The sequence below is a fragment of the Pelobates fuscus genome, chromosome 1, assembly GCF_036172605.1.
Source record: "Pelobates fuscus isolate aPelFus1 chromosome 1, aPelFus1.pri, whole genome shotgun sequence".
NCBI lineage: Eukaryota > Metazoa > Chordata > Amphibia > Anura > Pelobatidae > Pelobates > Pelobates fuscus.
The window spans coordinates 63306122-63378210 of NC_086317.1; the positions used below are offsets into that span (position 1 = coordinate 63306122).

Consider the following 72089-nt stretch of genomic DNA (forward strand, 5'->3'; position numbering starts at 1 on the left):
AGGTAAGACGCAGTATAAAGAGCACGTCTTCTCTTCATCAAGCAGTCACCGGCGATTATCTGTTGCCATGGGTAGTGTAAAGAAAGCATATGTTTTGCTTCATTGGGATTACTAATGTTCACTTGATCTTTTTCTCCTGAATTGTTTGAAAGACAGGTAAAGGTAGATGTGTGAGAATGGTTTTAGAAATCATGACAAAGAAAAATAAAATATTCACTATTTGTTTAATGGTTTAGTGTTTTACATAGAAGCAAAGAAATGCAAAACAGAAACAATATATCTTTTTCGGCTTTCTATCTTTAGAAAACTGCCAAGATGATTATTTGCAATTCCTTAAACTGATACATTTTGGTATAATTTGGCAAATCTAGATGTTCCTCTCCATACTCCATAGTCATAGAAAAAGGGGGAATTGGAAGTCACACCTGGAACATGCATTTCTCAGTAGTGGTGCTACCGTAAAGACAAAAATATATACAAGATACAGATTCAATTTTTTGTGTGTGTGTGTGTGCTGTTACCTAATCTGTATTTCTTGGGCAATAGACACAGATAATTTACGTTAAGTTCTTGCACTGATTTATATGCAATAGACATAGGCCTCAGAAGTTTCAGAATGTGTTTACACTTGTATATATTCTTATGCATTTCAAGGGCTAAGTGTGGAGACAAACTGTAAAATATGATATTATCTGTCTTCAGTGGATGAAAACTCGGTTCCACAACTTCTTTTACCGTGAATTAAAAATCAAATCTAGCCGCAACTATTGTCACAATAGCACTTGGCAAAGGTCCAACCAATTGATGTGTCAGGTAGGTTGTGGATAATTTGCTAATTTCCCTGAAACTCCAAAGGGTTCTTCATTCTCCACCCGTGTCCTACTGGAGTTAAAAGCTTTTGGATTTGCAGAGACTTGAAACATCCTGGTAATCCTGGTTAACATTACTATCCCAGCTAGGAGACGAAGTGTGGGCCATCGGACTCTAACTAGCTAGATCATGGCAGATTGACACATTGTAGCAAGCAGAGTTGGTTGACATGGGGATACTGGGAAACAGTGGTAAAGTGTTTAGCATCACAATATCTCTTAGAAAACAGGAAGACTGGCCAAGCTTTCTCTCGGATAAACTGAGTAAAACTACACATACAAATGTATAAATTGTGAATTATTAACAGATTACAGCACATACCGTTAGAATGCTGAAGTTTTTATGATACAGTGTAATAACCAAAAACTACTCAGCTGAGAAAACAGGTTTACTAAGCTATGACTAGATACTTTCTCATAGAAAAAAAAAAGGAAAAAGAGGCTTATATTTTAAAAGTTCATTTAAAACTAATTTTCAACACAGGGGAGACGTCACTGGCAAATGAAATTATGATCTGAATCCACACGGCAATATATATAATGCATCTTTCATGTAGAAGTCCATTGCAGGAAGATATCAACCTCTGGGTTATGGACGTAGGATGATGTCCCAAGAAGATCAGTAAGACCATCTTTGAGAAGTAGACAAACATCAAAATATATGCTGGTCCTACAACACCGCTTAAGAGAGAGCAACTAACAGAAAGGTAAGTAGATATCTGAAGAAGTCTTCTAGTGGGAAATGTAAACATTTAAACATTGCAGTAATTATGCTGCCAAGAGTCTCTATCATGATCTCACGGTAAGTAGTCAAACTGGTTTTGAGTGGTTTGACACTTACCTGGGTCCTTCATGTGTCTGCAGTCAGGGGGCCTCTTCACATGTTCTCAGCCAATGAATTCCATGCAGATAGGGATGACATTGGTACATCTAATGTGTAAAGGTAACTACTTTGTCTCTGTATTTCTCCTCCTCCTGACTATCTTAGACTCAGGGAGGAGTCTAAGAGTCAATCCTGAATTGGCTGTATCTATGGAGTGTTTTACAGGATCCCCCATAGACCTCAATACTCTCGTGCATGCACATGAAGTTGAAGAGGTACAGAGTGAAAAAGATGGCGGCGTCCGCAAGGAACAGGTTTTTATGTTTTTATGTAAGTAATCTCACCTTTACCTGCCTCCCAGCCACCAGACCCCCAGTAGCAATGTCACCTTCGGGGGTCTTTGCAAATTCAGCAAAGTCCCCAGATGGTGACAGTGCCGCTTTAAATGGTAACTGGAACATGAGTAATCAAAGTAAGACAGAGGCTTTAAAATAGCCAAAATAAATAGGCTTACTGATCCATATCACGTTTAACCATCGAGAATTATAGGTGATTTTCTAAATCTGTGAGATGATGGGAAGCATTTCTGATAGCAGATATTGGCTTGGTCTTAGTTCTGTTTTGTTAGTGGATTTCCTAGACCATAGCAGCGAGAGAAATCAGATGACCTCATGATACCTTTTGACTTAGAATCAGTTTTAGGAGACATCAGTAATTATTTTAAAATCACTGAATAAGGACAGTGTACTAAAGGAATTATTTAAAAGTACTGGATAAAACTAGGCTAGGAGAGGAGATATTACATTGTGGTCATTTTCTCAAAATGTATTCAAACATTAAAGGGACACTATAGTCACCTGAACAACTTTAGCTTAATGAAGCAGTTTTGGTGTATAGAACATGCCCCTGCAGCCTCACTGATCAATCCTCTGCCATTTAGGAGTTAAATCCATTTGTTTATGAACCCTAGTCACACCTCCTCCCTGCATGTGACTTGCACAGCCTTAAATAAACACTTCCTGTAAAGAGAGCCCTATTTAGGCTTTCTTTATTGCAAGTTCTGTTTAATTAAGATTTTCTTATCCCCTGCCAGGCCCGGACTGGCCATCGGGCAAACCGGGCAAATGCCCGGTGGGCCGCGATGGCCATGGGCCGAGGCCGGCAGGAAAGATCAAGAGATCTCCCCTGCCGGCCCATGCGCAGCAGCACTGGCCCCAAGATGGAGTTCTATCCCATCATGGTCCGGAGGGGAGATCGGGAAGTGAGCCGGTCTCCCTCCGCGCACGGCGAGCAGCTTCCTTTCTTTTCTTCTCGCGAGCTCCGAGATTATCAGAGCGTTGCCATGGTAACCCGCGGCAACGCTCTGAAAAAACGGCGCTCGCGAGAGGGAGAGAGACCTTGTCTGTACCCTGCGGGGTACAGACTGAATTACCTGCCGCTGGACCTCCAGGGATGTGTGTGTGGCGTAGCCCCCCTCACTGGACCACCAGGTATGTGAATGCTCCCTCCTCCCCTGCAAAGTTAAAAGGGGGAATAAATTTAATTTTTTTTTTCTTTTTACTTTTTAATAATAATAATTTAAGGCCATATACACACACACAAACACATTACACACATACAAACACACTACACACACTGCACCCCTGCACTAACACTCACTGCACCACTAACACACACACATTCTGCTTCCCTGCACTAATACACAAACATTCTGCGCCCCTGCACTAACACACAAACACACACTGCACTAACACACACTGCACCACTAACACACACACATTCTGCTCCCCTGCACTAACACACACTGCCGTAACACACAAACACACACTGCACTAATACACACTGCAGTAACACACAAACACACACTGCACTAACACGCACTGCACTAACACGCACTGCACTAACACATACTGCAGTAACACACAAACACACACTGCACTAACACACACTGCAGTAACACACAAACACACACTGCAGTAACACACAAACACACACTGCACTAACACACAAACATACTGCTCCCCTGCACTAACACACACTGCGCTAACACACAAACACACACTGTACTAACACACACTGCACTAACACACAAACATACTGCTCCCCTGCACTAACACACTACACACACAGCACACCCTACACTAACACATAAACACACTACACCCCCTGCACTAACACACAAACACACTGCATACACTCTATACCCCTACATACACACTACAGCCCCTGCATTAACACACAATACACACTCTATACACCTATATCCACACTGCACCTCCTGCACTTACACACAAACACACTACACACACTCTATACCCCTTATATACACACTATTCCCCTGACACTCACATACACACACTAAACACACTCTATACCCCATAAACCTACACTACACTCCCTGCACTCTCATACGTTATACCCCTATGAACACACACATTACACCCCCTGCATGCACCCACACTAATTTATATCCCATATAAATACATATTCTGCACCCCTTGTACACACTACACCACCTATGCATACATTATCCCCCCTATACACATGTGCTCTACAGCTCTTATATGCATACACACACTAGAGCCCCTAGATACACTCACAAACACACAGTACAGCTCCTTACATGCACACACTCCACAGGCCCTATATAAATACACACACACAAACACACATACTTTACAACCCAGAGACACACACACTACAGCCCCTAGCCACATGCAGCACGCCACAAACAGACCTCTTCACACCAGGGCCGGATTAACATAGGGGCTGATGGAGCTGCAGCTCCAGGCCCAGGCCCACGGAATAGGCCCATTGATTTAAAAAAAAAATATAAAATCATTTTTTTACACACTACGCATAGGGTTGCCAGGTATTTCTCATGTATTTCTTAGGGTTGCCAGGTATTTCTCAGAAGTATTTCTCAGGTATTTGAGGCTGCCTAGCCGGTGCCGGTATTGCAGTAATACCGGCAATACAAATGTCTGTCTCAGTATAAACAGAGATTATTCTGCAGTACCAGCGCCGGCCAGTAGTTTGTGTGGATAGTGGCAGTGATAAGAAGTTACGGCATCTCCTTCCCTGCCTCTCTCTACTCACTGATCCACGGGGGAGCAGCTCTGCACAGAGAGTCCAGACAGCAGCTCCAAGACATGGGGATGCTGAGACATTGGGACACTGGGGAACATGGAGACCCTGAGACACTAGGGACACAGTGGCCCCATGTCTCGCAGTGGCCCCTAGTCTGTGTCCCCATGTCTCCCAGCCACTGTCCCTAGTGTCTCAGTGGCCCCATGTCTGCCAGTGTTACCATGTGTCCCCATGTCTCTAAGTGTCCCCTAGTGTCCTAGTGACATTGGGACATTGGGAGACATGGGGACACAGACTCTAAGGGACACCGGAAGACATGGGGATACAAACATTAGGGGACACTGGGTGACATGGGGACACTGAGACACTGGGGGACAATGAGAGACATGGAAACACTGGGGGACAGAGGGAGACATGGGGACACTGGGCGACTTTGAGACCTAGGAGACATGGGGCACTCCCAGTGTCCCCACATCTCCCAGCCAGTGTCCCTAGTATCTCAGTATCCCCATGTGTCCCTGGTGTCTCTCAGTGTCTGTAGTGTGCCAGTGTCCCTAGTGTTTCCTAGTCTCCCAAAGTCCCCTAGTCCCACAATGTCCCCATGTCTCCTAGTGTCTCAGTATCCCCTAGTATAAAAGAAAAAAATCTCAGGCACTCACTGTAATAGATTTAGGCAGGTTTATTGGACACCGCAACGTTTCGACCTTTACCCAGGTCTTTATCAAGTCTCCAATGTCCCCTAGGTATCAGTGTCCCCTATGTATCAGAGTGTCTCAGTGCCCCGTGTCTCTCAGTGCCCGATGTCTCTCAGTGCCCGTAGTGTCTCAGTGTCCCCTAGTATAAAATAAAAAAATCTCAGGCACTCACTGTGATAGCTTTAGGCAGGTGAATTGGACACTGCAACATTTTGACCTGTACCCAGGTCTTTATCAAGTCTCCAGTGCCCCCTACATATATCACAGTGTCTCAGTGCCCCATGTCTCCCAGTGTTCCCTCGTGTCTATCACTCTGTGTCCCCATGTCTCCCAGTGTCCCCAAGAGTCTCAGTGTCCCCAGGTCTCCCAGTGTTCCCTAGTATCTGTGTCCCCATGTCTCCCAGTGTCCCAATGTCTCTCAATGTCCCCTAGTGTCCTAGTGACATGGGGACACTGGGAGACATGGGGACACAGACACTAAGGGACTGGGAGACATGGGGACACAGACATGCACCCTTTTTGTGTATGTTCGCCCTTTCGGACGTTCTGGTTATTATTATTATTATTATTATTGCAATTTATATAGCGCCAACAGATTCCGTAGCGCTTTACAATATGGTTATGTGATTTGTGTCAGTGGCCCACCCTTTTACCGCATCCATAGACTTCCTGCTTTACTGGACACTGCTGTTAGGGGGTATGGGTTTACTTGAAAGATGAAAGCGTGAGATTAGCAAAGGGTTTGTGTTTTCTCATAGTTGCATCATATGAGTTTCCCTCCAGCATCATCTCCATCAGATACATGACGCTTAGGAGGTAGGACTGTTTTAGTGTTTTTGGTCAATAAGATTTTGTAATTAGGCCCATCATAATTATCAGCACCAGGCCCACTGGGCTCTTAATCCGGCCCTGCTTCACACACACAAGGAACATCCCCACACATGCACAACACTCTTTAACAGTCCGGTTCATGTTTTGATCTCTGGTGTCCCACTATGGAGGACACCAGAGACAAATCGCCAGCAAACGCAGCATAAACTCAACCCCCCCTTCCCCCCCCAAAAAAGCATGGCATTTATTTTAGCCAGGAGCACTGGATGCTCTGGAGGAGCGTCACATTAACATACTCATTTGGTGGGGGGGGGTGGTGACATGACATGCCCCCTATCTGGCCCCGCCCCTAATAGTGGGCTTCTCTGCCTTTAATTGCCCGGGCTGAATTTTTGTCCCAGTCCGGCCCTGTCCCCTGCTATGTTAATAGCTTGCTAGACCCTGCAAGAGCCTCCTGTATGTGATTAAAGTTCAATTTAGAGATTGAGATACAATTATTTAAGGTAAATTACATCTGTTTGAAAGTGAAACCATTTTTTTTTTCATGCAGGCTCTGTTAATCATAGCCGGGGAGGTGTGGCTAGGGCTGCATAAACAGAAACAACGTGATTTAACCCCTTAAGACCGGAGGGCGTACTATTACGTCCTTTTTAAAGCGGCTCTATAGTACGCCCTCCGTTTTTTTTCACTTACCCGGTCGCCGGCGATCCCACGCCGGCGATCGCGGTTGGGGGGACTCCCAGGGAGCCCCCCGCGGCACCTCTGCCCTCTTCAGCCCCCCCGGGCCATGTGAGAGTGAGGTCCTTGCGAGGACCTCACAATCACATGGCCGAGATAGCTGCCTGGTGCATCGCCAGCAGGGGGACTAACTGTAATGACAGTTAGTCCCCCTGCTGGCTGAAAATCAAATTAAAATAACTTAAAATAAGTGTAAAAAAATATATATATATACTTAGATCATATATATATACTATATATATATGATCTAAGTATATATATACACATATACACACACACACACATACACTGTCTAGGTGTATTTTAATATTACTATATATATAATTATATATATAAAAATAGAAAAAAATCTTGCACTCCATATAGTAGAAAAAATACTTGCCCGGTGCTTGTCAAGCAAAATGTAGATCAATTTCAAAAAGATAGCACTCTCGGGACTCTGACGTAAAATTAAACTTTTAATTATTTCAAAGTAAAAAATCGACGTTTCAGTCTGCTATTCACAGACTTTCATCAGGATTAATACATGCAAAGCCAAATACACACATATATACAGATATAAGAACAAGCAATTAACTTACCCAGCACCGGAATAAACTCCTACTCCCTGTCAGCCCGGTCCGAAAAACGCGCGGGTTCCGCCGTCGGTCACGTGTGCGTGCGTGACGTCATCACGTGGCGTCGGCGTCATTACCGCGTCACGTGATCGGCCGGAATGCAGCCTCATTGGGAGAATGTTGCTATGCGACCTAAGTGTCCATAGCAACTAAAATCACATAAAACAAAAGTATACACAGCTCGAGGGAAATCTCAATAATGTATATAATGGGTGTAACCCAAAGAATATGCCCAATCTAATGCACTATTAGATATGCAATACATCTACAGCCATTGATAGAATACATAAATGGTATCAAAATACAGAGGCAGAGCAGGCATATAAATCAATCTGATAAGAAAGCAGAACAGGCATATAAATCAATACAGAGAGGAACTAGTAACCAAAGCGGATAATAGATAATATACATGAAAACCAGGAAGAGTATGTCATGTGAACAAATTATAGGCATTGCATAGTAGCTAATAATGCCAACTATAGTATATCAATAATCTATGTGTCTATTTCAAAATTTATTAGGGCACAATATTGAGAAAAATCAAAAAAGAGACACTATCACAACTACGGATGTATTCCAAGTGGTATGTAAAGAAGTAAAGCAAACAAAGTATGTCGGACTGACCGGTCGGGCACTTCGGACATGGTTCGAGGGCCCGGCCGGGAGGGGGGCCCGCCATCAGGGGGCCCGGCCGCCCCTTTAAATGCTGCAGCCGCCTGAGCGCTCTCTTAAGAGCGATCAGGCGGCTGCAGCTTCTCACCGCCCCTCCCCTGTAGCGTGGCCAAGCTGCTTTCCGGTCCGCGGTGCCCGGCCGGAGTGATAGGAAGGTTCCGCGCGGAACAGGAGTTTCTGTTTCCTGTACCCGGCCGGACTGACAGGAAGGTGCACACTCAGGGTGCACCTTCCTATCACTCCGGCCGGGCACCGCGGACCGGAAAGCAGCTCGGCCACGCTACAGGGGAGGGGGTAAGAAGAGAAGAAAAGAGAGGGGGGTGGGTGGGTGTAAGAAAAGAGAGGGAGGGGGGGTAAGAAAAGAGAGGGACGGGGAGGGTAAGAAAAGAGAGGGAGGGGGAGGGTAAGAAAAGAGAGGGGGGGTAAGAAAAGAGAGGGAGGGGGGGTAAGAAAAGAGAGGGGGTAAGAAAAGAGAGGGAGGGGTAAGAAAAGAGGGGGGGAGGTAAGAAAAGAGAGGGGGGGTAAGAAAAGAGAGGGAGGGGGGTAAGAAAAGAGAGGCGGGGTAAGAAAAGAGAGAATGGGGGTAAGAAAAGAGAGGTAGGGGGGGTAAGAAGAGAAAGGGAGGGGGGTTGAGAAGAGAAAGGGAGGGGGGTAAGAAGAGAGAGGGAGGGAGGGGGTAAGAAGGGAGGGAGGGGGTAAGAAGAGAGGGAGGGGGGTAAGAAGAGATGAGGGGGGAGTAAGAAGGGGGTAAGAAGAGGGGGAGGGATGAGTAAAAAGAGGAAGGGGGAGTAAGAAGAGGGGGGAGGGGTAAGAAGAGGGGGGAGTAAGAAGAGAGTGGGGGGAGTAAGAAGGTGGTAAGAAGAGGGGGAGGGGGGAGTAAGAAGAGGGAGGGGGGAGTAAAAAAGAGGGAGGGGGAGTAAAAAAGAGGAAGGGAGGAGTAAGAAGAGGGGGGTAAGAATATGGGGAGGGGGAGTAAGAAGAGGGGGGTGGGGGGTAAGAAGAGGGGGAGTAAGAAGAGGGGGGAGGGGGGTAAGAAGAGGGGGAGTAAGAAGAGGGGGGGAGTAAGAAGAGGGAGGAGTAAGAAGAGGGGGAGGGGGAGTAAGAAGAGGGAGGAGTAAGAAGAGGGTTTGGGGGAGTAAGAAGAGGGGGAGAGTAAGAAGGTGGAGTAACAAGAGGGGGAGGGGGGAGTAACAAGAGGGAGAGAGTAAGAAGGGGTAAGAAGAGGGGGGAGTAAGAAGGGTCGTAAGAAGAGGGGGTGGGGGGGTAAGAAGAGGGGGAGGGGGGAGTAAGAGGAGGGCAACTGCTCCCTCCCCTGTCTGCAGGCACCGTGCGGGCAGCCGGCAGGGGAGGGAGGAAGAGAGGACCCGGAGCTCAGCCTGCAGCTCCTCTGGGTCCTTCTTGCGCGAGCACAGATCGTTGCCGCGGTTACCACGGCAACGTTACGGCTCTTGCGAGAGTAAACTCTAGCCCTGGAGCTACGGGCTAGAGTTCACTCTCAACACTGTGACCACCAGGGATTCCTGGTGGTCGCAGTGGTGAGAGTGAACTCTAGCCCCATAAACACACTGCCCCCACACACCATACACATTCACACACTGCCCCCCCTACACACACACTGCCCCCACACACACCATACACATTTACACACATTGCCTCACACACACACACATACACTGCCCACCCATACACACACAGCCCACCATACTAACATTGCCACACACATACACAGCCCCCTCATACACACATTGCCCCACACACCCTACACATTCACACACTACACCCCCTCACACACACTGAACCTTTCACACACACACACTGCACCCCTTACACATTGCACCACTGCTCCTATACCCTACTACAGCCTCATATCCCAGCAGACCCCAGGTAAGTTGTCAAACTGTTCTTAAATGGTTTGACTACTTACTCTGGGAGGGGGGCCCGGCCCTCCTGGCACCATAACGACTACACAGAGCAGTAGTGGTTATTGTGCATGGATTATTTCTTAAAATAATCTACAAGTACCTCAGTAGCCAGCAAGCCAGCCAGCCCACAGGCCGGCCAGCCAGCCAGCAAGCCAGCCCACAGGCCGGCCAGCCAGCCCACAGGCTGGCCAGTAGCCAGCCAGCCCACAGGCCACCAGTTAGGCTTACAGCCAGCAAGCCCACAGCCTGCCAACCACAGCCAGCAAGCCACAGCCTGCCAGCCAGCAAGCCACAGCCTGCCAGCCGCAGCCAGCAAGCTCACAGCCTGCCAGCCGCAGCCAGCAAGCCCACAGCCTGCCGGCAGTAGCCAGCAAGCCCACAGCCTGCCAGCAAGCCCACAGCCTGCCAGCTGCAGCCAGTAAGCCCACAGCCTTCCAGCAAGCCCACAGACTGCCAGCCAGCAGCAGTAATTAAGGTAAGAGGAGCCAACTTGGCCTAGGTATCAGCGAGCTATGTTGTGTTGCTATATTGTGAATAGGAACCAGAGTGTTGGAGAGGCCCCCCTCCAGGCTCCATTAGACTCCATTGTAGTCTCTAATGGGACCTGGAGGAAATTCTTTCTAACACACTCTCTAAAGGACACTGAGATAGCCTCTGCTAGAATGCTCCCCCCCTCCATGGCCCAATTAGCCCTCAAGTGTAGTCTCTACTGGGGCCTCGAAGGTATTATTGCACTTTTGTTCCTTGTGTCTAAAGATTGTGTAGGGTGTGGCTGGAGGCGGTGCATGGAGGCGGGACATGGGTGGCGCTTGCTGCGGAGTATGGGTGGGGCCTGTAAGGGGGCCCTTGATTTATTTTGCCCGGGGGCCCTGAGGGTTCTCAGTCCGCCCCTGTGTGGGTGTGTGCCTATCCCCCAGGGTGGGCAATACTACCCGTGCTTCAAACCCGCCGTTAAACAGAATATACTTAGAGATAAACAGAAATAGCTCCTGGTATTGAACACCTCAAAATTGAATGGAACTATTCCGTGAGCACACAGAGTTTTTATGATTCCAATAAAGAACTCTATTTAAGGTAGATACCAATCCCCCACCTGAAGATTAATACATTATACTACACAGGTCCATGTACGGACGTACCAAAGAATCGAGGAGCACCCTAATCTGCAGGGTAATAAGGGTGTATGCCTATCCCCCAGGGTGGGCATCGCTATCCCCACTCTGCATCCTCAGGGTAAATGGGTGCACATGAGAACAAAAAAAAATATGTATCTTGAAAATACAACCACCAATTTAACCAACTAATATCCTAGGCGGTATAACGGTGGACTAGAACTACACAGGAATCCTAAATATGCAGGAAGGAGCCATATTGAGCATAGAGTCTATGCTACCATAATATCCTCAGATAATACAATACATTAATATGGGCCATACATGTACCCTCTACAACACAATACGCTGAGCCATAGAGATGGTACCTAAACCCTCCGGCTTTTTTTCACTTACCCGGTCGCCGGCGATCCCACGCCGGCGATCGCGGTTGGGGGGACTCCCAGGGAGCCCCCGCGGCACGCCTGCCCTCTTCAGCCCCCCCGGGCCATGTGAGATTGAGGTCCTTGCGAGGACCTCACAATCACATGGCCGAGATAGCTGCCTGGTGCATTGCCAGCAGGGGGACTAACTGTAATGACAGTTAGTCCCCCTGCTGGCTGAAAATCAAATTAAAATAACTTAAAATAAGTGTAAAAAAATATATATATACTTAGATCAAGTATATATATACACATATACACACACACACACACATACACTGTCTAGGTGTATTTTAATATTAATATATATATAATTATATATATATATATTAATATCAAATTACACGTAGACTGATACTGATTAAATATATATAATTATTGTTATATATATTTATATATAATATAAAAAAATATGTAAATACGTAAAAAAATAAAATAAAAAAATAATTAAAAATAAAATATTAAAAAATATATAGATGTGTTTTATTTCGTTCTAACTGTATTGTGATATTAATATATATATATTTATATCAAAATACATGTAGAACGAAATAATATATATATCTATATACATAAATATATACGTATATATCACTATATACCAGTGATGGCGAACCTATGGCACGCGTGCCACAGGTGGCACGCCGTGCCCTCTCTGTGGGCACGCGGCCACAGGTCCGCCATCACTGCAGAGTAGGCACCTGCCTGCCCAAAACGGCAGGCGCCTACTCTGCTTCCGTGTCGGGAGGCAGGGAAGGGATCTGTGATGCTGATCCCCTGTCCTCCCGCGCGATGCTGTGTGGAGCGTTGCCGAGCATTACCATGGCAACGCTCCACACAGCATCGCGCGGGAGGACAGGGGATCAGCATCACAGATCCCTCCCCCTGCCTCCCGACACAGAAGCACTGCCTGCCACCACCGGACCACCAGGGATGACGGTACCACCACCAGACCACCAGGGATGGCTGTGTCCCCCCCCCCCCCACTTCATTAAAGGTAAGAAGGAGGGAGGGGGGGGATACTGACACACAGCACCCCTACCTCCCCCCCCCAGAAGTACCCTTACCCCCCCAGCACCACCCCTAACCCCCCCAGCACCACCCCTAACCCCCCCACAGCACCCCTTCCCCCCCAGCACCACCCCTACCCCCACAGCAGCACCCTACCCCCCCAGAAGTACCCTTACCCCCCCAGCACCACCCCTATCTCCCCAGCACCACCCCTACCCCCCCAGCAGCACCCTACCCCCCCCAGCAGCACCCTACCCCCCCGCAGCACCACCCCACCCCCCAGCAGCACCCCACCCCCCCAGCAGCACCCTACCCCCCCAGCAGCACCCCACGCCCCCAGCAGCACCCTACCCCCCAGAAGTACCCCTACCACCCCAGCAGTACCCCTACCACCCCCAGCAGTACCCCTACCCCCAGCAGTACCCCTTCCACCCCCAGCAGTACCCCTACCACCCCCAGCAGTACCCCTACCACCCCCAGCAGTACCCCTACCCCCCTCAGCAGTACCCCTACCACCCTCAGCAGTACCCCTACCACCCCCAGCAGTACCCCTACCACCCCCAGCAGTACCCCTACCCCCCCCACACACAGCACCCCTTCCCCCCACACACACAGTACCCCTACCCCCCCACAGCACCCCTACCCCCCACACACAGTATCCCTACCCCCCACAGCAGTACCCATACCCCGCCAGCAGTATCCCTACCCCCCACACAGTACCCCTACCCCACCCACAGCACCCGTCTCACACACACACACACAGCACCCCACACACACACACACAGCACCCCCCAAACACACACACAGCACCCCCTCACACACACACAGCACCCCCCCAAACACACACACACACAGCACCCCCCCACACCACCCCCCACACACACAGCACCCCCCCACACACACAGCACCCCCACACACACACAGCACAGCACCCCCCCACACACACACAGCACCCCTCATACACACACACAGCACCCCTCATACACACACACACACAGCACCCCTCATACACACACACACACACACAGCACCCCTCATACACACACACACACAGCACCCCTCATACACACACACACACACAGCACCCCTCATACACACACACACACACAGCACCCCTCATACACACACACACACACACACAGCGCCCCTCATACACACAGCGCCCCTCATACACACAGCACCCCTCATACACACAGCACCCCTCATACACACAGCACCCCTCATACACACACACACAGCACCCCTCATACACACACACACAGCACCCCTCATACACACACACACAGCACCCCTCATACACACACACAGCACCCCTCATACAACACCCACACACACGCACCCCCCCCACACACACACCCCCCACACTAACGCACCCCCCACACACACGCACCCCCCCACACACACGCACCCCCCCCACACACACACACGCCCCCACACACACACGCAATTGCCGTGTTGGCACTTTAAGGAAAAAAAAGTTGGCATGTATTGCGGTTTGGGCACTCGGGCTCAAAAAGGTTCGCCATCACTGCTATATACATACCTATATATAAATAAAAATATTTTAAAAAAATTATATATATATATATATACGTATATATACACATATGTATATATATACATATATTAATTCTACACATATATTTAGGTAATAATTTTACATAATTAGGTATCCTAATTAATTACAATTAGCGGGACCTGCCTGACAACCCATGCCGAAAGTATAGGGAATTTAATTTGCTAGCACTATATTTAACCCTATAACTTTCCAAGACACCATAAAACCTGTACATAGGGGGTACTGTTTTACTCGGGAGACTTCGCTGAACACAAATATTAGTGTTTTAAAACAGTAAAATGTATTACAACGATGATATCGCCAGTAAAAGTGACGTTTTTTGCATTTTTCACGCACAAACAGCACTTACACGGACGATATTATTGCTGCAATACTTTTTACTATTTTGAAACACAAATATTTGTGTACAACAGTACCCCTCATGTACAGGTTTTATGGTGTTTTCAAAAATTACAGCGTCAAATATAAGGCTTGTGTTTCCTTTTTTTCACATTAAAATTTGCCAGATTGCTTACGTTGCCTTTATGACCCTATGGTAGCCCAATAATGAAAATTACCCCTATGATGGCATACTATTTGCAATAGTAGACAACCCAAGGTATTGCAAATGGGGTATGTCCAGTCTTTTTTAGTAGCCACTTAGTCACAAACACTGGCCAAAATTGTTGATTTTTGCATTTTTCACACACAAACAAATACTAACGCTAACTTTGGCCAGTGTTTGTGACCAAATGGCTACTAAAAAAGACTGGACATACCCCATTTGCAATACCTTGGGTCGTCTACTATTGCAAATGGTATGCCATTATGGATGTAAATTTATTTCCTGGGCTACTATACAGTCTCAAAGGCAACGTAACCAATCTGACGAATTTCAATTTCAAATGTAACACGCTATATTTGACCCTGTAACTTCCCAAAACACCATAAAACCTGTACATAGGGGGTACTGTTTTACACGTGAGACTTTGCTGAATACAAATATGTGTATTTTATTGCAGTAAAAGCAAACACTATTATGACATTGACAGTTAAAATGTCATGTAAAACTAAAAAAATAAAACAAAATCTTATTTTCTCCCATTTTTTTCATATTAAATTATGTTTCATAGCTAAATATTTGATATTAAATGAAAGCCCTGTTTCCCCTGAATAAAATGATATATAATAAGGGGGGTGCATTTAATATGAAAGAGGTGAATTACGGTTGGACAGACATATAGCGCAAATGCCAGGTTTTGTTTACATTTTGTTTCGTTCACAACTTGTACATTTGGCTGCGGTCTTAAGGGGTTAACTCCTAAATGACAGTGAATTGAGTAGTGAAATGGCAGGGAATGATCTATACACTAAAACTGCTTTATTTAGCCAAAGTAATTTAGGTGACTATAGTGTTCCTTTAATCTATCTCCTACTTACTATTCTATTTCATACTCTTAGTTTTTTCATTTTCTTACCTGGTACACTATAATGTTTATAGAAAAAATGGCAATGCTGTTAAACATTTTTCAGAAAATATAAATTTCATATTATTCGTCTTAATTGATACATTTCCTAAATTAAGTTTTTTTTAATATATATATATTTTTTTTTATAAATTTATAAATTGGAAATAGAACCAAGTAGACGGTTACAATAAGTAGTAAAATCTTTAATAAAAAAATAGGAAGGTAAAATAAACCTGAATCGATACTGCAATTACTTGCGGGAAATGTAAGGCAGCTGACACATACACAGTTGTATTGTTCCAATCCTTAATAAAATATGTCACATTATGACAACGTGTCAGCTAATAATTATATGAAAACACAATGGAAATTTTTAAAAAAAAAATTCTATCCATCTATCCGCCTGCCTGTCCTTCTCTCCATCCATCACTCCATATACCTGCGTATTCTGCATGTGAAGAAAGATGCCCACATACATTTTTTATCTATATTCACCAGACACTGCATTCTAATGAACTGATTAACACATTGCAAAGTGTGATACCAACAGCAAACATGATTAAGAGACTGTTTCTAAATCAACTAGTTTTACCTACATTTCTAAACTTTTGAATTCAAAGCAATTTATTTTTAGTGAGTACTTTTATAAGAAATGTAATCGTGAAATGCTTTCAGGTTGAGAGGTTCAGTTTGGGTAGTTTAGAGCTGGATAAACATTAGGGGTTTTAGGATTTAGTAAACATTTTAGGGGCTGGACTGTTTAGGGTTTTTCTAAGACTAGTAGGGTTAATTCGCTAAAGTGAGAAAATTCAAGTGAGTTTCTAATTTAAGCTCAAAATAGCCAAAATGTAAAAATCCTCTAGTTCAAGTATGAGTCCAGCGCAGCTACTTTGGCCTTAAATGTAAAGGGACACTATAGTCACCCAGACCACTTCAGCTCAATGAAGTGGTCTGGGTGCCAGGTTCCCCAGGTTTTAACCCTTCAGATGCAAACATAGCAGTTTCAGAGAAACTACTATGTTTACATTTGGGGTTAAGCCAGCCTCTAGTGGCTGTCTTCTTCTGCTAGAGGCGCATCTGCGACGCTGGAGGCACATTATGCCTCCATCGCGCGGAGCGTCCATAGGGAAGCATTGAGAAATGCTTTCCTATGGACACTTTGAATGCGCGCGTCGCACTTGCCGCGCATGCACATTCAACTTCACTGATGTCGGACGGGGGAGCTGACGTCGGACGGGGAGGAGAGGTCACCAGCGCTGAGGGAGCCCGGCGCTGGATTAAGGTAAGCTGCTGAAGGGGTTTTTACCGGGATGGGGATTCTGAGGGTGAGGGCACCCTCAGGGCACTATAGTGTCATGAAAACCGCTTTGTTATCCTGACACTACAGTGATCCTTTAACATTCACTATGAATTATCACTTTGGTGAAAAGCCCTGTATGTCCTACAGAGACTGTGGGGGTTAAGGTCACATAAAGTATCTATAAGGATATTTGTAATGTATTTTTCATGTATTTTGCTTTTGTGTTTTTGTTTATTGTATGTTAAACATACAGAACACACACATTAACACCTTGCAGCACAGCACACAGCTGGATGAAGAGTGACGTCATTACATTCACAGCTAGCAGGATTCCCCCAGCTCTCTATTAGCAAACCACGTCACTCACTTCCCAGTCCTGCAGACTGTGCTAAGGATTCTACTTATTCCCTATGGAACCTGCAGTACCTAATTTCGGTCACCAGGGGTAACCGTACACGTGGAATGTACAGGCTCAGTGATAGACTGCTGCAAAAGCCAATGGGAGACACAAGGCTCCTTCCACCCCAGGCTCCTTCCACCAATGAGCGCTGCCCTGCCTGTTGATTCACAGTACTGTTAGTTCTAATAAATTCAGTTGTGATGTTTGCAGCCAGATTCCAGGCGATGCAGCTTAGTACATCAGCGTGTATGTAACTCGACGTAGAGAGCAGTGTGCGCAGGCCATGTCAGTGTGAAGGGTTACAGTGATACTTTTATTACAGAGTTGCCTTGAAGAACTCCTAACCCACCAGTCACATCCTGTAGGTAAGTGAGAGGAAAGTCCATACAGTGATTATAGTGACTGGGGAATTTGCAAAGGCTACAATGCACACATATAACTGGACTATCTATATGCTCTTAAATAATACACTCTATTCAGATAGCTGAATTCAATTCTATAATGTGCTAAATGTTACAATGTATTCATATAGCTGAATTAAATTCTATAATGTCCTAAATGTTACACTGTATTCATATAGCTGAATTAAATTCTATAATGTCCTAAATGTTACACTGTATTCATATAGCTGAATTAAACTATAGAATGTGCTAAATGTTACACTGTATTCATATAGCTGAATTAAATTCTATAATGTCCTAAATGTTACACTGTATTCATATAGCTGAATTAAACTATAGAATGTGCTAAATGTTACACTGTATTCATATAGCTGAATTAAACTATAGAATGTGCTAAATGTTACACTGTATTCATATAGCTGAATTAAACTATAGAATGTGCTAAATGTTACACTGTATCAATATAACTGAATTAAATTCTATAATGTGCTAAATGTTACACTGTATTCATATAGCTGAATATAGCTGTTTGCATGGTCTAATGTACTATGTACTGAAATATTACTGTATAAAAGTTACATTGTAAACATATAGCTGAATTAAACTATATACTGTATAAAGGTTATATTATATACACATAGCTCAATTAAACTATATACTGTATAAAGGTTATATTATATACACATAGCTCAATTAAACTATATACTGTATAAAGGTTATATTATATACACATAGCTCAATTAAACTATATACTGTATAAAGGTTATATTATATACACATAGCTCAATTAAACTATATACTGTATAAAGGTTATATTATATACACATAGCTCAATTAAACTATATACTGTATAAAGGTTATATTATATACATATAGCTCAATTAAACTATATACTGTATAAAGGTTATAGTGTATACATAGAGCTCAATGAAACTATATACTCGGTTACAGTTACACTGTATACATATAACTATATACTCAGACATAGACAGACAGACAAGCAGGAATGCACACAGGACATTCAGCGCCAATCACATATGATAGTCATGAAGGGGTTAATGCAGTGTGTGCACATATAACTGTATGATTATACCATAATGTGGTTGTGAAACCTATGATTAATTGACCCCTTGAGTGCCAGACTGTATCCAGGTCAGTTTTTGTCACTGGGGGGATTATTGTAGTGCTCTCTGTGTGTTGAAGTTGTGTGAGCTGTATGTGTTACATGTTGTGTGTGAGATGTGTTGTGTACATGTGGTGGTAATCTGTGAGCCACATTTTGTGCCTGGGGAAAGGTGTGTCTAAACTGTACACAGTTCATTGATACTGGAATCAGGACATTAACGCCTGTGAGCTTTGTCACGTACTTAGTGTAGACACTAATCAATGGTCAGGCAGTGCTCTCTCTATTACTCATCTGTCTGATATACCCAGCATGTAAATATACTAAGCTATACTGTAACTGTCCTGATGAACATGCATGCATGGTAATATACTGTGTACTTAAATATACTAAGCAACTGTGTATCTGTCCAGATATACCCGGTGTGTGCATGGTAATATACTATGTACTGAAATATACTAAGCTATACTGTAACTGTCCAGATATACCCTGTGTCTGTATGGTCTAATATACTATGTACTGAAATATACCGAGCTACTGTGTAACTATCCAGATGAACTCTGTGTATGCAGGGAAATATACTATGTTCTTAAATATACTAAGCTATACTGAAACTGACCACATATACCCTGTGTATGCATGGAAATATACTAAGCTATACTGAAACTGTCCAGATATACCCTGTGTCTGCATGGAAATATACTAAGCTATACTGAAACTGACCAGATATACCCTGTGTCTGCATGGAAATATACTAAGCTATAATGAAACTGACCAGGTATACTCTGTGTCTGCATGTAAATATACTAAGCTATTCTGAAACTGACCAGGTATACCCTGTGTCTGCATGTAAATATACTAAGCTATATTGAAACTGACCAGGTATACCCTGTGTCTGCATGGAAATACACTAAGCTATACTGTAACTGTCCAGATATACCCTGTGTCTGCATGGAAATATACTAAACTATATTGTAACTGTCCAGATATACCCTGTGTCTGCATTGTATAATATACTTATATACCATGTTTCTGTGTCTGTCTATGTAGTACATGAACTGAGATAACCTGTAACTATCCAGATTTACCCCATGTCTGCATGGTCTAATATACTCTGTACTGAAATATACTGATCTACTTTGTATCTGCATTGTCTAATATACTCTGTGATTAAATATACTGAGTTACAATGTAACTGTTTAGCCAGATATACCCTGTGTCTGCATTGTCTAATATACTCTGTGCTTAAATATACTGAGCTAACATGTAACTGTTTGTTCAGTAATACTATGTACATAGATGATCTAATATACCATGTACTTAAATATACTGAGTTAACTTACAATATAACTGTTTAGCCAGATATACCACGTGTCTGCATGGTGAAATATACACTGTACATAAATATGCTGATCTCCCCTGTAACTGTTTGTCCAGATATATAAGGTGCTTGTGTGGCTAATAAACTGTTGTCTTATGTTCTGACCACCAGAGTAGGGGTGGCATTTTGATTACTCAAGTTTTTAGAATTATTTTGAAATTGGAAGGGGGAAACATCATGTATTTATACTTGATTAAACTGCAATTATTTGTTCTCTATTATGGTCTGATATATACTCTGCCAGCGATTTCTCATTTTATAGTAATTTATTCGCTTGTGTAATTAGTTTGTTATACTGAAACGCATCCTACACGGGAGCTTACCTCCAACAGCAAACATCTCTGGTTCAACCACAAACTTTTTCCTGGGGCATCAAAAATGTACCCGTTTCCAGACCTGTGAGCAATGCATTGGGCACTTTCTGGGTAAACGCAGAACTTTCACTTTAATGGTGACACTTCCATATTCCCTTGCCATAGTAAATGCTACTCAAGTGCTTACTAGGCTGAGTAGAGTAGCAGAGGTAAGTATACAAGACACTTACCTCTTCAGCACTTCCATGTCCAGGTAATGTCATGTGCCAGTAAGACTCTTGGCAGGACACAGCCAAATCTTAATTCAATCTAAAATCTTTTAAGAGATCTATGGCAATATACCTCAGCACAGAATGCATCTGTCATGGTTGAATATATTTATTACCTGTTATCCTGTTATATATATATATATATATATATATGTGTGTGTGTGTGTGTGTGTGTGTGTATAATTTGTATATTGTATATATTGTATTGTTGTAATATTGTATCCTATTGTAACAATGCAATGTTTTGTGGACACAGAACATACTTGAAAATGAGACAAATCTCAATGTATCCATACTGGTACAATATTTTATAAATAAATAAATACATTTGTCAGCCATTGTCTCCATAGTGCCTTAATAATGCATGGCACTATAGAGGTTAAATTAATCTGTACAGTACATCCAGGCATATAGTGTAAATTATAAAACAAAGACTGCAGAATTTTTTTACATTTTTTTTTAAAATAGCATAAGCTATAGTTAACTTTAGTTATATATGAGGAAGTGCCACATCAAATTCAGTAACGAAGTTACCTCTCAGCCTTGACTGATATTGAATTGTTATTGATCTGTTGAAAAACTTTCTCACTTCTTTTTTGTTCATTGGTTTTGCCTGAGAAATTTGCATAAAAAGAAAGATAAAAAAAAAAAAGGTAATCCAATTGGAGACTTTATTTGCTCGTTACAATATGCCATTACCTCCAAAGTGACAATTCCTCATTAAAAGAAAACAAAAACTAAAAGGTATGCTTGCTCTTTGTGAGGCAGCCCCATGTGGGTTTCAGATGTTTTTGTTAACAAACATTTGAGGTTGTAATGCAAACAAGCATGCAAACAAAATGCAAATGTCTTTTTTAGAAAGTAATTTACATTACACAGTGTGTCTCACTAGAAGTGTAATGGAATCCTATGTAAACATGAAAATTCACACTTAAAAACCTGAACTTGTCACATCTCTTTTACAGCACTGTAACTTCACAAAATAGTGTCTAGGTCATACATTGGGCATATTGTTTTACTCAGAAGATGTAACTGAGCATAATTTGGGGGATTTTATGACAGTGGTACATATGAAATGCAAGAAATACTCAGCAAAAATGCAAAATGTATGTAAAAATGCAATTTTTTTTACCCTCACCACAAACATTGACATAAATTGGTGAAAAAATAGTGACAAGTTAAGGCACAATATACGCCATATAAGATACCCTGGGTTGTCTGCTTTATCAAATGAAAGCCCTTTGTGGGGTTAATTGAACAGTCAAATTGCTATAATACCCCAAATTTAGACATAGGCCCACCATATCCATCTATGAAAATTCCAACTATAGAAACTGAAATAGCCTTGTCTCTTATATGGCATTGTAGCTTCACAGCATAGTGCCAAAGGCGTACAATGGGAGTATCGTTATGCTGAGCAGATGTAGGTGACCACAATATGGGTTTCTGTGCAGGAATATAGCACACACCAGCTTTACGAAATACACATTACAAAAAACTTGTTATAAGTGTATATGCCAAAATAGAGAAAAAACACACATTTTCTCCAGTATTTAGCAGAGATTGGCGATTAAATGGCTATGTAAAAAGTGTCAAAATAACCTTAGGTAAATAGCCTATGATGCCTACTTTATATAAATATATACTTTTGCATGGCAATTTTATTTTCTGTGATGGCTACTAAGCCTACAAGACAAACATACCATCTTCTAAAATTGTTTCACATTGAAATTTAATTTTAGTCCTTTTATTTTGTGACCTGTAACTTTCAAAATAAGCTGAAATCCTACACATATTATGTACTCTATAAATCAAGGCACATAAATGCATTTATTTTGAATTACTTTTTCTAAGCTGGACATATTATGCACACTCTATTATTGGCAAAACTGTGAAAAACAAAACATATCTATTTTTCCATTTTTTTTGGCATTTTATTTTTATAATTAATGCGAATGTATCTATCTATATGTGACATCAAATTAAAGCCCCTTTTCCCTCTAAAAAAAGGTATATAATAGTAGTTGGTGCAATAAATGACAAAGATGCAAATTGTGTTTGAACACAAACAGCAAAAAAATGCAAAAATGGCTTGTGTCCTTAAGGGTAAGTCCAGTTTTTGAAGCTGCGTCCTCAAGGGGTTAAATACTTTGTTATTATCATTATTGCTCTTACGATTATTCATAAAGAATCTTTATAAAAAAAATCACATAAAAGCCGCATTGGAATTGTAGTTACATTTTAACACAATAAAAATATCAAGACAACGAGGAACAACACTGTTATGAGCAAGTTTCTACATTTTCCAGTGGAGTACATCATTCATTTAGCTCCTGCCAAGAGCTGCAGACATAGGTCTGGACCAGGAGCAGGTGGTGCCAAGAAAGAAGAGGTAACGGAAAGTGCATCACCCATTTTCCACATCTTACGGAGCTATCATGCAAGTAGACATGTCATATTATTGACTCTTTGAAAAAAAATGTGACAGTGCTGCTTCAATACTCAAGAAATAACAAGGAATATTGCAAAACAGAAAACTATATTTAATAACAAGACACAAGGACTTAGAAAAGGAAAACACTCTCAATATCTTCCTATAAAACTGGACATCCTCAGGAAGCTGGACATCTATTCTAAAAAATAATCTCAAATTAACTGAAGGATATCACAGCCCTTTGGTTGTTATCAGAAGCAATGTGCTCTTTGGCTGCACAGAATGAAGAGAAGGACCTCGTAGCTTGAGCCTTAAGTCCTGAAGGAGGTTGGATGACTGGAGGCTCATATTCTCAACCTAGTTGGGTGACACTTGAAATATCCAGGGGATGACAAATAATTCCAACACTTTTACATGACAAGGTAGCTCTCTAGACAAGCCACAGATTGTCCCATAAATCATCTGTATTCTCCTCCTAACATTCCTAACATTTTTTTGGAATTTGTAAGGTAACCACTTTTTGTTGGAACAGACATAGGAGGTGTATTTTACACCTTATCCTGGTGTAAAGACCTGTGTCGGAACACCATCTGAGAAAACTGAAAAACTGTATCTCATTTAGCAAGTCAGTCGTTCAATATCTGGCTAAGAGTACTTACTACAGACAGGGCAGGACTGGAAACGTTTGACCTTGGGAGTAAGTACAAACTAAAGATCTTTTTTAGATGGGGACTTCAACCTCAATCAGTATGACCTGCACAGCATAAGAGTGCGTTCACAGAAATGTGCGCATTTTGCGATTGACTCCCAAAACTCAGTTTCATTAAAGTTTTAATTAAAGGAACACTATAGTAACCTAAATTACTTTAGCTAAATAAAGCAGTTTTAGTGTATAGATCATTTCCCTGCAATTTCACTGCTCAATTCACTGTCATTTAGGAGTTAAATCACTTTGTTTCTGTTTATGCAGCCCTAGCCACACCTCCCCTGGCTATGATTGACACAGCCTGCATGAAAACAAAAACTGGTTTCACTTTTAAACAGATGTAATTTACCATAAATAATTGTATCTCAATCTCTAAATTGAACTTTAATCACATACAGGAGGCTCTTGCAGGGTCTAGCAAGCTATTAACATAGCAGGGGATAAGAAAATCTTAATTAAACAGAACTTGCAATAAAGAAAGCCTAAATAGGGCTCTCTTTACAGGAAGTGTTTATGGAAGGCTGTGCAAGTCACATGCAGGGAGGTGTGACTAGGGTTCATAAACAAAGGGGTTTAACTCCTAAATGGCAGAGGATTGAGCAGTGAGGCTGCAGGGGCATGTTCTATACACCAAAACTGCTTAATTAAGCTAAAGTTATTCAGGTGACTATAGTGTCCCTTTAAACCCACAGCCACTTGTAATCAACTCCAGGTCATAAGTACTCATCATAGTCTAGCAACCAGCTGGCCACAGGTACTGCAGTCTCTCAGGAAATATCTCATTGGACAGTCAAGGCCTGGAAAACCATTGTGGTTATAGACTAAGCACAAGTCTCACTCAATGCTGGATTAGCAAATGCCCATCACAATTCCTGTTTTCTTCCCAAGTATGCTACTAACAGGCATCCCAGCACATCTGTAGTTGCTCTGAATCATGAGAAGAATGGTGCTGTGACACAGCAGGCATCTAGCATTGGATGTAAGTGACGTGGGGAGCACCTGCCCACCTTGCCAAACAACCGCTGATTATAGACACTGAGAAGCCTTTTGACAGTGTTTTTTTCCCAATGAATTTACATGGCCAAATGTGAGCAGATCGGTGGAAGATCAACCTTTGATATAAGCGTTTCAGGAGAGGAGGGTATTCCTTAGGAGTTTTGGAGCCAGCATTATGTGATTGATGACGAAAACAATCATCTTGCATAATTATAGGGTAGTTTTGGATGTCATGACTATTCCTGTATTGAACCGAAAAAAAGAGAGATCTTTTTTGTTATGTAAGTGTAAAGAGTTCTAGAGCCCCCACCTTGTTTTTTCATTACACAAGGCTTTTGCACACTCTGGAATTCCTGCGGAGGGGGGCTCAGATCCCACTCTACAAACAGATGCAAGGATGCAATGCATTTCAGCAGTTTTGGGCTGAATTCTGGCCACTGATCACAAAACTATGTATCGTTACACAATATATAACATGATTTTCCTATTATTTGAAATGATTGTGGATTCTGTTTTATAAACTCCAAATCTTGAGGGAATCACATTTACATTCACCTTTCGAAGGGTCAGTGTGACAAGACCCAAAAGGACCTATTTGTTTTCCAGAAATGTTTATTGTCTGGAGAGGGGTTAAAAAAAACAACATATGTACTCTATTTATGGCGAAAAAAAATAAATCCTTGTCTCTTCTTTAGCTAAGTTTATTGTATTCATTTTCAGTATTATTGTAGAACATTGTTGCTGTGAAAAGTGGATTCCCCCCACTCAAAGTGCAGAAAAAGTCAATGGCAAGGACTTTGGTCGCACCATGTCCCACGCCTGACCTAGGCAGCTGAGTGAGTCATTTAAAGTATGGTCCTTACCTTTATTTAATAGTCATCTTGAATTTATCCAGGTTGTAAGTAATTTGTGTAATGAATTAATTAATAATCGGTACAGAGGAATCTTCATCAAAAGAAGGATTTAATTCCCTCGATGAAGTTCTAACATGGTAAAAATGGAGAAGTCCAGCTGTGCTCAGATTATAATGGAATTGGAGTTTCTTTAAAATATTTCTCTGTCTTTATATATGTGGCTAAATGTTATTGGAATATGACCTTACAGGTAGGACATGTAGATGAGCAGATGCTGTAAGTTGTAATAAATTGCTATAATATAAATTACAGATTTTAAATAAATTTATACACAATTTTGAGAACAGGTCATGACCAATAGCAGGTTACTTTCTACTTGGAAAATTGAGTCGCAACACTTTCCGTTTAGAATAACCTTTTTTTTTCACAGTTCTGCATGTTTTTCTTTCAGAACATGTAGCAGATCCGAAATAACTCTTTTCCCCAACTGCTCGACTGCTGTTTTAAACATCATACGTGAAAGGTTCTTTCTTTCGCCATCTTAATTAGTATTCCGCAGCAGCAGCTGTATTACAGATGGTCTGCTTTGATCAATGAATATAATGGAGACCCTTTGAGATAAAAAGGGAATGTGGAGAAAATATAAAAATTTACAGTTTTTATACTGGTTCATGAATATTACACGTCCACTGTGCACGGATTTAAAGCCACGGGCAGATTTAATGGATTAAAAAAAGGCATAGCAATGTTTCAACCTACTAAGAGGTTTTTTTCAGCTTGATAAAGACCTCTTAGTAAGTTGAAACATTGCTTTGCCTTTTTTAATCCATTAAATCTGCCCGTGGCTTTAATTCTGTGATTGCCTGAAGATTTTTCCTGTTTTAAAAACAGGAGGGACAACACCTAAAGAATCATTAAACCATAGCCACCACAGCAAGCTGTAGTGCTTATAGTGTTTAGATAATTCCTTGGAGTATGATTACTAACATTTCGGTTGCTAGAACTCTTCAAAACCATTGTTATCATGTGTTCAAATTTGTCCTGTTTGTGTGTTCGCTATCTCGCCTTTGTGAGCAAACAAACTTTTTTCTTTTCTTTCGAGACAGTTTAAAAAAACGCGTTCCTAGTGAGGGAAACCTCAAATGTTGTTGACTATGTTTCATGTAGTACAATGGATACTGATTGCAAAAGACTATACACAAAACTGCAAAAGTACCAGGACAGTGCAAAGCGTAGGATTCTGTTCTATTTAGCCACGGCTTCATCTACTGTATCAATTTAAACATTACATTGCATTCAGTACATTTTATTAGGGATTGGAGGCTTGTGGCTTTGGAAAAGAAATTTGGAAACATAATTTGTCATTTATCAAATAGACAAAAATAACAAAACTGTCTTTAAAATCTTTATTGCTGAAGAGAGTTTTGCAAATGTCTACAGTTATATAAAAAACATAGTACGGCCAATTCTGTAACTGCAGCATTATAACTTATGCAAGGATAATAAACTGTTTGTAGAGCTTTTGGTATATAGTGCTACATACTATACAGCAATCAGATCCCCAGAGGCTTTGTAGCAGGGCTTTATGTCCACATTTTGGGTCATGTTGTCTCACTGGCACTGTTTTTATTTGGAGAGATAGGGCCAATGTTCAAGTTGAAGGTGCATTTTGTTGTATGTGGGAGATGGGAGGAGTTGCCATACTTTTTGGGTGCCCTTTTGTAAGAACGAGAAAAAAGTGTAGCGCTAGTGAAATACTATTAAAAATATACTTATACCAAATGGATCGTCTTTACGGGCCTAAACACCTTTTACGCTTGAGCTAAGTCTAATAGCTCCACGCTTGTGAGTGCTTCTAATTTTATAAAGACTCACTTCTTTTAAAACTTATCACACTATGTTATGTTATTTATAATTCTAGGCTATGTGGATGTTTAATTTGATATCTATCCATTTGGTATATGTATATTTTTAATATTATTTCACTAGCGCTACACTTTTTCTTGTTCTTATTTTGTCCTTTTTTGGTGTATGTAGAAATGTTTTTACACCCAAGTGTTATAGCTGCTATTATTAATATTTATTCATATATATTTATACAAATTGGCACTCTATAGCGCCAGTACTTATTTTCACGTTATTACCCTTATGAAAGTGTCCGAGTCTAAAGAAGATATGAAGGTGCTCCAACCCCAATCCTATCTCTATTTACAGCACGATCAATAGTCTGATTATTATGTGTTGGTAAAGTATTCTGATAAAGTGCTGCGTGCCATTTATTTGGGTGATTAGTGGGCTAAATCATTTTGTCACTCAGACGGTGAAAAACGTGAACTAACAGTAACTTCATATATGTAAGAAATGTATTGACAATTCACAATGTGTCTCTTAAAGTGCTGTGCAAGTAAGCATTTCACATCCTTCTTAGGCAATAGCAAATATGTGGAATAGAGGATGAGGCCCAAGTCGGGAACAGGGCTTGAACCTGCCCATCATGAAAGTGGGATTTTTTATAGGCTTGACTAAGGCATTATGGATATCTTGTAGTACCAGCTTTTTTATTCACTATATATGGAAAAGTTAAGTGTACAATATGTCACGAAGAACATTTTGACTTTTTTTTTTTTTTTTTACAGGTAGAAAGGTAACATGGCAAACTTTAAAGGACATGCACTGCCAGGGAGCTTTTTCCTTATATTTGGCATTTGGTGGTCCATAAAATACCCCCTGAGGTATGCATGCAAGAAAAATAAGAAAGTTTGTTCCTTCGGATCGAAAGTAGGATTGCAGAGGCTGGAAATAATTGAAGGAGCAACAAAAGCAGTATTTGCATTAATAGGTAAGTAGGTTCAGTTTGTTTTGCTATTTAAGTTAACATACCTAACACTTTAAATTAAACATGCTTTATTGTTCCTTAAAAGTTGATTGCTTTGCTAAACGAGAGGGCCTTATGACAAACAACTTGTGTTAGAATTAATTGTTTCCCTTCTTTTACCTATTGTACAACACTGTGAAATATGTTGGCACTATATAAATGATTGTAATTGTAAATAATACCATTGGGAGGGGGGGGGGGGGGGGAGCGGAGGCTCTAGAGATATATTACACCATGTGAGAGAAGATTGATTGGTTTCAAAATGTCTCCAGAACCCTGAAGCGACATTATTTTTTCTGACTATATACTTTGATATTATATATCATACATATTACTTTTCTATATTTTTAAAAAAAAATATTGGATTTTCCTCCATAACAGCTGGAATGCCAGGGATTATTCATAGTCATTTGAGCTTCTGTGGAATCCAACACAGGTATTCGCTCACACATGTACACACAGGCACAAATACACACAAACCGCACCAAAAGGATTTTTTTCCCCCAGAGGACCAAAATTGGCAAACCACTCATGAAACGGAAGGAACCTGAGAATTTCCAAGTCTGAACAAGGTTTTACCTAGAGATGTGATGTCCAACACAGAGAGTCAAACCAAAGCTAATGGCCAGCAATATAAATATATCCCAGCTAGATATAAAATTCGATCTTAATAGAAAGAACCCAATTGTACTTCATATCTATGTGACATATTAAAACAAATAAAAGTGTGTGTATATATATATATTCATAGTGATCAGCCACAACATTAATACCACTTACAGGTAAAGTGAATAGCATTGATTACATAGTTACCATTGCACCTGTTAATAGGAGATATATTTTAGGCAGCAAGAGAATAGTTGGTTCTTGAATATCATATGTTGGAAACAGAAAAAAATGGGCAAGCAAAAAGATCTAAGTGACAAGAGCCAAGAAGTGATGGCCTGACAACTGGGTCAAAACATCTCCAAAACGAAAAGTCTTCTGGGGTGTCCCCATTATGTAGTGGTTGTACGTGCCAAAAGTGGTGCAAGTAAGGGCTACCGGTGAACCAGTTAGGGGGCACCCAAGGCTCATTGATGTACGTGGGGAGTGAAAGCTAGCCCGTCTGCTCTGATCACACAGAAGAGCTACTGTAGCTCAAATTGCTGGAAAATGTAATGCTGGCCATGATAGAAATGTGTCAGAACACACAGTGAATTGCAGTTTGCTGCGCATGGGGCTGCGTAACTGCAGACTGGCCAGAGTACCCATGAAAGCCCCTGTCCCCTGCAAAAAGCACCTTCAATGTGGACGTGAGTGTTAGCACTGGACCATGGAGCAATAGAAGAAAGTTGCCTGGTCTGATGAATCACGTTTTCTTTAGATCAGGTGGATGGCCAGGTGTATGTTGTTTACCTGGTGGAAGAGATGGCAGCAGGATGTACTATGGGAAGATGGCAGGTCAGGGGAGATCTTCTGGCATTCCTGTGGATATGACTTTGGCATGTACCACCTACCTATATATTTATGGTGTTCCTTGTTGGCCTTTCAGCAGGATAATGTACCATGCCACACTAAAATTGTTCAGGAATTGTTTGAGAAATGTGGCAAAGGGACTCCAGACTATGGAGAGGTATAAAAGGGTGTGATGAGGGTCAGGGGAGACACACATAAAGGCATGGCCGGCGCTTCCATTAGACCACCTAGACCAGTGGCCTATGGCGCCAGTTCCTTGGGGGGCGCCTCTGACAAACCTGCAGCTATAATTGTGTCTGGGCCTATCGGGGTGACTAGACTGGGTTGGCCCAGTAACACATGGAAAAATTCAGGATGGCAGCGAGGCGCCAGCAGCGCTGCCTTTACTTACACAATGCTGCACTACTTTCTGGCCACACGCGCCTGGCTGCACTTGATATCATTGCGCGCAGGCGCTGTGTCTGGGAACATGTCAGAGAGTAAGTGGGGCAGGGAGGCAATGAGTATCCGTCCCAGGAGGCCATTCACCAGGTATGCATTTTACTTGCACAGCAGGAAGTGGGGCTGATACAGGGAGTAACAGGGTGCCAGGCAGGAAACTGATATATGAACTTAAGGTAAGTGTGTGTTTCAGAGAATGTGTCTGCATATGTGTGTGTGTGTCAATCTGCATGTGTCTGTGTGTTTGTGTGTTAGTAAGCATGGTGCATGGGTCTCTGTGTGTTTGTGTCAGTCTGCATGGCTCAGTGTGTGTGTGTGTGTCTCAGTCTGCATGTGTGTGTGTGTGTCAGTCTGCATGGGTCTGTGTCTGTGTGTGCGTCAGTCTGCATGGGTCTGTGTGTGTATGTGTCAGTCTGCATGGATCTGTGTGTGTGTGTGTGTCAGTCTGCATGGGTCTGTGTGTAGCTGTGTGTGCCAGTCTGCATGTATGTGTGTGTCAGTCTGAATGGGTCTGTGTGTGTGTGTGTGGATCAGTCTGCACGGGTCTGTGTGTTTGTGTGTGTGTGTCAGTTTGCATGGGTCTGTGTGTGTGTCAGTCTGCATGTGTCTGTGTGTGAATGTGTGTCAGTCTGCATGGTGCATGGTTCTGTGTGTGTGTCAGTCTGCATTAATTCTGTGTGTCTGTGTGTGTCAGTCTGCATTGGTCTGTGTGTGTGTGTGTCAGTCTGCATTGGTCTGTCTGTGTCAATCTGCATGTGTCTGTGTCTTTGTGTATGTGTCAGTCTGCATGGGTCTGTGTGTGTGTATGGCAATCTGCGTGGTTCTCTGCGCATGTGTGTTTATGTGTTGGTCTGCATGAGTCTTTGTGTGTGTGTGTGCGCACCAGTGTTGGTCTGCATGGGTCAGTGAGTGTGTCTGCATGGATCAATGTGGGTGTCAAAACACATTGATAAGTGTGCGTCCGTTTGCATTCACATATGCACATATATATATATATAAATATATATATATACCGTATACATATATACCGTATACATATATACCGTATACATATTTTTTTTTATATCAAGCTATGGAATTTTAATGGGAAGGTTACACCCTGGGTACATTTATGTTAAATAAATAGTTAAATAGTTAAATAAATGGATACATAGCAAGGACTTACTGTACGGATCTGCATTTATGGTTAGAAAATAAATTAACCTCTCACCTTTATTGTGTTTTCCAGGCATGATTGCTGAGCAGTTTGTGCCCGATGGACCTCACCTGAAGTTGTACAATTCAGAAGAGAAACAATGGAGCCATCTAATGAACTGGCAACATTCCACCATGTATCTCTTTTATGGCATCTCAGGGGTAGTGGACATTATCACTCACACTACCAAAGCTGTTCCCGTAGCAATCGATAGGATGATGCTGTCTATTGCTGTCTTTGTTGAAGGTATTTTATTTGGGGTTTCTATCATTATATTATTATAGAATTCTAACAAAACAGCAAAAATAAATCAGAAACCAGTACATGGTATTCAAAACACCTAATCTGCAAACTGGAAAAAATGCAATATAACAATCTATGGCTCCACCGAACAAAATACTAAAAATATGGTTAGTATAAATAATAAAAAAATAAATCTATAATAAGATGTATGTAGAAAAATATCAAAATTCATAAAGTACTTTTTTTTTTTTTTTTTTTTTTAAGAGAGAATGTATTTATCAAATAGAACACAGTACTTGTGAGAGTCCATGCCAAGTGGCAGTGGGCACTGTGCCTGACGGTATGTCTCAGTCACTGTCGGTTCAACCGACGCCCTGCTGGGGGTGAGTGCTTTTTTTCAATGTTGCTTGTCGCAGAACTTGCCATCTCTCTTGTGTGCGGAAGCTCCGGGCCCGTTTGCTTTGCGGAGGTGTGTTTGCCTGCGGGTGTAAAGTCCCCTTGGCTGGATAATGCTTCGACTTCCCCGGTGTTGGGTTGGGGCTGCTCCGTCTGTGCCGTCGTGGTGCGGTCTCCATCTCGGATCTTGCACCTCTTCGGGTTTCCCGTCCAGCTGGGCTTGTCTTGCCCTCCTGGGGCTTGATTCGCCGACGAGGGAGCCATGGGAGTTTCTGTTTCGGCTTCTGTTGAAACCCTGGCCCCGGTTTGCGCGGGTGTACTCTTGGGAGGGCACCCTGGCGGATCTCAGCTTTCGTGGATATAGGTTTTTGTGGTGAGGTGGTCGGCCCGACAGCTGTCGGGGCTGTGATCCCCTGGGGTTGTGAGAGGGCCTCCAACCGCTGCCAGAAGGCGGTGAATATTGCGTGTAGTCGGCGTTCTGTGTCCAGCCAGGCAGGTTGTGAGCAGTCTGCTTGGGTAGTGTCCGCCATTTTGGGAGGTTTTGTGGCGGCAAGGTCAGAGCTCGTCGTGACGGCCTCCGTTCCACCACCTTGCAAGGGTAATGTATGGGGGTAGACCTGGATGACCCCCACCGGTCCAAAGGGGGGGGGGATAGGGGCTCAGAGCATGGAGCTTGGTCGGTCGTGGCAGTGGGAGAGCGGCCTTCTCTCCCATGCCCGCCGTCTTGATAGGCCTCACCTTCATGTTGGTATTTGGGGTCGCTTTTTTAGTATCTTCGTGTGTGTCCCAATGTCCCCTCACTCTGGGTGGCTGTTAGGGCCCGATTAGTTGCCGTTTTTGGCGTGATTTATCCGCTTTTTGCCGCGTTTAGCGGGAGCTGCAATGGTGTGCGTCTTCCTCGCTCCGCGGCCAGGCCCGCCCCCTTATTTTATTTTTTAAGCATAGTATACAGGTGTTTTTTGTCCTTGTTGAGCTGTTCTTATAAAAAAAAAAGAGTGAAAAAGAAAAATATGCAAAAGAGAAACTGAGCTGATAGTTTGTGTCATCTTGACGTAGGCTGCTCTTAATAAGAGGAATTAAGTTTACATAGGTACAGTAGAAGACAAAACGTTGATTGCAAAGGAGCAAAAGGTAAGTAACACAAAATTGTGTTACCTTTCTCACACAGTTTTTTGAATGGGAAGCGTGTGATGCTCTCAGCCAATCCAAATAGCGGCTGTGATACTCACACTGGCACACACACACACACACACACACACACACACTGATACCCATACTGGCACATACACACACACTCTGATACTCACACTGGCACACACACAGAGATACCCACACTGACAGACACACACACACACACACACACTCTGATACTCACACTGGCACATACACACACAAACACAGATACCCACACTGGCACATACACACACAAATGTGCCAACACTGGCACATACACACAAATACACACACTGACACATACACAGATATACACATTGACACATACACAAACACACATATACTTAAACACACATACACATACACTGGCAAAGACACATAAATACACACACTAGTTAGTACATACACATACTAGTTCATATACACATACAATCTGACATACACTACAGCCACCTGTTAGCTTACCTTTTGGTGTCTGGGATGAGGCTGATGGGAGTGAGCATTTCCCCCTCCATCTGCCTTCTTCTCCTCCCTCCCCCCCCCCCTTTTTTTTCTTTCAGCTGGGAGGAAATGATAGCATCTCACTACCTCCCAGCTGGCAGATACTGCAGAGCCCAGTCAGGCTCTTAAAGGGCTGGGAACCTGACTAGACCCCTGTACAAGAAGGTGGGTAATGAGTAAAGGGCATTTATCATTTGTAATATCCTTAAAATCAAACACACACAATCTGACATGCATTGTATGTTAGATTGTGTGTATGATTTCTGGGATACTACACATGGTGTGCGGGTATTCGGAAACCTCATTAAACATACAGGAGTTTCCCGGACCTATCAGGAGACTTGGGATGTCTGCACACTGGACACAAGGGATTCCGTACTCCTGGAAAAAGGTGTGTGGCTAAGACATGTGAAACGAATGGCGTGTGTCTGTGTGTTTCTATCAGTGTCTGTGTTTATGTGTGTGGCAGTGTATGTGTATGTGCACATAAAACACTACATTCAATTGAAAAATGCTGCACACAATTTACCTCTGCATTTGAAAGCCAACACCACACACAAATTAATTTGAAAGCCAACACCACAGTCAAACTCCATGAAACTGCAAGAAACATCTCTAGTGGCTCTGGTTGGGAACAGGGACACTGCACCAAGACCCCTTCAATGAGATGAAGTGGTCCGGGTGCCTATAGTGTCCCTTTACGTTTACATATTGTGTTGCACACATTAATACAAAATCAAGGTAACATTTCTTGCATGTTTATAGGCAAACTAAGTTCATGTCTGATTTTCGGAGTAAGCCCAATAGATTACATATTCTTTCATGTGACTTGTTACCATTTTGTTTTGACCTTTACAATGTTTTACATGTTCTTATAACAAAAAAACCATTTCAATAGTACTGTTAGAATGCAACTGACACATTTTAACATTTTAAGATCCTTGTGATTGCAGGGTTCCTGTTTTATTACCATGTGCATGGAAGGGCAATGCTGGATGTTCACGTACACTTGCTGCTGTTAGTAGCTGTGTTTGGTGGAGCTCTGTGTATATTCTTGGAGGTGTTTCACCGTGGTAACATTATCCTAGAACTATTCCGGACCAGTCTGTGTATACTACAAGGCAGCTGGTTCTGGCAGGTACGTTTGATGTTTCTCTTGGTCACGTGACATTGTTTACTACTGCAAGGTTTTAATGAATTTATGTAAGCCAGTTTGTTGTCAGTTCATGTCAAGTTCCAGCTGTTACCTAACCGTCAGGAGCTCATAGAACCATTTTGTTACAGTATTTATGTATTTGCAATCCCAGTCAGCCCACCTTACCAGTAAGGGTCCCTGGGCCAGACACCTAATGCTATATATATATATATCTCTGCCTACCTGCAATCCTCCAAGATCGTAAGCTCATTTGAACAGAACTTTCTTCACCTCTAAACATTAATTTTCTGTTATTGTAAAGCACTGCAGAATATGCTGGCGTTATAGAAATGCTAATAGTAATAATAATACGCTGCTGACTATTTTTGCAGAGTTATATATAAATTGAATTATATTCCCTAACTAATGTTGTCCTGGAAGTTGATGTTTTGTGCTTCCTCACCCATCCTAGTAATGTTTGTGGCAGGCGTGGAACAGATACCTGGGGTGGAGACAGTCATGGGAAGGGTATTGTGGCCCAGTAATTGCACATCTGTCCACGGTTATTTTCCCCTCCTGTTGATTCATGTTGTTCCTCTTTTCTCCCTCCTCTCCAAGATGCTCCCCATTTCTAAATTAGGCTTGCCAACTTCATAAACCCTTGTTTATATTCATTCTTGTATTAAACCATGTTGAAGCATCTCCTGCTAGTTTCTCAACCTACCTATAGAGAGTGTTTTAGTGTATAATGCATTACAGACATTACATTTCAACCCAAGTGATGCATATTTTGTATTCCAATTGCAATCAGGATTTTATGGATAAACATCCATTCTTTCTTTATATCCTATTAATAATATCTCTTTTTTTACAAATGTAATATGATCTATGATATAATTTATCTCACATAATGTGATTAGCATTCAGAGCTTTAAAGATTCACTCCATTTTCTATGCTGAAGAAGCGTTTGTTCCCAATAACATTAAAGGGAATATATAGGCACCCAGACCACGTAATCTCAATGCAGGGTTAAAATGCCTCTAGTAGCTGTCACTTTGACAGGCACTAGAGGTGCTTCCAGCTATTTCAATCAGATGTTCTCATAGAGACCATCTGATTGGTGCTGCATGGAATTTTGCCACACATGCTCTCTAACCACCCAATGCTTTCCTATGGGAAAACATTCAATTGGCTGAACTTAACAATCTTGATGATCTCAGCTATGGATGCAGAACAGCAGCGCATAGACAGGCACTGCGAGGGAGAAAAGGTAAGTAAAACTGCTCTTTAACTCCTTACAGGTGAAGGCCTGTTAAACTAAACTGGTAACAGGGCACTACAGCGCAAAGAATTCACATTTGTATTCCTACCGCTATAGCATTCATTTAAAATTGTCTGATTTAAAAAGGATTCATTTAATTTATATATCTGTGGTGGAATTTAATATTCATGATAAACAAATAATAATAATAAAAATGACCCAGACGGTTTATAAAACTAAGTAGTTATACCTGATATAATGATTCGCATGCACTCCTAATAATATCACCCTAGTACACTATCCTCACATTATCCATATATCTGTGAGAGGGGTGAAGTTGGTTAGATCTGGGCCAAATCCCCTCACCTTAACAAAATACCTTCATTACACAGGTTTTGTGTCTAGAACAGGGGTTCCCAACCCAGTTTTCAAGTACTCCCAACAGTCTAGGATTTAGGGATTACCCAGTTGTGTCTAAGGTGTTTTTAGAAAGAAAGAAAGAAAAAAAACAGTCTAGACAGAACTGGGTAATGCCTAAATCCTGGCCTGTTAGGGGGGGGGGGGGGTACTTGAAAACTGCATTGGGAACCCTAGAAGAAGGGGACCACAACTAATCTGCCACTGAAATGGTTAAAACACGTATACTGCATATAATGTTTGTTTAAGCAATTAACAGCTCATAGTACATGCTATATTCAGCCAGAAAAAAAGTCAGATTTGTGAATTGGTTCCTGAAGAAGTATAACTTCAATGCTCTTCCAAAGGATATAAACACAGAAAAAATATTAAACCCACAGTGAGCATACAAGATATACTTATATGTCGATATACAGGAGAAATATTATCATCTGTAAAAGATAAAAACAAATACACATAGTGCTTTCTGTATAATAACAATAAATACACAATCTGTACAAATGGATTAGAACTCACAAAGCACTATGTACAGAAAGCACTATGTGTATTTGTTTGTATCTTTTACAGATAATAATATTTCTCCTGTATATCGACATATAAGTATATCTTGTGTGCTGACTGTGGGTTTAATATTTTATCTGAATTTATATGGTTTCTAAGGTGGTAGGGGAATACTACCTTTATTGCACCCACTGTTCATATATTTGAACACTGCAGCTGTAACATTCTCTTCCATCACATACAAAATCCTATGCTACCTCTTGACTCATTTCCCCCCCCAAGTTTAACCTTTAGATTGTGAGCTCACGGACAGAGCCCTCTACCTGTTGTATCGGTCTGTTCCTATTGTGTTGTGTTTCCCAATTGTACAGCGCTGCAGAATATGTTGCCGCTTTATAAATGCCAGTAAAAAGAATAATAATAATAATAATATGGTTATTTAAAGCGCCTAAACAACTATCTCTTTATCTCTTCCAAAGGATGGCTGACACATCAGTAATATTGCGGCTGATAAATCTTTCTCTCCTTTTTAACTCGTGTAATGCATCCTTAGGTTGCCACGTAAATGATTATTCATCTTGTAGTCCCAGTTAATGTATCTTGTTTATAATTTTTAGCATGCTGGGAATATCTGATTTCTTGTCTGTAATAAAAAAATGAACACAGTGAGTATCTGTTTCTCAATAACATCCCACACACTATAACAAACTCATTTTCAATGCAAGCTTCAATTGAATGAATGTATGTGCATATTCTGTCCGATGGAAATACATGGTTTATATATCTTGGCACTAGTGCCATCTAGTGGTGTAAAATAAATAGACATCTTTGCTGCAGTAAATCATTTTTTAGCTTAGGATAAAGTAGACAATGTCAGAGAGGAATTGACACTCTGCAGAATTTTAACTGAACACTCCAACCCCAATAACATCTTAAGCTCAGTTAAGGTGTTATAGAAGCAGGAGTGTCCAGGTGCATTTTCCTCAATGGGCACCCAGCTTATCATTGGCCGCCCCAGGTAAACCTTTATTATACTTCAGTGCATAGAAGTAAGAACCATGGAGGCAGAGGTTGCAGGTGGTGGAACCCCAACTTCAGGATTAAACGGTTGCTTATTACATTTTAAATCCACTTTGAATTTACTTCAGATTCTCAGATTCAGAATAAAGTGTTAGTCTTGAAAAGGCTGCTTTTGGAAATATCTGCATGAGATATTATAGGTTAGATTTTAATGGGTATTAAGTTATGTACTATTACCCTGAAGCAAAAAAATCAAACAAACAAAACAGCAACTTCATATTAATTAGTTGATCTTTTGTTTTGATCTTGTTAAAACACAAGTGATAGTAACCCTTAAGGGTACACTATAGGCACCCAGACCACTTCAGCTAATTGAAGTGGTCTGGGTGCAGTGTCCCTTTTGCCCTTAGTGCTGCAATGTTAACCATTGCAGTTCCAGGGAAACTACAATGTTTACAGTGCAGCTCTAAGTCTGCCTCTGCCCACAGACAGCCACTGGATGCGCTTACTGGATCGAAATGGACCTTTGGTCCGGTATGTGACAGTGGACATCATCCCGCTCTGCATGAGGACCTCCAGCGTCAGATTCCCCCCGTAGGAAAGCATTGATTCAATGCTTTCCTATGGGGAGATCTAATGCGCACCCTCTAAAATGTATTCATTTTAAATAAGTGTTACGATTTTTCAAATATTGCTAAATAGTTTATATATATATATGTGTATTTATAGCATCGTATAATAATAGCACCTATATGTGTATATATTATAACAACATAAATGGTTAATGCTCTTTTTTTATTTCCTCTTTTACAGATCGGTTTTGTTCTTTACCCTCCTGGCGGGGGTCCTGAATGGGATCAAATGGATCATAGCAATATGCTGTTTATTACAATGTGCTATTGTTGGCATTATGCATTTTCACTCCTTATTGTTGCTGCAAATTATGGAATTGTCACTTGGTGAGTACTCTACTTGCAATGTATATACTAAGTTAGAGACTATGGTGCATTCTTTTTTTTTATTTGACAATTTTTATTCATTTTCAAAGGAAAAGGGGGTGAGGGGGTACAGAAAAAAGAAAAGAAGGGGGAGGGCAAGGCTGGGGTGGTGCATTTTTAACATGCTCTTTATTAGTAAATCATCAGCAAGACAATTATTCATCAAAAATGTAATTTTAGCAGAATATCTCATGGCTGGTAACAATGACTAATAAATGCAGGTCCATGGAATTTCTCCTACCACCCACATTTCAAGTATATGTGGGTGAATATCTTCCTATAATTCTACCTGGATTTGACTCAAACATATCTTTCACATTTAAATTTTTTTTTTTTTAATTCTTTATTTTTGTACTGCATGGAACACATTGGCATGACATTTTGGCTTTCGCAGAAGCCGATCACATCTCTTTTTTTGTTTTTTTGTCATAGTAGTTACAGAAAGGAAGAATATCGGTTAGAAAAATCATGTGGCTTCACGTTTACAAAGTAGTAGGCGTTATTAGAGTAGCCCCAATAGCTATATGCTTCCCAGTTTTTGGCTTGCATTCCTGCAGTTTTTCCTCTTGTGCCCACCAAACTTGTGGGTCGTCAAGAGTTAACTAATAAAACAATACAACTTAACCATTCAAGTATCGTGTACACTTGCTTTTGTCCGAGTCGTCAGACGTGTAGTGGTTTTCTGAGGGTCTATATAGGCGTGGGTGGGTGTATTCCCTCCCTTCGGTCCCCCTGCTGTGTAATCTCTGGATCTCTCCCCACTCCTCCCCTGGCGTCATAGCAGTCCTTTATCTCTCTCCTCCTTCCCCGCTCAGATGGCAAACTGGTCCCAGAGATCCCATACCTTATGGAAGGTGTTAACTGTGTGTCTCACCTGTGCCGTCAGTTTGTCCATGAGATGTCCATGTTTACATTGAAATGCCTGCAGGGACTGGCCATGGACACCAGAAGAACTACATTAAGCTGTAGTTGTTCTGGTCACTATAGTGTCCCTTTAACCCCTTAAGGACACATGACATGTGTGACATGTCACGATTCCCTTTTATTCCAGATGTTTGGTCCTTAAGGGGTTAATATTGATGAAACCTTATTAAAAAATATTATATACCATTAGATCATCTGTTCCTTTGTTTCCAGGGTGGTCCAGACAAAAATGAAGAACGGCGAGTCATTGGAGATGGAGTTGCTAAAATCCCGAGAGCGAGAGGAAGACTCTGAGGATGAAATCTAGAGAATGATCTAGTAAAACCCTCTCTCAGAACTCTGGTCTACACTTTCATGCGATAACAGATGCACTGTTTCTATAATACTCCAATCTTCTAGTGTAAAATATTCAGGTTATTTGTATTATACTCATCCGTTATTCTAATCAGGGGAGGGCTGGCAGCCTTAGGCCTGGGGGGCAAAACCAGTCAAGTGGCCCATTGCGCCACCCCCCCCATGTGACATCACAATGCCCCACCCATATGATCTGCCATATGAACTAACGCCAGTGCTGCACACAGTGTGTGTTTACATTAAAAAGCCTGCAGGGACCAGCTATAGACACCAGAACCACTTCATTAAGCTATAGTGTCCCTTTAATGTGAGGTAAATTATAGATTAGTGTCACTAATAATATACTAGATTGCCTACTTACAATTAGATGAGGATGATGATGGGCTGCAGTTTGGCTCCACTGGTCTGGTGTAGAACAGGACCTCTGGAGGCTGTTTGCAACTGTGGTCACAAAATTCAACGTTCTGGGAGAATTGGAAGCAGCTCCATTTTTTGGGGGCCTCTTACACAGCTCAAGGTCTGGGCTCCAGTGCCTGACGGTGAGTATGCCCATAAGGCCCACTCATAAGTCCACTTATATGTTCCACCCACCCATGAGCTCGCTCACAGGGAGTGGAGTGTGTAGGGGATGTGTTATGTGTTATCTAATATGTGTGCTTATGGTATGTAGTGTATAGGGATACCAGTTTGTGCAGGTGATGCAGTGTGTTTGTGTGTAGTGGAAGCAGTGTGTATTTGTGTATAAGGGATGTATTATGTGTTTCTGGTTGTGTGTGAGGGATGCATTGTGTGAATCTGTGTTTGTATGCATAAGGGATGCAAGGTGTGTGTCTGTATGTGTGTGCATTGAGTGTAAGAGATGCATTGTGTTTCTGTGTGTATGTAAGAAAAACAGTGTGTGTGTTTGCATGTGTGTGTAAGGGTTTGCAGTGTATGTTTCTGTGTATCTATGCAAATGATGCATTGTCTTTGTGTGTAAGGGTTGCATTGTGTGTGTGTGTGTAATGGATGCATTGTGTGTTTCTCTGTGTGTAAGGGAAGCATGTTCTGTTTCTGTGTATGTATAGGGATGCATTGTGTGTTTCTGTGTATGTATAGGGATGCATTGTGTGTTTCTGTGTATGTATAGGGATGCATTGTGTGTGTGTGTGTGTTTGCGTAGTGTTAAAGAGCTCCCTGTCTTGCCCACCGTCCTATAGAGCTGTCCCTTCTGTCCCTTAGAGCTCTCCCCTGCCCCTTAGTGGTCTCTCCTCTCCCCCACCCTCCCCTAGCGGTCTCTTCTCACACTCACCCACCCTCCCTGTGCTCTTCTCATCCCCCCTCCACCCTCCCTGTGTTCTTCTCACTCCTCCCTCTGTGTGTTCTCACCCCCCCCTGTGTTCTTCTTACCCTCCCTCCTCCCTGTGTTCTTCTTACTCCCCCCTTGTTCTTCTTACCCCCTTCTTCTTATTACTCCCCCTTCTTCTTACCCTCCTTCTTCTTCTTACCCCTTCCTTCTTCTTCTTACCCCCCTTCTTCTTCTTACCCCTTCTTCTTTTTACTCCCCCCTCTTCTTCTTACTCCCCCCTCTTCTTCTTACTCCCCCTTCTTCTTCTTACCCCCCTCTTATTCTTACCCCCTTCTTCTAATTACTCCCCACTCTTGTTCTTACTCCCCCCTTCTTCTTCTTCTTACCCCCCTCTTTTTCTTATCTCCCCTTCTTCTTACTCCCCCCTCTTATTATCCCCCCTCCCCTCTTCTTACTCCCTCTCTTCCCTCTTCTTACTTCCCCCGCCCCTCTTACTCCCCCCGCCCCTCTTCTTACTCCCCCCTCCCCTCACTCCCCCTCCCCTCTTCTTACTCTCCCCCCCTCCCTCCCCTCCCCTCTTCTTACTCTCCCCCCTCCCTCCCCTCCCCTCTTCTTACTCTCCCCCCTCCCTCCCCTCTTCTTACTCCCCCCCTCCCTCCCCTCTTCTTACTCCCCCCCTCCCTCCCCTCTTCTTACTCCCCCCCTCCCTCCCCTCTTCTTACTCTCCCCCCCCTCCCTCCCCTCTTCTTACTCTCCCCCCCCTCCCTCCCCTCTTCTTACTCTCCCCCCCCTCCCTCCCCTCTTCTTACTCTCCCCCCCCTCCCTCCCCTCTTCTTACTCCCCCCCCTCCCTCCCCTCTTCTTACTCTCCCCCCCCCTCCCTCCCCTCTTCTTACTCTCCCCCCCCTCCCTCCCCTCTTCTTACTCTCCCCCCCCCTCCCTCCCCTCTTCTTACTCTCCCCCCCCTCCCTCCCCTCTTCTTACTCTCCCCCCCCTCCCTCCCCTCTTCTTACTCTCCCCCCCCTCCCTCCCCTCTTCTTACTCTCCCCCCCCTCCCTCCCCTCTTCTTACTCTCCCCCCCCTCCCTCCCCTCTTCTTACTCTCCCCCCCCTCCCTCCCCTCTTCTTACTCTCCCCCCCCTCCCTCCCCTCTTCTTACTCTCCCCCCCCTCCCTCCCCTCTTCTTACTCTCCCCCCCTCCCCTCTTCTTACTCTCCCCCCCTCCCCTCTTCTTACTCTCCCCCCCCTCCCTCCCCTCTTCTTACTCTCCCCCCTCCCCTCTTTTTACTCTCCCCCCTCCCCTCTTTTTACTCTCCCCCCCCCCCCCCCCTTCTTCTTACCCCCTCCCCTGTAGGTGGCCGAGCTGCACTCCGGTCCGCGGTCCCGGCCGGAGTGATAGGAAGGTGCTCAGTGTGCACCTTCCTGTCAGTCCGGCCGGGTACAGGAAACAGAAACTCCTGTTCCGCGCGGAACAGGAGTTTCTGTTTCCTGTACCCGGCCGGACTGACAGGAAGTGCACACTCAGTGTGCACCTTCCCATCACTCCGGCCGGGACCGCGGACCGGAGTGCAGCTCGGCCACCTACAGGGGAGGGGAGGGAGGGAAAAGCAGCTGCAGCCGTCTGAGCGCTCTTTACAGAGCGCTCGGCGGCTGCAGCATTTAAAGGGCCGGCCCGCTGCGGCCGGTCCTAAAAGAATTTCGGGCGGCCTGGGGGGCAATTGCCTCCCTGCCCCCCGGCCCAGCCCGCCCCTGATTCTAATGCACCTTTTGAGTTCCTTTATTGTAACTTGAAGATTTAGGATAAGCGAAAAATGGGTCTCTGTCATCATATGCATGACATTAAACTCACAGTGACCAATTACAATGTAAACTGGAATTATCCCATAATGTCAACTTAATGTGTTCCAAGAGAACATATTTACTATTGAGTTGTGTGCAGCAATATTCATTTTAATTTTCTGCTCATGTATAGTAGGGAAGTAATTGAATCAGGTTTATTTATCAGTCTACCACAACTGCTAATTGTTGAGAAATGCTGTGAATTTGTAGTTATAAACCAACACAGTGATTTGAAAACAGCAAATGTTTACAGTTGCACTTAATGGGATATCTAGGTAGATTGGAACCTGCTATGTTTGTTGCTAACTCTTGCTAATCTGTAACTATAGCAACTACCTGGCTTTCAACTCGATTTAACTCATGAGTGATTATTCTCAACACATGCTTAATGCCTGTCTTGACAGCTGCTCTGCAGCTTAACAAAACAATCATCCTTTTTATGAAATATGGATCCTTCACCGTGATAAGTACTTACTTTTACATGGGATTTCTACTGATGTTTACACTTTTTAATTATTTTATTTTAAAGCACCACAACGTTTTTTTCCAGCAACAATTACATGATAAATTCTGCTGGTTCCATATTTAATACATGGATTCCTCTCTTCCAGTTAAACGACCAAAGATACAGTAAATTAAATAGACATGTATAGTACCTATTCTCCTGCCTTAGCACCGTGTATGACGATTTGGAAACAACAGATAATCTTCGTTAATATGGAACCCATAAATGTATAATTTGTAGTGATTACCCATTTTAATTGCTTTCCATGTGTATGTTATGTGTGTGTGATTTAGGATTAATTTCTATGTCACAAAACTTTTTTTTGTTTAATTTTTGATGTGCCATAAATGTCTTAAAAACTGAACTTTTTAGTGTAAATATCAACATACCTATGTGTTAACCTCTATATAATATATTTCTATGAATAGTTAGAAACAAAGAAATACATGATTTTTATTATTTTTTATATTAGTCATGTAGATACAGCTCAGATAATTCAAACCATTTGTATTTCTTTCCTTATGTAGTAGCAGATCTCAATTTAGTGCCACATTTCAAAATACGCAATTTATTCATGGTAATTTTAAAGCTTGTATTCAATGGGTCAGTTATTTATTAATGCTTTTTCATAACACACGCCCACTGTGCATAATGAAATAATGGTGCCTTACCTCATTTCAACCAATTTTCAATCTATTCAAACCATTCACACTTTAAATAAGTTTATACAGTGGGAATTATATTAACAAAGTACAAGAAACCGTTTTGATTAATGTTTTCTTTTATCAGGCGAGCTTCTCTGTGTAAATCTCCCATTAATGATCTTAAATATATAAATAAATTGTCTTCTGAAATTTTCTTATTTAATAAAAAGACACATGAAGAGATATATATAAATATGAAACCAAGAGGGCTGCACTCACCTAAACATGCATACATTATAGGGTGCTGCTGGGGCCAAAATATACAAAATACAGAATCAAGCGCACTCGCTTATTAACTAAACAGTGATTTCAAATCTTTAGAGATTGTAATAGTTTTATTTAAAAACACCTCACCTAGGCAAAAATGATGGGGGTTTAGTTACATTATATGATCATACATTGCATAAGCCTGCCAACTACGTCAAAGTACCCCATATTCGGCAGGTCCTATCCTAGTAGCAGCCTAATGCTTGCTCTTATGAGATTAATCCACTTACTTGGGAAATACTTCCTTACTGGGACTCTCTGCAAGTCAAGGCTAAATAGGGTCCTGGAATGAGGCACCTGTATCACAAATCATATATTTAAACTGATACTTTGTCCTGTTATCGTAATTTTGTTTTGTTTTGTTTTTTAGCATGCTGTCAGTTTTCTTCATGCATTACATTTTTCATATTCCTTATTTCCTTGAACTACTTTTGTTCTGTTTCGATCACTATTTATAATAAGTGTCTTTGACATGTTATTGTGCAAAATCCCAAAATAAAGAACTGGGTAAATCGAGATGCATCTGGTGTTTATAATTATGTATGAGTGTGTTTTAAAGGGAAATCTGTGGGAAAGCATTGGATTGGCTGAGATCATCAGTTCTGATGATGTCAGCCAAGGAAGCAGATGTGGAGCAGGGTCAAAGCCAGCAGACCCACGCCGCGCTGGTAAAAAGGTAACTTTTCTTACCTTTTAAGGGGGGCAAGCCTCCTAAATGTTGATTTTAACATTATAGGGTCATAAATACACAAGCCACCTAAATAGCGGTTTTAACACTATAGGGTCAGAAATACACAAAAGAGAGTGCTGGTAAAAGAAATACATAATTTTACCATTTTTATATTAGTCATGTAGACGTATTTAAGAAAGTGAAAGGAGCCACTGAGCCAACACCCAATGTTTCAGCTATAGACCCTTTATCGAGGGTGAATATCTTCCACTTTCAAATGTCTTATATAGCTCCCAGTACATAACCTCTGGCGGTAATCCTGCTCACAAATTAACCAATTAACCATTCTTGTTGCTAGGTAACCGAAAGCAAACAAAAAAGATTGTTATAGTAGCAAAGACTGATCTCACATGTGCTTATGAGATCATACAACCTCTTTAACACAAAAATCGTGGCATGAACCACGTTTCATCCCATTTTTTTTTTTACCCATCTGCCATTGTTCACATATGCACAGTCCATGCAAGTTCGCAAGGACCTAAAGAAAATCAGCTAATATCGTATAGAAAGATGGAGTGTAAATGAATTATAAAGGGATAAATAGCGTGGACCGCGCAGGTGCACAGCCTAAAACCCATAACCATCTAAATACATATAAATATTTTCTTAAATTCACACTATAAATACACATGAACAAACTAAAACACAAAACAAAATAACCATAAATAATACATCAATTCATATATAGCCCATATAATCATATTGTAATGATTAAGTAATAATCTAAAAAAAATAAATACCTAATATACAAAACAAAATAAAATCACCAAACAACCAAATCATAATAAATGCTTCCTAATCAGCTTAAGGGAGGCCAAAGTCCAAGGTTAACATTCTTTTAGATAAGAAATAGAGGGTTCTTATGCAACCGGGTGTAGCATTACATCGCCATAATCTCATATCTAAGATATTAAAAACATATGTTAGTAAAGAAAAATAAAGATATAAAATGGGAGAATCAGAAAAAAGGATAACAAGAACAACCCAAACACAAGTGGTGGAATATAGTACCAAACTTTGGCATACAATATTCATATAAGTTCAGTTCTAATAAAAGTGAGAGTTGCAGAGAACAATGGACACCTGAAAAAAACACATAAATGAGTATCTAAATGCACATAGAATAAACTCAACTAAAGCTTGAGAAGTCCCTGTCAATGTTAAATCCTTTCAGATAACGAATAAATCCAATGCAGCTCTCAATCTTTTACCACAATCACCTCCACGTTTCAATGGTTTAACTTGTTCAATGGCCATAAACCTGAACTAAGTCACACACACGCTTGCAGCAGGGTGATAGCGGTGACAGGCTGTCACCATGTCCGCGTGCTGCAGGGGCAAACCAGACAGGTCCCCCGATCACGATCTGCAGAATGGGAAGGAAGACGAGCTGGAGGGTGGGCTGAATCGTTAAGGCTTTCTTTTTTTTTTTTTTTTTAAACTTGTTATTTATTTGATTATTTAAATATACAAAAACCTACAGGTACATAACATCAACAATACATTACAGTACAGTACAATACAATATCTGACAACCAGAAAGTATAACAGTCTCAAAACTGCTATAATTAGAAACATATATTTTCTATCTACTTGAAATCGTTAAGCCTTTCTATGCTACGACGATAACGCTAGCTAGAAAGGCATGGCACGACCTAAAGGCACAATTTGGTTTAAGGTGACTAGGTATGTGCAAAACATGCTGAAAAAGGACGGATTTCAAATCTCTTCAACTCTAAGATTTTCAACAAGATGGACCTCAAGATGGGTGGAAATGTTGCTCATCCTTTAGTTGAAATAACCAAATCACCAAGTGAGTACCAGATGAAGAAGATTTGTCTCACACTTACCGTAGGGGCTGATGGAAATGGCTCATTGATTTAAAAATAAAGAAAAAAATATATAAATATATTTTTTTTACTACTCTTCACATGCTCTTGCTTAAGTATGGAAACTCAAGAGGGATGTAAGGGAACGAAACTGGCGTGGACTTGCTGACAATGAAATTAGTTAAGGTAAAGCTGACTTTGCACAATATGCAAATGTTCTTGCTGCTTCTGTCTCTGTAACACTGTGGCATGTTCCCTTTCTTCTACACTCACTACATACAGCTTTCCTCTGTCCCAGACTGTATAACAGGAGCTTCTGCCTGCTAGTAAGAAGGTAAGGAGAGGAGTGGACCAGCGAGTGCTAGGGGACTGTCCTTAGAAAGCGTGGAGCAACCGCATCATTAGATGCATTTATGCCAAGCTCAGAGTGCTGTCTGCATAGCATGCCCTTGGTTGGTCATCCTTCATAATTGGCAGGCAGCCTGATGTGCATTCATGCCAGGCTGACCATCTAACTCTTCGTGCAGACACACTCCCTGTTTGGGAATGTGTGTCCCTTTGGGTGGTTCTGGTTACGTGACTCACATCAGTGGCCCACTCTTTCCCCCCCGCCCACTGAAATCCTGCTTCACCGGACACTGCTGTTAGGGGGTATGAATTTACTTGAAAACAAGAGATTAGCAAAGAGTATGTGTTTCCTAATAGCTGTATCCTTTGAGTTTCCCTCCAGCACCATCTCCACCAGTTACATGGGAGGTATGACTGTTTTAGTGCTTTCTGTCAATAAGATTCTGTAGTTAGGCCCATCGTAATTGTTGGCACCAGGCCCAATGGGCTCTTAATCTGGCCCAGCTGTGATGTAGTTAGAAGTAGCTCTTATACTGACAGTTCTATTGCTGTGAGACACACATTCAAACCACATATTTCCATTTTATTGCTGTGGTGCCTTATGATTTACATAACCCATTTCCGGAATTTTTTATTATTTTTGTGCGTTTTAGTGTGCTTATAAAAATCCATATTACAGTACAGCCTAGGATAATAAGCAGCCGTAACATACATTGTATTATATGTCCTTTATACAGATGGTGATATGGTAACCAATCTGTGACTTTGGCTAAACACCCTCTCTAGATATACAGCCATCGCTTTCTAGGCTTGCTGTTAGAGATGCTGTGAGCTAAATTTATCTTCAAGCTCGGTAAATGACTGACTGAGCATAATTGCAGTTATATCCCAGGGAGATTTGTTAGCAAGTGATATCTTCATCCTGCCATTCTGCCTACTGGGAATCTGACCTCCCAATTATTGAATTCTATGGAAGAAGTGATGCAATACTTCTTCCATAGAATTGGAACTGGAAGTGACGGTTCCTTGTTCCCCGTCCTTAGTAAATGTTACTGCAGTGTTTATTGGGGGAATAAAGCAATTTACCTATGCTGGACTTCCATAATGTGGGCAGCTTCTCCGCCATGATGCTTTAGGTGTGCATATGCGTGCTTGGATAGCTACACCAAAATGCTGCGTGCTTTGGTATTCCTTTATCAATGCAAATTGCATGACGTTTCAGGAGGCTAATCTAATTTACATGTTGTTTACCTGTAAAGGGCTAAAATATAATGCATAAGATTTTTTTTTTTATAAATGGATACTTAGTTGTGCAAAAATCTTTCTTATAGCGGTTTTGTTTTAAATTCCCTGCATACATTTAAATTCTGTTTGAGTTCTTTCAGGAAACCGAAAAGGCGCAGCAGAATTTAACAGCCAATCAACAAAGTCCCAGCTTTATGTGAGTTGGTATGACAATGTAGAATCATAAGACGTGGGTAAGGACTAGCGCTTATAAAATAGATGTTTAGTATACACACATATGTTAGATCTTCATATATAATGAGCAGCTAAACATTCATGTAACTCCTTACAATATCACCAGCAAAATTTACAGATAATAGAAAAGAATGTAGCGCTTGTATAATAAATAAATGATCACCTTTTGGTTTAGTTAGGGGGAAGTTCCCACTTTATCATCAATTTAGTGAATATATATAAGAGACCAAAATATAGTGTAGATAGTACAGGGTTTAATAATATGGAATTCTAAGATATATACACACTCACAAACAGAGAGCTGTGGACCCAGCTCTGGTGTAAATCGCCTCTGGGTCCGTATAGGCGACCCACCCCTACTCCAGACGAGTATCTTGTCCTGGAGAAACACAAATAGGCAAACAATTGTGCAGTATTGTCTAAAGTTATATGAGAAAGTACATAAAATTCCCAAGTGGGTACTTACAAACAGAGTCTCTAATGACTCTATGTATAGGCGCTGTGCAGTTTAGGGACTGTACTCCCCTGTTGAAATGGATGAGCTCTGGAACCAGGATAAAGTGTCTCAAATAAAATAAAATGTATTATTTTTTATTTATTATTTATTATCAGAGGTCTTAAAGTGGACCAACTTTAAGACCTCTGATTAGATGATGCTTATATTGGTTTTAATACAATAATTTAGATCTCTTGTAATAGAGATAGGTTAGCCACTTCCTATGTTATTAAATGTATGTATATATGTACCATTAATTTAAATTTTTAATCATTTTTTATTCTTTAATTTTCAATTTAGCTCCTTCCCTTTTCATATCGTTTCTTAGATTGAAGCACTCTCTTGGTTGAGGATATAGGCACTATATCTTTATTACGGCTTGCATGTCACGTAGCCAGGTTGCTATAACAACCGGGTTTACACTTGTTTTACATGCATGCTACTTCCTGTTTCTAGCACCATGTGATTTTCGCTGCCGCGGCAACGCGTGACGTCATCACGGCACGTGGGGGCGTGGCCTCGTTCGCACATGGGCAGGGGACAATGGGGGACGCCAGGGGCACCACTCCCACTATTCTCAGCACCAGGGATAAGTCATTTTCCACTAATTTCACTCATATTTATTGTATATAAATGCACTGTTTTACTATGTTGTTTATGTCTGATCCTGATGAAAGTCCCTGCTGGGACTGAAACGTTGATCTTATTTTAATGGATGACTAATAAACTGTAAGTTTTAAACCTTCAAAAACCCGAGAGTGCTGATCACTATCTGAATATATATATATATATATTCAGATAGTGATCAGCACTCATAGATTATAATAGTTTAATTTAAAAACACCTCACCTAGGTTAAAAATAATGGGGGTTTAGTTACAGTGTATGATCATATGTTGCATAAGCCTGCCACAACATCAATGTACCCCAATGAAATTTGCTGGAATGCAATGTGCTGGAAAATGTTGAATTTTGCCCCGAATGTAATGCGCCATCGAATCTAATGTGCATTCACATTTTGGGAACTTTATTTTCCAAAAAAGGTGCACATTAGATTCGAGTAAATATGGCATTTAAAATTCTGCCACTCGATGCCAGTGGTAGGATTCATGTAACAAGTTCGCCGAACCGGTGATCAAAATGGCCGACTAAGGTGGCGGCCCTTGGCTTGTCCTTATGCCATCAGGTGCGGGGCCCCTCCGTAGTCGGGTGCAGAGCTGCAGACTGTGGAGTAGAGATCTTGCGATCTCCAGTAAAACACAGCGTTGCCGCAGGTTAACACGGCAATGCACTACTGCCCTTTGCCCATGGGGTTGGGGCATGGATGAAAATATACCCCGTCCCCAATAGTTTCACAGGCCCCATCTCAATTGGCTGTTGATCCTCCTCCTCCATACTGTTTAGTTCTTGGTCTCTCTCACCGCTATCCATCTTATGGACTCAAAGTGTAGTTAACATGCTGTGTTTTTAAGTGGGGACACATTTACTGAAACAGTGAGAAGATGGACACACATAGGAAAGTTAGTATATGTTAGACATAAAATAAAGCAAAACAAAACAGTAAAACATTTTTTAGACAGACTAAACCTGTTAAATAAAAGTAATAAACAAGATATATATTTAAATTTTTGGTGACAGTGTCCCCTTAAGATTTAGAAAAAAAATGAATGTATAAGGAAATAATCTTGGAAAACTGTAGGTTTTGCTTTAACTCTGCTTTTAAAGCTTCATATCTGAGTATAGATAAATTAGCTCAAATAGTCTTCTGTTAGTACAAGATAAAGAGCTCAAAAGTCCACAATTTTCCAAGTTTATGGTTCTTCTAAGTCATTAACCATATATATATATATATTATAATATTTGTATCATAGATTATTGCTTGTGATCATAGATAAGCAATGAATTGAGTGTCTAGTCAGGTAATCCTTCCTACAGTTCTGAGAGAACGCCTTTTTCCAACGCCACTTCACTCTCACTGTACCTGGTCATACCTGGCTCGGCCTCCTTGGCTGAGATCATCAGTCTTGATGATTTCACCCAATCCAGTGCTTTTCCATATCAAAGCATTGGAAGGCTATTGCGCATATGCAGCAAAATGTTGCGCTGTGCCACTCTGCTTCTCCTCATTGCATTATGCATCTCTGTGGGGAGCGTTTAGCGTCTCCACGCACCATGTGCTGCACTGAAATAGGAAGTCCCTCTTGTTGTTGTCTGAATAACTGCCACTAGTGGTGTTACTAGGCAGAAATGTAAATACTGCCTTTTCTCTGAAAAAAAACACATTATTTTCATTGCTTAGCCCAGGGATGTTTTAGCCACGAGGCAAACGAGGCATTTGCCTTGGGCGGCATTTTCCAGGGGGCGGCAAAAAACGCTGCCCCCAAATGCCCAGGGCAAATGCCTTGTTAAAAAACAATATTTACAATAGCCAGATAGGGTGAGATATAGGGAGAGGAGCTCAAAGTAGGTATAAAAACCTGGTGTACTAGATAACAACAATGGAAACAAATTGTATCAAGTGCACATTGTTGCTAAGTTACTCTTAAATCCCTGTGTTGTCAGGGGCGTGGTCTGACCGCCGACGGTGATGGCTGCCTAGGCGAAGAGCTCTGCGCCCTGCCAGACCCGAAACGCCGAGCAAAACGCTACTCACCCCTGCCAACGACCTACAAACCTGCCTGCTGAAGGAAGGACACTCTAGGAAATGGCCACAAACAAAAAATCCGGCAAAAAGCAGAGGGAAGGGACCCCCTCCGTCGCCGAACTCCTCGCGACGCCCAGGCCGCATGTAATCAAAGATGGCGGCGGCCAAGTGAGCGCGGGCTCTCCGGACTCCCCACATACAGGAGAAAACGGGCACAGACCTCTGCAGACGACCAATGCAGAAATCCTGCACTCAATTGCAGAGGTAAGACACTACCTGGCTGGGGAGATAGAGAGATCAGCAAGGGAGGTTAAGGAGGAGATTCAAGCAGTGGGCCAGCGCACAGAGGCCCTGGAATGGAGGATGGACCACGTGGTAGCAGCCCATAATGAAACAGCCTCCACCACCAACCACCTAATCACTAGAGTGGCTGAACTAGAGGCAGAGCTAGAAGATGCCTCTAATAGGTCCCGCAGAAATAACTTGAGAATTAAAGGCATACCTGAAAGAATTAAAGATGCAGACTTAACAAATGTATTGCTGAGGCTGTTTAAAGATCAATTACCTGCCATACCGGAACATCTATGGACCATAGACAGGGCGCACAGAGCGCTGAGAGCCAGGGGCCCACCTGACAGCCCCCCTAGTGACGTGATAATGAGGTGGCATTTTTTCTCTACCAAAGAAGCGATTATTAAAAGCGCACGCCGCCACACTTACACGCTGGATGGCTCCACACTCCACCTTTACCAGGACATTGCACCTGCCACTTTAGCCAGGAGACGGGAATGGAAGCCCGTTGCTGACCTAGTCAGGGCAAAGGGCCTCAACTTTGCATGGGGACACCCCTTTAAAATGCTGGTGTTCAATGGCCCGCGACCAGCTGTACTCCTGCCCACGGCTGACCCAAAGGCCTTCCTCCGGGGACTAGGTATAGAAGTCCCAGAAGATTTCCGACTCCCCCAACGAGGGACCCAAGCACTAGGCCTCTTGACCAGGGATGGGGCAGGCTTGGATGGCGGTGCACTATAGGGGACCCAAAGGGGCCTTCCCTCTACCAAACATTACCAACTACTAGCCAAACTCACCCTAACGATATCCCCTCCCGCACAAACCAGCAAGATGAGATTCAGACCCAAATCATAGGTTATAACACAAAAGTGGACTACTAAACTGAACACAGACGGCTACAGCTGCGGACCGCAAACCCACAGACGATACAAACACAAGAGACATTATTCAAAGATCCAATGTATGCAACACTCAAGAATTCAAGACAAGACAAGACCTGTGACAGAAGGATTACTACCACACATCACAGTACAGCACCTAGGGGCTTGAGAAAGGACACTGCGAAAACAAACGGAACGCAATATACCCTAGAATTTGCATGAAACGCAAGGGACTGATACTGGATGGGTAAATACGCATCGCCCGTTAAAAACATCGCAACATCACAAGAAGAAAAATGACGCAGAAAAAGAACGGCTGCCACTCTAACCCGCGACCACAGACTTAAACTACTGAATAGAAACGGAAGCTGTGTAAGGACGAGAACACACTTATACAGAAGACCCACTCGTGCTTGGCCCGTCCAAGTTATCACCGTGCTGCACAGATTAGTGACTCTTACACCACCCATTTACAAACAGGACAGTGCCGGAGTCCACTGCTGAATGGGACACTGGTTCATCCCCAGGCATTAGGACACTGCACAGGGTCTTTGAAAGTGTTGCATCCACGACCAGAAACACAAGTGCATACTCCCTCTCCTCCCACCCCTCAGTATTACTCTATTACTCTATTGTTTTATTATTATCTCATTATTATTTTACTATCTTCTGCTTTTCTGTTTTTATGTGTAATTCTCAGTACTTAAGGGGACCTCGAGGGCTTTCTGGTGATGACGGAACCTGGGGGTTATGACTTAGGCTATCAGGTGCATATGTGGTATGGGATAATGCTTAGTACCCCACGGTTAACCCCATCCCCCCAGACCCGTTTCCGGGACCACCCCCACAGAGGTGACTGACACTTCTTATTCTCTCCGGACATCCCTGTTCTCCCCTGCCCCCCCCCCCCCCACTATCCTACGGGACGGGTGACGGAGTAGCATACCCCGGCAGCTCTGACATAGACGGGACGAAGCCCCCTCCCCCTTGCTGACCCTGAATGATACCCGGGTAAGGGGATTAGAACTTTAGAGGGGGGTACTAGGTGTAATAGTTCTAAATGTATTCAATGTGGTAAATGTCTCAGGTTTAATGTCTCATGTAACTTACGCATATATTGAATGTCTACTTAAGGTCAAATAAGCTTGCTTCGTAACTGTATTGTAACTCTGTGTATGCACAATTGATTTGGTATGAGAATACACACCTCCCTTACCGAACTTGGCAGGGCACTAACGTTTATATCCTAAGATATCTAGATACTCGGGTCTTCGGCAGGGTGCTCGGCGACTGTTTGTCCCCTCCGTGCTACTTGAAGTACTCGCGGAGCGGACAGCCACCCCCCGATACACCCGGCACGAATAAGACCGGAGTGATCCCCTACCCCCCGTACTGTACCACTACCCCTCCCCTTCCCCTTACCCTCACTTCGTACACTAAGGCTGAGACAGCTGAGACAGCCCTTGGGCCTCGACAGCCCTCCTGCAAATAGCCTCCAATAGCCCAACTCACAGACCGAACGTATTCTCCCTAGTGAGGACTCCCTTCCCATCCCCATACCGGTCTCTAAAAGGAGCCCGGTCTCTACCTCTCCTCCCTAGTTCACAAGCACCGCTCCCTGGTGGGGGACGCGGCGGACAGACCTGACTACGACACTCACGGGACTGACAGGACCTTACTCAACCCGAAGCATGGCCACACTTAAAATTACTTCCCTTAACGTTAACGGCCTCAATACGCCGACCAAACGGCGACTACTAATGAGGGAACTAAAAAGACAAAAGACAGACATAGCCTTCGTGCAGGAGACTCATATGTTGCGCTCAGCCCGGATTCAACTAACCGACCACCTGTACACCAGGGCGTACTCTTCCAGAGCTCTGGTGAAAAAAAACGGAGTAGAAATACTCATCCATAAAAACTGCCCTTTTATCACTCATACGACACAATCCGACACCACGGGTAGGTACGTCATCCTTACTGGGACCATACACGCCACCACCTATCACCTAATCAATATCTATGCGCCTAATCAATCAGATCCAGCCTTTTGGGACAACTTACACGGTATCGTGCAGAAACTATCGCATGGTATAATAGTATTGGGGGGCGACCTGAACGCCACCCCCAGTCCACCAGTCGATCGTAGCACACCGGTGGGAGGTCAGAGGACCCCGAGGGTTGGGGGACAGGATAAATTACTATTTCAATTCATGCAAAATACACAACTACTTGACCCCTGGAGACTGCGACACCCGGGACAAAGAGACTACACTTTTTTTTCGGCGGCACACTCCACTTACTCCCGCATAGATTTATTTTTGGTCAATCAGGCCGGGATCCCGTGGATCCATTCCGCGCGGATCAACCTCATTACGTGGTCAGACCACGCAGATATAGAACTCTCACTACGAATCCCAGGCCCTAGGCCACCTTGGAAATGGAGGTTGAACAGCACACTCCTTAAAGACCCAGATGTAGCACTGCTTATTCAGAAAGACATTGCTTCCTACTTCGAAGAAAACGACACACCGGACCTAACACAAACCACAATATAGGCCGCCCATAAGGCGGTCATCCGGGGCTCCCTTATCAAATTGGCAACTAGGCGAAAAAAGCATAAGGCGGAAACCCTCTTCGAGCTCCAGAAGGCGCTGAGGAGGGCCGAAGCCAGGCACAAACAAACCCCCACGACGCAAGGACTCCAAGACCTTCGGGAACTCCGTCACAAAATTAGGGCCTTAGCGGTTGAGGAACTTGGTAGGGATCTAGTCCGTAAAAAACGACTTTATTATGAACGCTCTAATAAAATGGACACCCTCCTGGCCCGGGCACTCAACCCCAAACAACAGTTCAAAACCATAACGGCGATCCGAAACAAGACAGGGCAGATCACACACAACCCCTCGGAAATCAACCAGGTCTTTACGGAGCTCCTGGCAAACATATATAACCACTCCCCGGACTTAAACAGTAACAATGCGACATATGCGATCACGGTCGCAAACTACTTGAACAAAACAAAATTGCCACATCTCACGCCGGAAAACATACTGACACTGAATGCCCCGATAGAGGAGGAAGAGGTCGATAAGGCCATCTCAGCACTTAAAGGTAATAAGGCCCCGGGACCGGATGGGTACGACGGTTCCTACTATAAGATCCTTAGAGACACCCTAATCCCACGATTAGTTAAGGTATATGCGGAATGGATGGACGGAGGACATCCCAACCCAGAAACACTAACAGCAGACATCACCCTCATTCCGAAACCTGGTAAAGATCTGTCGGAGGCTGGGAACTATAGGCCCATTTCGCTCATAAACTTCGACGTCAAGTTGTTCGCCAAAATTCTAGCGACTCGTCTAAACCCCTTGCTGGAAAAACTGGTCCACCCGGACCAGGTCGGCTTTGTGCCATCTCGGCAATTATACGAGAACACTAGGAGAGGCGCAGATGTCATATGGTGGGCAGTGAGGACCCGGACGCCTTCTCTGATCCTTTCCCTGGACGCGGAGAAGGCGTTCGATAGGGTCCTGTGGCACTACCTCTTCTCGCTTTTGGAGCACCTCCGAATGCCGGAGAGGTTCGTAAGGGGCATAAAGGCCCTGTACACCGCACCCAGGGCGCAGACAGCCGTCCCAGGAGCGGCTGCGACCCCATTCACGCCCGCCAACGGCACCAGGCAGGGCTGCCCCCTCTCCCCCTTATTGTTCGTCCTAGCGCTTGAACCACTTCTGCAACAGATAAGGGAAGACGGGAACATCCCAGGCATACAGGCAGGGGGAGAGGAGTACAAAGTTTCAGCGTACGCCGACGACATAATGGTCACAATCACCAACCCCCAGAGATCCCTGCCACACCTTCTCTCCCTCCTAGATGAATACGGGCAGGAAGCAGGCTATAAAATTAATTTAGAAAAATCAGTGGCAATGCCACTGGAATTGAATACAGCAGAGATCATGGCCATACAAGCCAATCACCCCCTTCACTTCTCGAGAACCGAAGTCAAATACTTAGGGATCAAACTAACCGCAGACCCAGAGAAGCTATACGACGCGAATTACACGCCCACAGTGCAAAAACTATGCAAGGACATAGACAAATGGCAGGAGAAGCCAATCTCATGGATTGGGCGGCTTCATGCCATAAAAATGACGCTGCTCCCACGTCTATTGTTCTTGTTCCAGGCTCTGCCGGTCAAAGTTAGTAAACAAGACCTCACCACACTACAAAGACACATAGATAACTTCATATGGGCACAAAAACAACATAGAATAGCCAGACAGGTGTTGTATCGACTGAAGTTAAGAGGAGGGCTTGGACTCCCAAATTTACATCTTTACTACTTAGCGGCCCAATTAGCCCAAATAGTGGCGTGGCACACTCCAGAAGGCTCCCATAGGTGGGTCGACCTGGAAACAAAGCTCTTGGGCACAGACCTACCACAATACTGGATATGGGTCCCCAAACCAGACAGACCCGCCCTAAGCACCACCTGCCCGGCCATCCTAAATTCGGTAAGAATTTGGGACAAGACGGCTATCAAATACGCACTCAAGCACACCCCCTCGCCACTGACACCATACTTGAGAAACAAGGCGTTTGAGCCCGGGCTGAGCGCAAGGGACTTTAGGGGCTTGGAGAGCACGGGGATGCAGAGATACAGACAAATGTACGAGGGCGAAGTCTTCAGAACGTTTGACAGTCTTAAACTCCTGACGACCCTGACTACAAAGGACGTATTCCGCCACATGCAACTACGAGACTTCGCCAGATCTCCAGAGGTTAAAAAAGCAGCACACACCCCAATGACGTTTTACGAACAGCTATGTAATGCCGAAACCGTACAAAAAGGCCTAATAACCGCTATTTACTCACATCTCAGCGCCCCCGTCAAAGACGCCACAGACCCACGATACATTAGCCAATGGGAGACGGACCTGGGGGGGACATTGGAGGGAGAGGATTGGGTTGACATATGGGAAGCGACAGCCAAAACCTCCATTTGCGTACTACACCAAGAACAATCCTATAAAATGCTCATGAGATGGTACACCACACCAGTGCAACTACATAAAATGGGTAAAACCACGACCGATACATGCTGGAAGGGATGCGGGGGTAAGGGCACCTTCATACATATGTGGTGGGAATGCCCCGAAATGCACAAATACTGGACGCGCATACAGACGCTCTTGACAGACGTTCTTTTGAAACCTGTTGCTCTGGAACCCTGGTCGATCTTATTATCCAAACCCATAGACGGCCTCCCCAGGAAAGAACAACGACTCTTTGACAAAATCACACTAGCGTCCAGAAGGGCCATTGCCCAAGCATGGCTAAAACCTGACCTACCCACAGACGCAGACGTAATCGTAAAAATCAAAGACACATATCTGATGGACAAACTCACTGCCCAAATCAGGAACACAGAAAAATCTTTTCAAAAAATATGGCAACCCTGGGAAGACTACCTAGACGAATAGGGACCTTATAATACGACGCTGACAGACAGAGGCTGCTGAATTGGCCTCACTCCGCCGCGCCCCCCCCCCCCACGACCGGTGCTTCCCCCCCCTCCCCACCCCTCAGCTTCCTATCCTGACCCACCCTCCCCCCTCCCCCCCACTGTTCTTATTTTTCGCCATTTCCAATTGTTGGTTGCACAAACAACAAACAATTGGACGTATTACGACAGATTCTTATGCTTCTCTTGAACATAACAATGCATTACATTGTCCTCTCTATCTATATGCGGCCTAAAGGCACCCAAAACGATTACTGATAATACGGAAAAGCAAAATACCAAGGCCGTAAAGGCTAATATACACCTAGCTTACACTGTAGGACACACGTCACACCATGGAGGTCGGTCTCGGTATGAGCCGTAACACCTCAAAGAGCCACACTCAGCACCGACGCGACTCACAGTTGTCAAAGCCTATACGGCCACATGCAACACAGACCATATTTCACCATTATGACTTATTCCACGAGAAGCGACTTGTCTACTGCACTGTTTATCTACATTGCATTGTTTTGTTTCATTTCAATGTTTTTCATTGTATTGTACTGTTCTATTTTTATGCTATTGTTTTTTCCTGTTCCCCTGAATTCAGGGCTGAAACGCCCCCCCCCCCCCTTTTTTATATTTCACTTAAAAGCGACACGGAGCGGCACGAAACAACACCTAATATGCTAAAACATCATCTGTCTACTGATGTATAACCTGTAAAACTGTTTGTACTCGGCCCCTGCGCGAGCCACTGTATTTTGATATGCCGCACTCCGTGCCGACACAAAAATAAAGAATTAAAAAAAAAAAAAAATCCCTGTGTTGTGGGATGTTATATCAAGTGCACATGGTTGCTCAATTGCTTCTTAAATCCCTGTGTTGTGGGATGTTAAACTAAATCGTGTTGCCACTAGAAAGCAATAGAGCTAAATAAACACACTTGTTCCAGCTAAATGATCGAGCTAGAACAAAGGAGGCCCCTTCTCTCAAGGGATTCCCCTCCCAGACCCCCAGATCACAGGAAAAGAGTTAAGCATACAAAGCTCCTCTCAATACAATTAAATAAACATACTCAGTCCCCAGATTGCTAAATCTATTGCTCGCTGGAATCTAAAATACGTGGCTGCTCCTGACTAAACTAACCTAACGCGCGTTTCAGCGCCTTAATGCGCCTTCGTCAGAGGTATAGTGTCAGCCAGTCCCTCGTGCGGCTCTTTTATACAGGTATACCGGGTCGGAAAACAGTGGGCGTATCCAAACTGTTCGCGCCGAAAAATCCCGTTCGAGTAAGTGCCGCCCCCTTGTGAACGTCACCGGATGATTGACAGGAGTTCTAAGGACCTCCCTGGTGCATTATCGACTAAACATTCAATTGGTATTGAACAAAGTGACGATCTGTGTCCATATTAGATCAAATGGATCAGACTGAAGTTAGTCTGTATCCATCCTTAGTCTGACAGATCCAGCTAATTATCCTCTTTACACGAACTTAATGATTAGGGGAGCTAGTCCATGATCTGTACACATATGCACATTACTGATATATCAGTGGTGAAAAAAGTATATAAGTATATGTATACATATAAGTGTGGTACATAAATGACAAATTAATTATTTACACGATCTAAGTCCTTATTTAAAGGGGCAGGACCTAAAGATCTATGCATACATGTCTAAATATATGTATGTAGGAGTAATTAAAGGATCCATGCTATGCTTGTCTAAGAGCTATAAATCTAAGTCCTGGTTATTTAAAGGGACAGGACATGAAAAAAACCTACTGTGCATACATATCTATATATGTATATATATAGAAATGTACAAAAGGTCCATTTGTTCCTTAGCATTATTTCCTTCAATATAGATGTTTTACCACTTGTGCACTTATGTGATTGGGGGGGCCGAGGGACGTTAAAAACCAAATTTAAACACACAAATAACGAAAGTATTTACACAAATTATTTTATATATATATACAGTTTTAAGTAGTTTTGCATTACTACTGATGTTGAATATTATCTACTGTGGAACTCATTTTAGTTTTCAATGAAGGGCGTAAATGTAAACCCTTCATTTAATCCGTTAGAGGCCAGTGTATTGAATTTGTAGATCCAATAGCATTCTCTCTTGAGAAGAGTACGGTCCAGGTCGCCACCTCTGCGCCCCAACTGGACCTTCTCAATACCCGCAAACTTGATCCCTCGTGTGTCACCTTGGTGTTCATTTCTTTTTTTTTTTTAAATACTTTATTTTTGCATCTTGGTAGACAGAGTTATGCTTCAAACAGTGTATGGGCTTGCGCAGAAGCCACGAAACATATTCATCATGAGTACATCATTTCAGGCTGAACAGTTATGCTGAGACAAGTCCTCCCATATCATAATGCTATCATCATCTCAGTCCGCCAAGGCATTTTTTCTTATATTTTCCTTCTTTGCGTTGTATAGGTGTAACCATTATAAAACATTAGAAAAAATAGAAACATAACATGACATTACGGAACATATCGTAACTCAATGGGCCTGAGCGACAAGTCCCTCCACTCGGGACCTCGCCAGTTGTTGTGTACCTGCGTATTTGTCTGGCACTTCGAGTTTGAGTACTGGTCATGCACTGTAGTGTGTTGTGTGGTTATTCGCTAGTGTTCTGGAGATTATGAGAAGGATCCCCACGTTCTCCCTACCCCTATATTGTAGGGAAGGAGAGACGCAGAGGGAGAGAAGAAAAAGAAGAGAAGAAAGAGAGAAAAAGCGGAAGGGAGAGGGGGGGGGGGGGGGGTCCTATGCGACGTCCCAGCTCGGCTTGCAATTAATGTGAATTTTTGGTAAACTGTTGATCTAGGGGGGATTGAGAAGAGCATAGGCATGCCAAGGCTCCCATAGTTTGTCGAATTTAGATGTGGTCCCTCTCAGTCTAGCCGTTAGGCTATCCATTAGGTGTACCTCCTTTATGTTTCCTATTACTCTCTGGATGTTGGGTAATTCCGTTTGTAGCCAAGTTTGCGCCATAGCTCTCCTAGCCGCCAGAGTGATTTTATGTACTAATTTTTGTTCCTCTCTCGTCCAGTTAACTATGGGTCTGTTTAGGAGGTATGTCCATGGGACAAGGTCAGGTGCTTTATGGAAAATTCCAAACAGTACGAGTTGAATCTGAGACCAGTATCGTTGAGCTTTGGGGCAGTCCCACCACATGTGAAGGTATGTGCCCCTGTGTCCACAACCCCTCCAACACTCATCAGTGGGTGTTTGTCTCATGCGGTGCAGTGTGACTGGGGTGGTGTACCACCTAAACATTGTTTTGTATGATTGTTCCTGTAATGTTACACAGATGGATACGTTGTGGTTTGCCTCCCAAATGTCTCTCCAATCCTCCCCCTCCAGCACCTCCCCCAGATCCCTTTCCCACGCCTCTGTGTATGTTAGTGGACCCCATTCCTTTGTTTCTGAGCATATGTGTGTGTACATTGTCGTTATTAAGCCTTTTCGCGTGGATTCGTTTAGGCACATTCTCTCAAAAAATGTCATAGGGCCGGTCGCTGCCTGTCTAACGTCTGGCCGCTGGACATAGTCTCTTAGCTGCATATACCGGAAGAAATCAGTGGGGGTGAGGTGTGTTCTCTGTTGGAGCTGGTCAAAGGGTACTAGTATCTTATGTTCGTACATATGACAGATCCTCTGGATCCCTGCGGTCTCTAAGTTAGTGAATTCCCTAGCTGCTAGGCCTGGCAGGAAAGCCCTATTCCTCAGTATGGGGGTCAAGGGAGATAATTTTGATGTTAGATGATACCTGTGAGCATGTGCGTCCCAGATGGATAGGGAGTTCAGGATAGCTGGGCATGCCGTTCTCATGATAGGTCTATCTTCTCTGCGTACCCACATATGATACTGTGGGAGGTCGGATCCTGTCATGAGTGACTCTAGGTCTACCCATCTTCTCCTCTCTAGAGGTGTATGCCACATGGCAACCTGTGCCAATTGTGCTGCTAAGTAGTATGAGTAAAGGTGTGGCAAGCCCAACCCCCCTCTTTGCTTCTGCCTGTATAATATATTTCTGGAGATCCTGTGTCTGCGGTTCTGCCAAATGAAATCACCTATTGCTTTTTGAAGGTGCGCTAGATCGGATTTGAGCAGCTTTACTGGCAACGCTTGAAAGAGGAATAGAATTCTCGGTAAAACATTCATCTTTACCGTATGGATGCGCCCTATCCAAGATATGGGTTTGTCGTGCCATCTTTCCATATCTTGTATGAGTGTCCTGATCAGAGGAGTGTAGTTCAAGAGGTGAAGTCTCTGCGGGTCAGCCGGTAGGCGTATTCCTAAATATTTTAAGTGGTCTCGTACTATCGGAATGTTATGGGTATCTCTTATGGTTGCTATGTCTTCTGCCGTCATGCCGATCGGGAGGGCGCTTGATTTTTCCAGGTTCGCCTTGTAGCCGGAAAAGGCACCGAACTGTGTTAGAAGGTCTCTGAGCGCTGCCATGGATTCGTTGGGTTTCGTGAGGGTCAGCAATACGTCATCTGCATAGGCAGAGGCAAGAAATTCCTGCCCCGCCACTTTTATCCCTGTGATCAGAGGGTGTTGTCTCATGGCTTGCATCAGTGGCTCAAGTGACAGTACAAACAAAAGGGGGGAGAGGGGGCAGCCCTGTCTGGTTCCATTCCTTAGCCGAAAAGGTTGAGGCCCGGCTCCTGCAATCTTAACCTGAGCGGAGGCGTGGTCGTACATGGCCTTAACTGTTGTCACATATCGTTCTGGGAAGTTCAGATGTCGTAGGAGGTCGAATAGGTACGGCCACTCGACCCTGTCGAAGGCCTTCTCGGCGTCTAATGATACCAGGAGTGTTGGTGTGTCGGATGTCTTTTGGCGCCAGATGAGGTCTATGTTCCTCCGGGTGTTCTCAAAGAGTTGCCTGTCAGGCACGAATCCCACCTGGTCCGGGTGGATCAGAGTATTCAGTGCAGGGTTCAGTCGTTCTGCAAGTATCTTCGCTAGTATCTTGACATCGTGATTAATCAGCGATATAGGTCTATAATTATCAGGGAGTAGTGGGTCCCTACCAGGTTTCTGCAGGAGTATTATGTTAGCTAGGGACATACTGCTTTCTGTGCTGCCTCCCTCCATAAGGTCATTAAAGAGTCGTGCCAGTCGCGGGGAAAGTTCCTCCCGAAAGGCCTTATAGTACGCCCCATCAAAGCCGTCCGGTCCCGGTGCCCTGTTGCTCTTCAGGCCTGCTATAGCCCTGTCCACTTCCTCCCTCGTTATTGCCTCATCAAGAAGTTGTGCCGTTGCTGTCGGAAGTTTCGGTATCTCTAGGCCCCGTAAGAATTTCTGCATTTGTGCGGTGGCCTCCTCCTGGGATGTTTGTGTCCTAGGCGAGTGGTTGTAGAGTTGCGTATAATAGTCTGTGAAGACTTGCGCAACCTCTGCGGGGGTCCTTTTCACCGTTCCGTCTCCGTGTTTGATTGTAGTGATCGGGGCGCTATTTCGACGCGGACGAAGGGTTCGGGCCAATAGTGTATCCATCTTGTTCGAATGTTCATAGTATGTTCTCTTCGTCCAATTTAGTGCCTTGATGGAGTCATCCATCAGTAAAGTGGTGATGGATCGTCTGATCTCCTGTACTTGCTCCGTGAGGTGGGGGTTGGGGGCGTTTTTATGTTTTTGCTCCACCTTTCTCAATACCTCCAGGAGCCGTGTAACCTCTTTGGTCTTTTGTGCCTTCTTCCTTGTTGCCAGTTTAATGCAGGTGCCCCTGATCACTGCCTTGTGGGCTGCCCACATGGTTTGCGGAGTTATGTCCTCTGTGTCGTTCTCAGCGAAGTAATTTTGCAGATCAGCACGTATTTCCGCCTTGGTTCCCTCATCTCTCAACAGGTGGGCACTCATCCTCCAATTCCATGGTCCCGCCGTGCATAGGTGGTCTAGTGTCAAAGTGACGTCGGCGTGATCTGACCACGTAATGGATCCGATCGTCGTCTCCTTTACTCTCGCCATGCTCGCGTTGTTCACCAGGAAGTAATCGATCCTCGAATAGGTGCCGTGTGGAGCAGAATAAAAAGTATAATCTACTTCTCCGGGGTGTTGGGCTCGCCACACGTCAATCAAACCAGTGCCCTGAACAAAGCTGTGAAGTAGCCTATCCTGTCCCCCCCTGCCCTGTGACCTCTGCATCCCTGCCTTGGCGCTTCTGTCAACCGCTGGGCACGGTACGGCGTTAAAGTCGCCCCCCATGATAATCAGACCGTGGGGTAGGGTCTTTATTTTTTCCGTCATCGTCTCCCAGAATGCTGGGTTCGGTGTGTTAGGGGCATAGATGTTGACGACATGCAGCAAGTGTGAATATAGTGTCCCCGAGAGGATAATGTACCTTCCGTCAGGGTCTAGTTCCATGGATCGAATATGAAACGGGCATCTGTTGTGCACTAGGATAGCCACCCCGTTAATTTTCCGGTGTGATCTGGCTTCATAAGATGTATTATATGTACGGTCTCTAATTTGAAGTGTCGTGTTCTTAGAGAGGTGAGTTTCCTGTATGAGTGCCACATCTGGGTTAAGTCGTTTTATCTCCCTAAGCATTAGACGCCTCTTTCTTGGGGCGTTCAAACCCTTGGCATTTATGGAGAGCAGTTTCAGGGCCATACCCAACTTAGTTTTGTTCGCTCATCACCACCTAACTCCCCATTGCTGCCGTGTCTGCTAAGTATTGATTCGTTAGAGTGCTCTACCGTCGCTGGGCCCGTCCCATAGGATAGGGGGGGGGAGGGGTAAGGAGGGGGAAAGAGAGAGAAAGAAAAAAGAGAAGAATCTAAGGATATAGAAAGAAGATGACTGGACTTACCAAGCGCCAGTCCTGTGTGGGGTGTCGTCCCCGTGTCCATATCCCGCACTTTAGCGGATTCTGTATGGGGTACGGGTGTCGGTGCCGTGGTGGGTCCGCACCGCGTAAGACGCTATATGTCATGCTGATGTATGTTCCATTAAGAGTGTGTGTGTGTATACGTCCCAGGGTAGGACATCATTATTATGTGGCTTTGTGAAGCTAGAGATGGTCATGGGAGGTAGCAGGTGTATCCAGAAGAGGCCCTCCCTCTTTTGGAAAAAAGAACCACCACTAAGGAGGGGGTAGGAGCGCGACTTCCACTGTGGGGCTAGGGGGGGGGGGGGTGGCAGGAAGAGGCCGTGCTTGTATGGGAGAAGCAAACGTTGCAAGTAACGGTTTACATGTGGGGCGTGGGACCTGCACATTAGAGAATACCAATACATAGTCATCATTAAGGTATATTACATACATTATTATCCATAGGTCGTTACACCTGGTTAGTGGGCAATATATACCCGTACCTTTTTGGGCGATACAAGTCTCCAGGGCCGGGTCACCCGTCTACCATTTTTGTTATGCCGTGAGTGCTACATGCGTGTTTGCTAGCGATAGGGGTGGGCACATGCGGGGGATAAAACAAGACAGCATCCATGGCGGTTCACAATTAGAGCGCATTACTTTCACTATAGATGTTATCGGTACTTGATTCACATTTGAGGTGTGTTACATACATTTCTACCCTTGGCTCTGACCCCACTGGTACATAAGCAAGAAACAGTTACCGCTCCTATCGTGATGGGGCAGCGTTGCGCATGTTTAGCTATGATATGGGTAAGCGCAATTGCGTGAAGATGGGCATCCCTCATACAGATACCCAGTCAGGGTACAGTGCATCCATTACTTCCCCCAGGTCCGCCCCCTCTTACTAGTACACCTGGGTATGAGGCCTATCTGATGCCGGGGCGTTCTACCCCAGCCCCCGGGTGTAGGGCCACCGATTGCAAGCCCGTAGACACTCAGGGTATACATATGCGTAGGAAAGAAGCATGCATCTCAAGAACATATAAACATACCTATGACCATTGGGGCATATCATCCCCGTTTCTTCCCGTGAACCCATCCCCTCCGGGTAAGTAGCGTTTGTCCCCCGGACCCATAGGCTAGAGGCCTAATTGAGATAAGGAAAATGCCTCTGATCTCTCTCCGCACCCCCCTGATCAATCCCCGGGGGTCAGGCAGCAGTTTTACACCTTTAGCCCTCATCCCCTCTCTAGACTGATCACCCAGACGCTCCTGGGGTTGTCTGGACTGTCCTGTGCCCGTCGAATAGATGTTTAGCAGTGGCGTTAGGATAAGGTTGGACGGGCAAGAACTTACTCCGTTAGGCACAAGTGCATTGGATATAATGGGGGATCCGGCGAGAGAGTCACTATACCCCTGGGGGATGACCGAGCCCGGCCATAATAACTCTGCAGTAATGAGCCCTCAGGGGGGGCCCACGGGGCCATCTGGTATGAGCTATGCCTGCGCTTGGTGCGGTGCCATACCTCCCTGGGCCTCTTCACATGTTAACGTATAAGGCCTACAAACAAGGATTATAACACATATACAGTTTACTTTGTCCAATTGGGTTTTGCTGTGGGATAGCGATCCCCCCCTTATTGCTTTATTTTATATTTTTTGGGTTTTTTTTTTTTTTTTTGTGTTTTGTTGTTTTGTTATTATTTTTTTTTTTTTTTTTTTTTTTTTTTTTTATATACGTTTGCCTCTCCCACTGTTATTCCCCATTTGAGCCGTTTAACCCCCCTCCCAAAGGGGACCACATGGCGTGCTCATAGCTCGATGTCCAAGCCTCTTTCGGCTGTATAGCCAAGTCCCCAGTCCTGATACCGGAGCGGGTCTCCCAATCCCCTCCCAACTCCAGAGTCACCGGGCTCCCCCCATGTCCCCCAGTGCAAGTGTGGGTATGTCGCTGTCCCTTGATGGAGGTTTTACCCCTGTACCTTACTCTCCGACCAACTGCCATTCTCCTGGCAGGGGCTGCAGGTCCCCGGAGCCGGACATCGTGCTTGGGATTCTCTCAGGTGTTGATAGGCCCAGGGCCGCGAAGAACGGTCGAGGGTTCACTCCTGGCTGGAGAACGTGCGTTCTGCCCTCCTTGAATGCTAGGAGCTTGAAGGGGTGACCCCAAGCATAGCGGATACTTGCATCCCGCAGGGACTCTGTGATGGGCCTCCACTCCCTCCTCCTCTGTAGAGTAGCTGGTGCCAGGTCTTGGAAGATGGATAAGTCAGCTCCCTGGAAGGTGATCCGGGCCTCCCTGCTTTTCTTGAGGAGGGCGTCCGTGGTTTGGAAATGTAGGAACCTGATTACAATGTCCCTTGGGTAGTTGTCATCAGACCTCCTTGCCCTCAGAGCTCTGTGTGCTCTCTCGATGTGCCATAGATGTTCTGGGAGATTTGGCAGTAGTGGCTTCAATATGTTGGTCACTATGTCTGCTACAGGCCCTTCTCCCGCGTTCTCTGGGAGGCCTCTGAGGCGTACGTTATTGCGGCGCGATCTATTCGCCATATCTTCGATGGCTAGGTCGGCAGCCGCCATTCTGGCCGTCAGCAGGTTAACCTGTGTGATGGCTATGTTGTGCGCCGTCGTCGTGGCCTCCAGCCTCGCTTCAAGCCTTGTGGTTCGGTCACCTATGGCCTGGATTTCGCTGCGGAGAAGCTTGGTGGAGCGGTCAATCTCCCCAGCCAGGTAAGACTTTACCTCTGCCAGGGTGGACAAGATTTGGGCTGTGTCAGCCGTGTTCTGCGATCCCGCGGCTCCATTTCTATTAACAGGCCTCTCTCCTCCGTCTTCCCTACCGCCGCCATCTTGCGAGCCTGGGGTCGTTGCACGTGGAGCCGTGAAGAACTCCGCCACGGAGGTGCCTACTTCATGGCCCTTTTTAGGGTTCTTCTTCTTAGGGGGCCGTTTATCCATCCCTGGGAGCTCTTATACTTCGAGGTAGCAGTTTTTTAAGCGATTGTTAGCTATTTCGCGGCGCGGTCGGAGCGGAGCTCTAAGCAAACGCGTCCAGCTCGCTCCGTGTCCAAGCCACGCCCCCGGTGTTCATTTCTAACATGTCTAGAGACTGGGGTATCTCGGAAATTCCTGACTGAATGTATGTGTTCCATAACTCGCCTCTTGAAGGGGCGAATAGTTTTCCCCACATATCTGAGGCCACACACACATATCAGTAGGTATATAATCCCCTTCGTATTACAATTGAAAAATTGTTTAATCTGACATGTTGATTGGTCAATCAAGTCTGGGAGAACTTTAGAATCTTTTGACATATATTGGCAGGCCACACACCTGCCACATTGGTAAGTTCCCTGCACTGAAAGCCAGTTTGTGTTGCCCCTTTTTGTAGATAAATGACTAGGGACCAACACTTCCTTTAGATTTTTGCCTCTTCGTGCAGTGAGGGAGACAAAAGGAGTCACCACTCCCTTAAGTTGGGGGTCTTGGGAAATCAAAGGCCAGAATCTGCCTAGTATTCGTTTGGTCTGGTCCCATCCAGAGTCAAACGTAGCAACACAGCGAATAGGTTCTTGCTTTGTTGGTGCTACCTTATCTTGTAGGAGATCTTCTCTATCACTTAGCAGTGCCATTTGATACGCTTTTTTGAGGCAGCGATTGGGATATCCCCTCTCTTTGAACCTAGCTCTGAGGAGTTTGGCTTGGTTGATAAATTCATCCATAGTTGAACAATTCCTCCTCAGGCGTAGGTACTGACCAACCGGGATGCCTTTTTTCAAAGTTATCTGGTGGTGACTTTCCCATCTCAGCATCGTATTTGTTGAGGTGGCCTTTCTAAACAGAGTGGTGTCAACTCTTGACTCTTTAGAGATATTAACGGTACAATCTAGGAAATTAAGTGTAGAGCCACCAATTTCCATTGTGAGTTTTAAGTTCAGCTCATTGGTGTTCAGTTTCTCTACAAATGACCTAAAGGAGTCCTCCGTGCCCGTCCAGACAACGAGGTTAAAATTTCTGTCAGATCTTAAGTGTGTCTTGGACTCAGCATTTGATGAAGGCATATTGGGTAGGAGAGAACATGCCTACATTTATATTAAAAATCCGGTTGTGTCCACGTTCTACTGCCTACCCAAGGTGCACAAAAATTACACTCAATTAACAGCCAGACCAATTGTGTCAGGGTCGAACAATCTAACAAGTAGGGCTAGTCTTTATCTAGATAAAATACTTAGACCATTTGTGGAAAAACTACCCTCCTACTTGAGAGATACAAAGGACACATTAAAGTGCCTAACGTCTCTCAATCTACCCAGAGGTGCACTTCTATGTAGCCTCGATGTAGAGGCCCTGTACTCATCAATCCCCCACACCCTGGGACTGGCACACACTAAATGCTACCTAGATACACGGGGACTGAGACATGAGCGCCACACGCGATTCGTAATAGAGTTGCTGAGTTTTGTGCTAACCCACAACTTCTTTCTCTTTAATGGCCAGCTCTACCACCAGGTGCAGGGTACAGCTATGGGCACGTCTTGTGCTCCATCATACGCTAACCTGCACCTGGGGTGGTGGGAAGAGAATGTGGTTTTCTCTGAGATCAATGTAGAGTTCACAAGACACATCTTCCTTTGGAAGAGGTATATGGATGATGTCCTCGTTGTCTGGACGGGCACGGAGGACTCCTTTAGGTCATTTGTAGAGAAACTAAACACCAATGAGCTGAACTTAAAACTCACAATGGAAATTGGTGGCTCTACACTTAATTTCCTAGATTGTACCGTTAATATCTCTAAAGAGTCAAGAGTTGACACCACTCTGTTTAGAAAGGCCACCTCAACAAATACGATGCTGAGATGGGAAAGTCACCACCCGATAACTTTGAAAAAAGGCATCCCGGTTGGTCAGTACCTACGCCTGAGGAGGAATTGTTCAACTATGGATGAATTTATCAACCAAGCCAAACTCCTCAGAGCTAGGTTCAAAGAGAGGGGATATCCCAATCGCTGCCTCAAAAAAGCGTATCAAAGGGCACTGCTAAGTGATAGAGAAGATCTCCTACAAGATAAGGTAGCACCAACAAAGCAAGAACCTATTCGCTGTGTTGCTACGTTTGACTCTGGATGGGACCAGACCAAACGAATACTAGGCAGATTCTGGCCTTTGATTTCCCAAGACCCCCAACTTAAGGGAGTGGTGACTCCTTTTGTCTCCCTCACTGCACGAAGAGGCAAAAATCTAAAGGAAGTGTTGGTCCCTAGTCATTTATCTACAAAAAGGGGCAACACAAACTGGCTTTCAGTGCAGGGAACTTACCAATGTGGCAGGTGTGTGGCCTGCCAATATATGTCAAAAGATTCTAAAGTTCTCCCAGACTTGATTGACCAATCAACATGTCAGATTAAACAATTTTTCAATTGTAATACGAAGGGGATTATATACCTACTGATATGTGTGTGTGGCCTCAGATATGTGGGGAAAACTATTCGCCCCTTCAAGAGGCGAGTTATGGAACACATACATTCAGTCA

The 72089-nt window shown here is 43.6% G+C and overlaps 1 protein-coding gene across 1 annotated transcript; it reads left to right on the forward strand.

Annotated features, from left to right (window-relative positions):
* Positions 1 to 17699: 17699 nt before the first annotated feature.
* TMEM45A (transmembrane protein 45A) lies at positions 17700 to 40986 on the forward strand. The gene is made up of 6 exons (XM_063443463.1): positions 17700 to 17898; positions 28644 to 28846; positions 32010 to 32222; positions 35243 to 35427; positions 39438 to 39583; positions 40760 to 40986. Exons 2-6 carry the CDS (start codon positions 28657 to 28659, stop codon positions 40851 to 40853), a joined length of 828 nt encoding a protein of 275 aa, XP_063299533.1. The 5' UTR covers positions 17700 to 17898; positions 28644 to 28656; the 3' UTR covers positions 40854 to 40986.
* Positions 40987 to 72089: the final 31103 nt, after the last annotated feature.

Coding starts and splice junctions, on each gene's coding strand:
- TMEM45A (XM_063443463.1), top strand. CDS start 28,657: ATGGCAAACTTTAAAGGACATGCACTGCCAGGGAGCTTTTTCCTTATA. Junction 32,223..35,242: donor TATTGCTGTCTTTGTTGAAG/GTATTTTATTTG, acceptor TTGTGATTGCAG/GGTTCCTGTTTTATTACCAT. Junction 39,584..40,759: donor AATTATGGAATTGTCACTTG/GTGAGTACTCTA, acceptor CTTTGTTTCCAG/GGTGGTCCAGACAAAAATGA.